This window comes from Arachis ipaensis, chromosome B7 (assembly GCF_059453495.1).
Source record: "Arachis ipaensis isolate K30076 ecotype BB chromosome B7, ASM5945349v1, whole genome shotgun sequence".
Lineage (NCBI taxonomy): Eukaryota > Viridiplantae > Streptophyta > Magnoliopsida > Fabales > Fabaceae > Arachis > Arachis ipaensis.
In genome coordinates this window covers 124873121-124944807 of record NC_142442.1, presented here as the reverse complement: position 1 = coordinate 124944807, position 71687 = coordinate 124873121, and the positions used below count along the sequence as shown (strand labels likewise).

Sequence of the window (71687 nt, the reverse complement as noted above, 5' to 3'; positions counted from 1 at the left end):
TCTTCACACGAGAGAAAGTCAAATAAGACTAGTTAATCTCAATCCAAAAGTCCTAATCAACTCACTAATTGAATTAGCAAGATTTTAGGGTCAATAAAAATAATATTAACTAACAACTCTAGATCACCAATCTAAATTGGGTATTAATGACTCAAGATTGCCTAATTTCTCTTTCCAAGCCAAGAATGCTAAAAAACTACTCTAATATCCAACCAGGCATTTTGTCAAATACTTGGAAGGTATAAAAGGAATGCATGTTAAATTGCAAGAAATATAAAGTCTACAACTACCCAATGTAAGAAATTAACAATAACAACTAAGGAAAGCACATCAAACATGAAATACCTCAAAATTGCATTAAAGAGAATGGGAATTGATAAGAGTTCATCAACATAAAAAGTAACCAAAATGAGAAATTAACAAGAAGAACTAAGAAAATCAAGACAATGGAACAAGAAATTATAAAGAAAACAAGATGAAAACAAGAAATTAAACCAAGATCTAAGAGAAATTAACCTAATCCTAACCTAATTCTAGAGAAAAGAGAGAGCTTCTCTCTCTAGAAACTAACTAAGGCATGCTTCCTACACTAACTAGTTGCTTCCCCTTTGTCGAATCTTGAATTCTGCATGTAATTGTCTCTGGAATCAGTTGGATTTAGGCCTGGGAAGCTCAGAAATTGCCCCCAGCATTTTCACTTTAATGAGGTCACGTGCTGGCTGTGACGCGTATGCATGGGCCATGCGTACACGTCGTCTCACTTTTTCTTCTCATGCGTACGCATCATGTCACGCGTACGCATCGCCTTCGACGATGCACCTCTTCACGCGTACGCGTCTGTCACGCGTGCGCGTCGCTCTGGATACTCCAAATCTTTGTTTTTCCATGAATTCTCTACTTTGTATGCTTTTCTCTTCACCTCTTCCATCCAATACTTGCCTTATGAACATGAAATCACTCAACAAACATATCAACGCATCGAATGGAATTAAGGTGAATTAAATTTAGCTATTTTAAGGCTTAAAAAGCATGTTTTTACACTTAAGCACAAATTTAGGGAGAATTACAAAATCATGCTATTTTATTGAATAAATGTGAGATAAGTTGATAAAATCCCATAAATTAAGTACAAGATAAACCACAAAATTGGGGTTTATCTCGGCTACTACTCCTCCTTGAGGATCCAATATAGTGCTTGATCTCTTCAATGTCACGCCCTTGTCTCTGTTGTTCTTCCCTCACAGTCTTTTGATCTTCTCTTATTTCATTGAGGATGGTAGAATGCTCTTGATGCTCCAACCTCAGTTGTTCCATATTAGTGTTCAATTCTCCAAGAGAATTATGCAATTGGTCCCAATAGCCTTGAGGAGGAAATTGCATCCCTTGAGGTATCCCAAGGATTTCTTGCTGAGGCGGTTGCACAGGCTCATGTGCATGCTCTCTAGTTTGCTCCATCCTCTTCTTAGTGATGAGCTTGTCCTCCACAATGAAGATGTCTCCCTCTATAAAAATTCCAGCTGAATTGCATAGGTGACAAATGAAGTGAGGGAAAGCTAACCTTGCTTTGGTGGAAGTCTTTTCCGCTATCTTGTACAATTTTTGAGGTATCACCTCATGTACTTCCACCTTACTCCCAATCATGATGCAATGAATCATGATGGCTCTATAAATGGTCACTTCTGACTGATTGCTAGTAGGGATGATAGAACGTTGGATGAATTCCAACTATCCTCTAGCTACGGGCTTGCCTTGGGAATCCCTTTTTCACTGTGCTCCTACCACACAGATGTTTGAGAGCACTTGATCCAGTCTCTGATCAAAGTTGACTCTTCTAGTGTAAGAATGTGGGTCTCCTTGCATCAAAGGCAAGTTGAACGCCAACCTCACACTTTCCGAACTAAAGTCCAAGATTCTCCCTCGGACCAACGTACTCCAATTCTTGGGATTTGGGTTCACACTAATGTCATGGATTTTCGTGACCCATGCATTAGCATAGAACTCTTGCACCATTAAGATCCCAACCTCTTGAATGGGATTGGTTAGGACTTCCCAACCTCTTCTCCTGATCTCTCTTCGAATTTTCGGATACTCATTCTTCTTAAACCTAAAAGGGACCTCAGAGATCACCTTCTTCTCTGCCACTACTTCATAGAAGTGGTCTTGGTGGGCTTTGGTGATGAATCTCTCCATCTTCCAAGATTCGGAGGTGGCGGCTACGGCCTTTCCTTTCCTTTTTCTAGAGGGTTCTCCAACCTTGGGTGCCATAAGTGGTAATGGAAAGTAAAAACCAACGCTTTTCCCACACGAAACTTAAAAGCTTTGCTCGTCCTCGAGCAAAAATAAATAAAAGAGAAGAATGAAGTAGAAGAAGAATAAAATGGATGGAGATGGAGGGAGAGAAGGAATTCGGCCAAGGGGGATTTGATGTATATGAAATGTGTGTATGAAGGGTTAGTAAGAGGGGGTATTAATAGGAGTGGGCTAGGTTAGGGTTTGATCATGGGTGGGATAAATGGGAGGGAAATTTTGATTTTGAAATGGGTGGGGTGGTGATGGTTTGGGGGAGTGATATGGATGTGATTGGGCTAGGTTTATAGGGAATAGTGTTTAGGGGAGTGTAAAAGTAAGAGGGAAGAAGTGTGGTAGGTAAAGATGCTGTGGGACCTACTGGTCGTAAGAAGCTAGGGCATTCAGAATCCCTGCCCTCCTCTGCATGAGCGTTTGAATGCCCAGGGTCTGCCTCTGGCTGGCGTTCAAGGCCAGCAAGACACTCTATCCAGAGTGTTCTATTTTTATTGCTGAACCTTTCTGTCTCTGTTCAGACTGCTTCACATGATCATGAACCTAAAGAAATAACTAAAGAAAAACAAACTTAGGAAATTAGAGGAAATAGAAATAACTAAATAAGGTTGGGTTGCTGATGAGCGGATATTTTATACGCTTTTTGGCATCATTTTCATATAGTTTTTAGCATGTTTTATTTAGTTTTCATTAAGTTTTTATTGGTTTTAGTGTTAAATTCATATTTTTGGGTTCTATTTTGAGTTTGTGTGTTTTTGTGCAATTTCAGGTAATTTCTGGCTGAAATTGAGGAGCTGGAGCAAAAGTCTGATTCAGAGACAGAGAAAGCACTACAGCTGCTGTCTGGATCTGACCTCCTTTCACTTGGAAGAGCTTTTCTGGAGCTACAGAAGTTCAAATCGAGCGTTCTCAATGGCTATGGAAAGCTGACTTCCAGAGCTTTCCAACAATTTATGATAGTTTATACTTTGCTTCATATTAGAAGGCCCAAAAATGGCTTCCAACACCAACTTCCTGCTCCCTTCTAGGCGTCCACCACCCAAGGAGCAGAGACTAGCGTCCAAACACCCAAAGAGGACCCCTAGCTAGCGTTCAATGCCCTAGAGGCCTCATAGCACGTGGATCTCATCAAAGCTAAACCCAAACACCATATTTCATTTTTACCATTGTATTTTCTATCAGTATGAGTTTCTAAACCTCCTAGATTTAGGGGAGAAGCCCTGACGAGTTCTATGAATTAATAAAAATATTACTGTTTCTCTTCAATCCGTGTTTGATTCAATTCTAAGATGTATATTCATTCCTCAACATGATAAATGGGATGATCAATAATAATCAGCTTCGTTCTTCATACTAAGACCGCGTGCCTGACAACCACCCGTGTCTACTTGGGTTCGTGTGAATACGAGCCAGGAAAGCATCAAACCGTTTGCTTGATTATACATATCTCAGATGGCTAATCCATGACTTCGTTGAGGACTTCTCGAGATACCAGTTCAGCCAATTTATGGGGAGATTAGGGTCTCTGTGGTAGAGGCTAGAACCCAAAGATGCAGCATTCTCTGATCCAGAAGATCCGACCTTGTCTGTGGCACTTTGAGTAAGATCATTAAAGATAATGGACTGTAAGAGCTTCACCCTCAATCAGACTGGATGCACACTAACCCTGGTGTTCATATTTGGAGGAGATTGGCGACCGCGGCAGTACGGTGTTGATCTCATACAGTCTGCCATTGAAGAAATCATTCACACTTGAAGAAGACAGTAATACCAGAGTTAATTAAGAAAGATGAAGCATTTCCAAATCTTAACCAATCTTTTATTACTATTTACATTCCAATTTACAAAGTATTTTATACACTTTTCTTTATTCCTTTTATGCAATTAAAAATAACATACCAACATCTCCTACTCTTTCCGCCTGACTAAGACCTGCAAGATAATCATAACTTGCTTCAAACCACAATCCTCGTGGGATCAACCCTGACTCGCTCAGGTATTACTTAGACGACCCAGTGCACTTGCTGGTACAGTTGTACGAAGTATGGACATTCATGCACCAAGTTTTTGGTGCCGTTGTCGGGGATTGTTCGAGTTTGTGTACAACTGACAGATTATCTTGTTCCCTAGATCAGGTTTTTTTTTTATTTTGCTTGAGTCTTATATTTTTATTTTTTTCTTATTTTAAAAAAAAATCAAAAATTTTTTCAAAAATATTTTTCTTTCTTTGTTTAATCTTTGTTCTTGGTTGAGTCTTTTTATTTTTGTTCGTGGTAATTTTCGATTTCTTTGAGTCTCTTTCTAAAAATTTTTCAAAAATATTTTTTTTGGTTAAATCTTGTGTTAATCTTTAAGTTTGGTGTCTTCTTTTGTTTTTCTTTTACAATTTTTGAAAATTTTGTGTTTGGTTTTCAAAAATTTTGAGTTTGGTGTCTTTTGCATGTTCTTGTGTTCTTTGAATTTTTTTGAGTCTTGTTCTTGGTGTTCTTCTCAATCTTCAAAGTGTTCTTGTATTTTTCTTTTATTTTGATCTTAAAATTTTTAAGTTTGGTGTCCCTTTGTGTTTTTCTCTAGATTTTTGAAAACTAGGAGTCCTTAGATCTAAAAATTTTAAGTTTTGTGTCTTTTACTTTTTTCCTCTTTCTTCGTTAAATTCAAAAAATCAAAAAATATATTTTCTTATCTTTTAATTGATTTTTCGAAAATTTTAATTAAAAATTCAGATTTTAATTTCAAAATTTTTATCTTATCTTATCTTAGCTTTAAATTTCAAAAATCAAATCTTTTCAAAATCATATCTTTTTCAAAATCATATCTTTTTCAAAATCTTATCTTATCTTTTTAAAATTTAAAACTTAAAAATTCAAATAACAAATTTCAAAATTAAATCTTTTTCAAAAATCAAATTTCAAATCTCATCTTTTTTAAATCTTTTTCAAATCTTCTCAAATTCTTAATTTATCTTTTCTAATCTCAAATTTTAAAATCAAATCTCTTTTAAATCTTTTTAATGTCTTATCTTTTCTAAATTCAAATTTTAAATTCAAATCTTTTCTAATTGATTACATATCTTCTCTCTCTTCTTTTTCAAAACTTCCTAACTAATTCTTTTCTCTTCTTATTTTCGAAAATTCTATTCTTCTTCTCTCTCTCCTATTTTCGAAAATCAATAACTAATTTTCAATTTTTTCTAAATGATTAACCTTAATTTTTGAATTACATTATTAAATAAAATAAAAACAAAAATATTTTAATTATTATTTATCTCTTCTATTTCTAATTCTTCTCCTATTTACTTCTATTTATTCGAAATTCTACTCCTTCTCATCTTCCATATTCACTTTTTTATCTTCCTCTTCTTTCTTCACATCTCACTGGGAGCCTTCTATACTCAAATCAGACATAGAAGCTTCCTTTCTTTCTTTTTTTCTTTTCTTGTTTATGACCAGGAATAGGGATAAAGAGCCTCTCTTTAATCTTGATCCTGAACCTGAAAGGACTTTAAGGAAGAGCTTACCACAAATCAAAGCATAACACTCCGGAAAAAATCTTTCAGAAAATTTTGAACAAGAAACTGGAGACATGGCCGAACCTGAAGGAGATGTCAGAAAGGTTCTTTGTGACTTCACCATGCCTACCTCTGACTTTTATGGAAGAAGCATCTCTGTACCTACCATTGAAGCTAACAATTTTGAGCTTAACCCTCAGTTAGTCTCTCTTCTACAACAAAATTACAAGTTCTATGGACTTCCAATAAAAGATCCACATCAGTTCTTAGCTGAATTCTTGCAAATCTGTGATACTGTAAAGACCAATAGAGTAAATCCTGAAGTCTACAAACTTATGCTCTTTCCCTTTACTGTAAGAGACAGAGCTAAGATATGGTTGTATTCTCAACCAAAAGAGAGCTTAGACTCTTGAAAAAAGCGGGTTAATGCTTTTCTAGCTAAATTCTTTCCCCCTCAAAGGATGAGCAAAATTAGAGTGGAAGTTCAAACCTTCAAGCAAAGAGAAGGTGAATACCTCTATGAAACTTGGGAAAGATACAAGCAATTAATTAGGATATATCCTCCTGACATGCTCTCAGAATGGTCTATCATAGGTGTGTTCTATGATGGTCTGTCTGAGATGTCCAAAATTTCATTAGACAGCTCTGTAGGTGGATCACTCCACTTAAAGAAAACACCTGCAGAAGCTAGAGAACTCATTGAGATTGTTGCAAACAACCAATTCATGTATACTTCTGAAAGGAATCCTGTAAACTATGGGATCCCTCAGAAGAAAGGAGTTCTTGAAGTTGATACTCTGAACGCCATATTGGCTTAGAACAAGATCCTGACCCAACAGGTCAATATGAGCTTTCAGCATTTGACAGGAATGCAAACTGCAGCTGGTAGTACCCAAGAAATATCTCCTGATGTAGATGCTTATGATCCTGATCAACCCACCATGGAGGAGGTGAATTACATGGGAGAATCCTATGAAAACACCTACAATCCTTCATGGAGGAATCATCCTAACCTTTCATGGAAGGATCAACAGAAGTCTCAGCAAGGCTTCAACAATAATCAAGGTTGAAGGAACCAGAATAGGTTCAACAATAGACCACCATTCCCATCTTCTCAAGGGAATATGGAAACCCCTAAGCAGAGCCTCTCTGACTTAGTCACTCTGGTTTTTAACCTCTTTAAGACCACTCATAGTTTCATGAATGAAACAAGATCCTCCATTAGAAGTTTGGAGGTACAAGTTGGTCAACTAAGTAAGAGGATCCCTGAGACTCCTCCTGACACTCTTCCTGGTAACACTGAAGTAAACCCAAGAGAAGAGTGCAAGGCCATCACCATTGAGGCTGAGGCCGAATCTGGAGTGTATGGGAAGGCATTAAATGCCAGTGAGGAAGCCCACACTGGGCGTTCAACGCCCAAAATGGCCAAGAGCCTGGTGCTAAACGCCAGTGAGGAACCCTTCACTGGGCGTTCAACACCCATACAGATAGCAAGCCTGGCGCTAAACGCTAGTGAGGAACCCCTCACTAGGTGTTCAACGCCCATCCTGGCAACAGAGCTGGCGTTGAACGCCAACCAGGGAGCACTGGCTGGGCGTTCAACGCCCAAATATACAGGAAAACTAGCGCTGAATGCCAGTGAGGAACCCCTCACTGGGCATTCAACGCCCAACCAGACAGAAAAATTGACGTTGAATGCCAGCCAGGACACCCCTGCTGGGTGTTCAATGCCCAAAATGGTAAGGGAACCGGCATTTAACGCCAGTAAGGGTGCATAGCATGGGCGTTTAATGTCCAAAGAGCTATCAGAGCTGGCTTTAAACGCCAGTAAAGGCATACCCTCTGAGTGCTCAATACCCACTCAAGACATCCCTATCCAAGAACTAAAGGATGCCAAGGCTCATATAGATACCATAGAGGTTCCTTTGTATGCACTTCTGCAATGCATGAGTTCTGACGAATACTCATCCTCTGATGAGGGTGTAGACACTAGGAAAGAGCAAGTTGCTCGATACCTAGGAGCTCTCATGAAGCTGAATGCCAAGCTATTTGGTACAAAGTCTTTGGAGGAAGAACCTCCATTACTTTCCAAAGAACTAAATGCTTTTGTTCAGGAGAGGTTACCTCAGAAGCTTCCAGATCCTGGACGCTTCCTGATCCCTTGCACCATAAGCACTATGACCTTTGAAAAGACTCTGTGTGACCTAGGGTCAAGCATAAACCTCATGCCACTCTCTGTAATGGAGAAGTTGGAAATCTTTGAGGTACAGGCTGCAAATATCTCACTAGAGATGGCAGACAAGACAATGAAGAAGCCATATGGCTTAGTAGAGGATGTCTTGGTAAAGGTTGAAGACTACTACATCCCTGTAAACTTTATAGTCTTGGATATTGGAGAGGATGAGGATGACTCTGTCATCCTTGGAAGACCTTTCCTAGCCACTCCTAATGCTATCATTAATGTGGCTAAGGGAGAACTGACTCTACAGCTAGGGGAGGATAACATCTTGTTGAAGATGCCTCATCCCAATTCTCTCTCTGATAAAAGAGAGATAACTGTGCAACACCTAGTGTTCCAACCCTCTCTTTCTGTGCAAAACATTACTGAGCCCCTAAAAATCAATTCTAAGTTTGGTGTTGGGCAGCCATTAACAAGCTCTAAGCACAAAAGTACTAGAAAGAAAGTACCTAAAGGCTAGAGAGACAAGAAAGTCCCCACTGAAGGCCTCTCACCTGGCATGAGAGTTGTCTTCACCAAGAAACCAGTCATACCACATACAGTGAGTCGTGTCCTGTCTCTAGAGCATGTGGAGCTCTTCATGAGAAGACAGGAAGAAAGTTTACTATAAGAGGTGAAATTCTGAGCCTATACTCACCTCTGTAAGGAGCTAACCGTCAAGCTAATGACGTTAAAGAATCGCTTGTTGGGAGGCAACCCAACCTTAATAAATTATTTATTTTTATTTTCTTCTATTTTATTTTTCTTTAAGGTCATGATCATATGCAACAGTCAGAACAGAGACAAAATTGCTCAGCAGAGAAAACAGAACACTCTGGATGGAGTGTTGTTAAAGTTGAATGCTAGCCAGGGAGCTATGGATGGGCGTCCAACGCCCCAAATGGGTAGCACTGCTGGTGTTGAACGCCAGCCAGGGAACAGACCCTGGGTGTTCAAATGCCAGTACAGAGGACAGGGAATCTGAATTTCGTAGCCTCTCAGGACTAGTGGGTCCCACAATATCTTCACCTACCCCACTTACTTTCACACTTTCTCATACACACTTCCCTATAAACCCTATCTCAATCACATCCATATCACTTCCCCAAAACCATCATAACTCCCACCAACCCCCACCCACTTCAAAATTAAATTTTCCTCCCAATTACCCACTCATGGCCGAACCCTACCTTACCCCCCATCTATAAATACCCATCTTCATCACCCTTCATACACACCTCTCATACACCACAAAACCCCCCATGGCCGAGCCCTCTGTCTCCCTCTGTCTTCTTCTATTTTTTTCATCTTCTACTCCATTCTTCTCTGTTCTTTATTTTTGCTCGAGGACGAGCAAAGCTTTTAAGTTTGGTGTGGGAAAAGTGTTGCTTTTTGCTTTCCATTACCACTTATGGCACCCAAGGTTGGGGAATCCTCTAGAAAGAGGAAAGAAAAGGCAGTAGCCTCCACCTCTGAATCTTAGAAGATGGAGAGATTCATCAGCAAACCCACCAAGACCACTTCTATGAAGTAGTGGCAAAGAAGAAAGTGATCCCTAAGATCCCTTTCAAGCTCATTCTTTCAAGATCAAGAAGAATGAGTATCCAGAAATTCGAAGAGAGATCCGGAGAAAAGGTCGGGAAGTCCTAACCAATCCCATTTAAGATGTTGGGATGTTAATGGTGCAAGAGTTCTATGCTAATGCATGGGTTACTAAAACCATGACACTAGTGTGAACCCAAATCCAAGGAATTGAAGCACCATAGTCCGAGGGAGAATCTTAGATTTCAGCCCAGAAAGTGTGAGGTTGGCATTCAACTTGCTTCTAATACAAGGAGATCCACATCCTTACACTAGGAGAGTCAACTTTGATCAAAGACTGGATCAAGTACTCTCAGACATCTGTGTGGAAGGAGCACAGTGGAAAAGGGATTCCCAAGACAAGCCCATTCAACTAAGAAGGCTTGACCTCAAGCCCATAGCTAGAGGATGGTTGGAATTCATCCAACGCTCTATCATCCCCACTAGCAACCGGTCAGAAGTGACTGTTGACCGAGCCATCATAATTCATTGCATCATGATTGGAAGTGAGGTAGAAGTACATGAGGTGATTCCTCAAGAAGTGTACAAGATAGCTGAGAAGCCTTCCACCAATGCAAGATTGGCATTTCCACACCTCATCTGTCATCTATGCAATTCAGCTGAAAATTTCATAGAGGGAGATATCTCCATTGGGGAGAACAAGCCCATCACTAAGAAGATGATGGAGCAAACTAGAGAGCATGCACATGAACCTGTGCAGTCGCCTCAGTATGATATCCCTGCGATGCCTTAAAGGATGTTTTTTCCTCCTGAGAGCTATTAGGATCAATGGCAGACTTCTCTTCGAGAACTAAGCACTAACACAGAGCAATTGAGGGTGGAGCATCAAGAGCATTCCACCACCCTCAATGAAATAAGAGAAGATCAAAGAGCCATAAAGGAAGAACAAAGGGCTATGAGGGAAGAACAACAAAGGCAAAGGAGTGATATTGAAGAGATCAAGCACCACATTGGATGCTCAAGAAGGAGCACTAGCCGCCACCATTAAAGGTGGATTCGTTCTCTTTATCTCCTCTTTCTTTTGTCTTTTTTCTGTTTTCTGTTATGTTTTATCTGTTCTCTTGTTCTTGTTGCATGATCATTTGCATTGATGTCTTAAAATTGTAAAATGTTCCATATATCTCTCACCTTCCTTAAAAAGAAAAATTTTATTTGAAAAGAATTGAGAGATACAGGAATTTTTAGTTTATAATAAGAATACTTCAATTATCTTGATGTGGTGGCATTGCTTTTGTTTTCTAAATGTATGAATAAATAATGCATATTTGAAGTTAGAATTTTAGAATGTTGGCTCTTGAAAGAATGATGAAAAAGGAAAAGTATTATTGGTAATCTAAAAAATCTAAAAAAATTGATTCTTGAAGCAAGAAAAAGCAGCAAAAAGAAAAAGAAAAAGCTTGCATGCAAAAAAAAAAGAGAGAGAGAAAAAGCAAACAGAAAAAGCCAAAAAGCTCTTTAAACCAAAAAGCAAGAGCAAAAATCAAGTAACCCTTTAAACCAAAAGGCAAGGGTAAAAAGGATCTAAGTCTTTGAGCATCAATGGTTAGGAGGGCCTAAAGGAACAAAATCCTGGCCTAAGCGGCTCAAACGAGCTGTCCCTAACCATGTGCTTGTGGCGTGAAGGTGTCAAGTGAAAAGCTTGAGGCTGAGCGGTTAAAGTCGTGATCCAAAGCAAAAAGAGTGTGCTTAAAAACTCTGGAAACCTCTATCTGGGGATTCTAACAAAGTTGAATCACAATCCGAAAAGGTTCACCCAGTTAAAGTGTCTGTGGCATTTATGTATCCGGTGGTAATACTGGAAAACAAACTGCTTAGGGTCACAGCCAAGACTCTGAAAACTATGTTCAAGAATAAAAAAAAACTGAACTAGGAGAGTCAATGATACCATCTGGATTCTAAGTTCCTAAAGAGACTAACATTTCTAAGTTTCAATGGATAGTGAGATGCCAAAACTATTCAGAAGCAAAAAGCTACTAAGCCCAGCTCATCTAATTGAAACTGAGCTTCATTAGAAGCTCTGAGATTTATTGTATCTTACTCTTCCTTTTTATCCTACTATGTTTTTAGTTGCTTGGGGACAAGCAATAGTTTAACTTTGGTGTTGTGATGAGCGGATATTTTATACGCTTTTTGGCATCATTTTCATATAGCTTTTAGCATGTTTTATTTAGTTTTCATTAAGTTTTTATAGGTTTTAGTGTTAAATTCACATTTTTAGATTCTACTTTGAGTTTGTGTGTTTTTGTGCAATTTCAGGCAATTTATGGCTGAAATTGAGGAGCTGGAGCAAAAGTCTGATTCAGAGACAGAGAAAGCACTAGAGCTGCTGTCCGAATCTGACCTCCTCACACTCGGAAGAGCTTTTCTAGAGCTATAGAAATCCAAATGGAGTGTTCTTAACGTTTATGAAAATCTGACTTCCAGAGCTTTCCAGAAATGTATAATAGTTCATACTTTGCTTAAGATTAGAAGGCCCAAAACTGGCTTCCAACACCAGCTTCCTGCCCCCTTCCAGGCGTCCAGCACCCAAGGAGCAGAGACCAGCGTCCAAACGCCCAAAGAGGACCCCCTGGCCAGCGTTCAATGCCCTAGAGGCCTCATAGCACATATATCTCATCAAAGCTCAGCCCAAACACTCACCATGTGGGCCCCAGAAGTGGATTTTAGCACTAAAAAGACTTTTTTACCCTTACTAGTCATTATTTAGTATTTAAGGGATTAGATTTACATATTCTACAGACCGCTACACCATATTTCATTTTTACAATTGTATTTTCTATCACTATGAGTTTCTAAAACCTCCAAAGTTGAGGGGAGGAGCCCTGTTAAGTTCTATGAATTAATAAAAATATTATTGTTTCTCTTCAATCCGTGTTTGATTCAATTCTAAAATGTATATTCGTTCTTCAACATGATGAATGGGATGATCAATGACAATCAGCTCCGTTCTTCATACTAAGACCACGTGCCTGAGAACCACCTGTGTCTACTTGGGTTTGTGTGAATACGAGCCAGGAAAGCATCGAACCGCCAGCTTGATTATACATCTCTCAGATGGCTAATCCACGACTTAGTTGGGGACTTCTCGAAACACCAATTCAGCCAATTTACGAGGAGATTAGGGTCTCTGTAGTAGAGGCTAGAACCCAAAGATGCAGCATTCTCTGATCCGGAAGATCCAACCTTGTCTGTGGCGCTTTGAGTAGGATCATTAAGGAGAATGGACTGTAAGAGCTTCACCCTCCATCAGACTGGATGCGCACTAACCCCGGTGTTTAGATCTAGAGGAGATTGGCGACCGCGGCCGTACGGTGTTGATCACATACAGCCTGCCATTGAAGGAATCATTCACACTTGAAGAAGACAGTAATACCAGAGTTAATTCAAAAAGACGAAGCATCTCCAAATCTTAACAAATCCCTTATTACTGTTTACATTCCAATTTACAAAGTATTTTATATACTTTTCTTTATTCCTTCTATGCAATTAAAAAGAACATACCAACATCTCCTACTCTATCTGCCTGACTAAGACCTGCAAGATAACCATAACTTGCTTCAAACCACAATCCTCGTGGGATTGACCCTGACCCACTTAGGCATTACTTGGACGACCCAGTTCACTTACTGGTACAGTTATACAAAGTATGAGGATTCGTGCACCAGTTGCCTCCCAATAAGGGCTTCTATAACGTCACTAGCTTGACGAGTAGCTCCTTACGGAGAATGATATGGGCTCAGAATTTCGCCCCCTACAGTGAATTTTCTTCCTATCTTCTCATGGATGAGCTCCACATGCTCTAGAGATAGGACACGACTCACTGTATGTGGTATGACTGGTTTCTTGGTGAAGACAACTCTCATGCCAGGTGAGAGGCCTTCAGTGGGGACTTTCTTGTCCCTCCAGCCTTTAGGTACTTTCTTCTTAGTACCTTTGTTCTCAGTGCTTGTTGATGGCCGCCCAACACCAAACTTAGAATTGATGTTTTGGGGCTTAGTAAAGCTCTGCACTAAAAGAGATGGTTGAAACACTAAGTGTTGTACAGTTATCTCTCTTTTTTCAAAGGGAGAGTTGGGGTGAGGCATCTTGAACAAGATGTGATCCTCCCCTAGTTGTAGAATCGGTTCTCCCTTAGCTACATCAATGATAGCATTGGCAGTGGCTAGGAAAGGTCTTCCAAGGATGATGGATTCATCTTCATCTTCCCCAGTATCTAAGATTATGAAGTTTGTAGGGATGTAAAGGTCTTCAAACTTCACCAAGACATCCTGTACTAAGCCATATGCTTTCTTTGACTTGTCTGCCATCTCTAGTGAGATATTTACAGCTTGTACCTCAAAGATTCCCAACTTCTCCATTATAGAGAGTGACATGAGGTTTATACTTGATCCTAGGTCATATAGAGATTTCTCAAAGGTCATGGTACCTATGGTACAAGGAATTAGAAAGCGTCTGGGATCAAGAAGCTTCTGAGGTAGCTTCTACTATACCAAAGCATTGAATTCTTTGGTAATCATTGGAGGTTCTTCCTCCAAAGATTTTGTACCAAATAGCTTGGCATTCAACTTCATAAGAGCTCCTAGGTTCTGAGCAACTTGCTCTTCCCTAGTGTCCTCATCTTCATCAGAGGATGAGTATTCATCAAAACTCATACACTGCAGGAGTGCATGCAAGGGAACCTCTATGGTCTCAATATGAGCCTTGGCTTCCTTTAATTCCTGGATAGAAATTTCTTCAGTGGGTGTTGAACACTCCGTAGGTAAGCCATTACTGGAATTTAACGCCAGTTCTGGTTGTTCTTTGGGCGTTGAACGCCCATCATGCATCTCTTCACTGGCGTTCAACGCCAGTTCCTTTGCCAAGTTGGGCGTTGAACGCCCAGGAGGGACCTCCTTCCTGGCATTCAACGCCAGATTCCCTGCCAGCTTGGGTGTTGAATGCCCAGTGAGGGCTTCCTCACTGACGTTCAACGCTAGCTTTGATGTTTGAAAGAGCATTATCGTCGGTTAGAAATTTCACACAAATAATTTTGTTGTAAGTATAGTTCCCAACCAATAAACAATGCTCAATAAAAGTTTAATTTTTGGTTGTCACAAGTCCAACCCAATAAAAGTAACCGAGAGTATTAGTCCCGGGTCGTCTTCTCTAGAAATTGCAGTGAGGTATGCATTTTATTGGTTACGGTATCCAAGGGGTGGGTTGGTTAATAAAAAGGTAAGAAAATAAATCAAGCAAATAAGGATAACAAATAAATACTAAAAAGAGGCATTCATGGCAAGGATTGAGAATCTAGGCTTTCTATCCTAGTCACTAATTATCATACAATAATTAACAAGAGCTAATCCTATTTAGTCAACTCCAACACTGGAAGAAGGTACAATGTTATCTTCATACGAGAGAAAGTCAAATAAGACTAGTTAATCTCAATCCAAAAATCCTAATCAACTCACTAATTGAATTAGCAAGAGATTAGAGTCAATGAAAATAATATTAACTAACAACTCTAGATCACCAACACAAGTTGGATATTAATGACTCAAGAGCACCTAATTTCTCTTTCCAAGCCAAGAATGCTCAAAAAGCTACTTTAACATCCAACCAAGCATTTTGTCAAACACTTGGAAGGCATAAAAAGAAAGCATCATAAAAGTGCAAGAAATATAAAATCTAACAACTACTAATTGCAAGAAATTAACTATAACTACTCAATTAAGCAACAATAAACAAAGAAACATCAAATTGCATTAAAGGAAGCCCAAATCCAATAAAGAGTTCATAAACATAAAAGAGGCATAAAAGAGAAATTAACAAGAGAAACTAAGAGAATCAAAGCAATTGAACAAGGAAAAGTAAAGAAAACAAGATGGAAATAAAAAATTAAACCTAGATTTAAGAGGAATTAACCTAATTCTAACCTAATTCTAGAGAGAAGAGGGAGCTTCTCTCTCTATAAAACTAACCTACATGATTCGAAGCTAAGCTAATTGCTCCCCCTTGACCCATCTTGAATTCTGCATGAAATAATCTTAGAAATGAGTTAGATTTGGGCCTGGGTAGTTCAGAAATAGCCCCCAGTGAATTCACTTTAATGAGGTCACGTGATCAGCGTCACGCGTGCGCGTGGATGACGCGTGCGCATCGCTGGCCAAAATTCCTCCTCACACGTATGCGTGGGTGACGTGTGCGCATGGCTTGCAGATCTTCTTCTCACGCGTACGCGTGGAGGACGCGTGCGCATGGCCTTTAATTCTCCAAATGCTCATTTCTTCATGAATTCTCCACTTTGCATGCTTTTCTCTTCACTTCTTCCATCCAATACTTAACTTATGAATATGAAATCACTCAACAAATATATCAAGGCATCGATTGGAATTAAGGTGAATTAAATTTAGCTATTTTAAGGCCTAAAAAGCATATTTTCACACTTAAGCACAAATTTAGGGAGAATTATAAAACCATGCTATTTCATTGAATAAATGTAAGATTAGTTGATAAAATCCCCCAAATTAAGCACAAGATAAACCACAAAATTGGGATTTATCAAATCTCCCCGCACTTAAACCAAGCATGTCCTCATGCTAAACTCAAGAAAGCAACAAATGGTATCAACATTTATTCAATGCAAACTATCTATATGCGACCTATCTACATGCAACTATCTAAATGAATGCAACCACGTAGTCAAAATAAATCAATTTCTAAGAATACATATATGAACATAAGGCTAAAGGTAGCAACAACTAAGTCAAACCCACAATTGAATTGAGTTATTAAAAAGAATTTACAAACTTGCAAGAAAAGAGATAATCATGGGTGGAAACATGTAATTGAGCAATCGAACCCTCACCGGATGTGTATCCGCTCTAGTCACTCAAGTGTATAGGGTTGATTCACTCAATTCTCCCCTAATCATGCTCTGTAAGATTTGTTTTTCATCTAACAATCAACAATTATTTCATGCATGTATACAAATATCATGAGGACTTATTCATAGGTTGTAATGGGACTAGGGTAAAGGTAAGGATATATATATGGCCAAGTGAGCTTGAAATTTAAATCTTTGATTAACTTAAACTTTCCACCTAACCTATATAACAAACTATACAATTCTAAACAAATCTAACTATCCATTCTTCACTTTTTCACACACTCATGCATTCTCTTTTTTATCGCAACCCATATGCATTGATTATTAATGAACTTCACTTTGGGGCATTTTCCTTTTTATTGGTTCCTTTTTCTTTCTTTCTTTTTTTTCTTTTTATTTTTCTTTTGTTTTTTTTCTCTTTTTCTTTTTGATGAATTATATACAAAGGTACCAATGCATATAGTTTAAATATTTAATACATGAGTATGTATCCAATTCCCAAAATTTTCAATAAAAATTCAAAAATATACTTTTATCTCTATCCAATGTTCCCAAACTTTCCAAACTTGAATGATAAACACACTCACTAGCCTAAGCTAATCAAAGATCCAAACAAGGGACATTTATTGTTTTTCGCTTTAAGTCTTGTAATGTGCTAAAATTAAGAACAAATGAGTTTAGCATAGGCTCAAAGTTGGCTAACAATGGAAAATAAAAGATAAGGCTATTTGGGTAAGTGAGCTCAATGAAATGATGACCTCAATCGTATAAATGCATGTATACATAGAATAATGGACATAAAGAATCAAACAAATCAAAGATTATAACCATAGAAAGAGAATAATACACACAAAAATGAAAATAATGGTTATATGATGTAACCACACAATTAGGCTCAAAACTCACATGCTTATGTGTTCTTAGCTCAAAACATGTTCCACAATGTATAGTTCAAGCAAGTTTTAAAATTTTTTTTTTCAAATCAATTGGGGTGTCCTATAGATAAAATCCTTAAAAAATTTCATTATTTTGGCTAAGCTTATTATATATATAAGAAAATGCAACTAAGAATCTTAAAAGACCTAAAAATGAAATGCAAAAGTGTTGAGATTAGAAATTTGTCACCCAAAGATGGCCGATTGGTTGGACGACCTCCCCACACTTAAAAGTTTGCACCGTCCTCGGTGCATTCAAAGATGAGCAAGGGGATACGGCGACTCTCCAGATTGCCACCTTCAGCTGGTGGATCAACCGGCTGCTGCGTGTTCTTTCTCGCGCTTTCATTTTTGCTTATGATGACTCACCCATGAAAGATAGAAAATAGCACAATAATATGAGAAAATGCAAAACCAAGGAAGCATAAATTATTGGAATGAGGTAAATCACTAGAATTGAGTGAGTGAATTAGTGTGACATTAAGGAAGAATAGTGTGTGAGTTCTAAGTTGCATGCAGTTTAGAACATACGCACTGATTTTAAAAGTTATGTCACAATTACACAAAGAAATTATGCACTTCACTCATTCTAGTGTGCTTGAAATACTTTAAGGAAACTTGTAAGTTAAGATAAACAAACAAGCGATAAAGAAGCATAAAAGAATTCAAGTAAATAATCAAGCAATTGTGAATTGGATAATGAATGGACATTGATTAATGTGTAAGGAGACTTAATGAACCAAATGAAATATAGAACTTACACATCAAACAATGACACATATTGAAGTTTGTTTGCAACACCTAAGTGACATAGAGGTGGAACACATGGGTGTTATGGAACTTAGAAAAAGAAGATAGAAGTGAAAATCAATCACATAGCAAGCATGGTCCATAAATCTTGAAAAGCTCAAAAATATGTCACTAGCTAAGCTTTCGATCCAATTCCACAATTCCAAAATCTCAACGCATGAAATAGGTGAACTGATGTGAATAAAAGTTTAATCATAAACAAGCATCACCTAACAAAAAATGCATTGATAATACACAATTGTCTAACAATGGATGATGAATGCATGGTGGCCAAAGCATGCAATTCAAAAGAGTTAAGGTGCTTGAAGGCAATGTCATACGTACTCAGTACGCAAAGATGTCAAACATGAAAAATTCAAGACCAAGTAACAAAAGGTAACCTCAATAAAAGAAGTCCAACAATGAAAATTAACAACAATGATTTTAAAATAACATCTCATTAATAATCAGTAGCAATAGATAGCAAACAAGATTAATAATCCAACACCTATAATGAAAAACAGAGAATTAAACAAAAATTAAACTAACTAATTAACTAACTAAAAGAAATGGTGATAGATGGTGATTGGTAGTGTTGGATGATGGTAGAAAGAGAGAAAGAAAAGAGGAGAAGAGAGAAGAAGGAAAGAAATGGAAAGAAGAGAAGAAAAGAAGAGTGGTGAAACATGGCTGGGTCACGCGTACGCTTCGTGTCATACGTACGCGTGAGTTACAGAAACGCAATGCGACGCGTACGCATTGGCGACGCGCATACGTAAATGAAGAGAGAGATAAGTGACGCGTATGCGTGGGATGATGTGTACACGTAGGTGGATTTTGTGCTAGAGGCACAATTCCAGCCCAAAACGCGCGCAACTCTCTAGTTTTTGTACTGACCCTGCAAAATTTGGATGTCACACGTACTTATGGGCGACGCGTACACGTGAGTGGTCGAAAAACTTGGGGTGACACGTACGTATGGGTGACGCGTACACGTGGTTACGCGTACGCGTGGCATGGTGCTTTATTTTTCAAAATATTTCCAAGTTCTTGCACCAAACCAAGCATTTCAAACCTCCAAACAGCTACCAAAATACCATAAAACTTATTTAACAAACTAGACTACCAATTAAACTCAACTAACTAAACAAAACATGAAATTAAACTAATTTACCAATATGTACAAAAGAGAAAAAATGAAAAAGATGTTACCATAGTGGGGTGTCTTCCACCGAGCACTTTTATTTATTGTCCTTAAGTTGGACTTATGGGGAGCTCTCATCAAGATGGCTTGTGCTTGAATCCATCTTTGAACATCCACCAATCCTTGAATCTCCAAGCTTTGATGGAGTTCTTCACAAACTATGAGCTCCCAAAACTGATCCTCTTTGTCTGATCCGGGATCCCATACTTTGTTTTCACACCCGTCTTCAAGTTGATCATCATAGTTCCATCCGAGTGGTAAGTTCTTAGAATTCTCATAAGGAAACCCAAACATCCTCCTAGATCCATACAAATTGGTTCTACACCAACCATTGCTCCCAAACTTGGAGTTTCCAACCATAATGAACCGAGGATTTTGACGCCTACCACTAACCAACTTTTTCTTTCTTTCCATTCCACAAAGAGCTCTAAGTTGACCATCCGTTTCAAGCAACCCATATTTAAGTGGAATAAGAAAGCTAAGGGATATGAATTTTACCCACTTGAATGGTGTAAAGGATGATGGTGACTTAGGAAGGGGGACCTCTCCACACTTTGACAATGCAAGGTCCACTCCCTTGTGCTCTTCTTTAGTTACCTCCACCTCTTGACAAGCATCTTCCATGTTCACCTCTTGACAAGGCTCTTCACATTCAATCACTTCCTCACCAACCTCTTCTAGCTCTTCTCCATCATTCATGTCACAACTTGGAGGTAATGTGGAACTTATCTCAATATCTACCTCAATTTTAATGGAAGAAGACTCCTCAAATACCAAAGGGTCATGTGTTGGTGTGGAATCATCCTCAAGAGGAAGATTTAGTGCTTGCTCAACTTCTTCCAATTCTTCATCATTCATCATATGCTTTGGAGGTTGCGCACCCTCCTTGACATCGCTTTCAAACTCAATGGAAGAAGGTTCAATAGGATCCTCAAGGTGAGTTGTTAATGTGGACAAGAACTCATCAATGATTGAGTCCAATTCTTGATCAACCTCCCCTAATTCTTCAATCACTCCTTCTGGCTCAATTGTCTCAACTTCCTCCTCTTGTTGCACTTCTTGCTTCAACTCCTCTTCTCCACTTTGAAGCTCCAAATTCTCCTTCTCATTGTACTCCTCAACTAATCCTCCATCGTTGGTGTGGGTGGCGAAGCTATCGTCGCTATTTCCAAGGAGGAACCCCGAAGATCCCTCTACCTTGGGCAGCTTGGAAGGACATGTACCCTTGTTATGCCTCCCTTCCTTTGAAGGGTTCGTCAAAAGAAAGAACCATAGAAAGACTTCCATAGAGACCGACAGCTCCAAATACTCGCATACCATCTCAAAACACTGGACGGAAGCCCAGCTGTTTGGGTGCAATTATGACGGCACCACCTCACACCGATTCAGAAGCGACATCACAAACGGGGAGAAGGGGAGGCGAACTCTGTAAGAACTGCAACTAATCAACCGGTTAATTAAGTAATTAATTGCCCAAAGTAGGTTCCGAAATATTAGAGTGAGAATTTGAGGATCTAAAGGTGATTTTTGAACTCAGTAGGTCTTTCTGAGTCAGAAAATGTATTTTCTGCGAAAAACCGTGAAAAACCGCAAATCGGTAGTTGAACCGGTTCAACTGGTTCAAGTCTGCCCAGTGCCGTGCGAGAAAAGTTAAAACAGTCAAAAACCTTAGAAAAATATTAGAAATGAAAAACCAAACATTAATTTTAAAGGTTTGTCTCGAAGTTGGGCCAAATGGGCTAAAAATGCTAACGAGTTGGACCGGACCCAAGTTGGGCCCAAGCCCAACATATATAAACACTAAGTGAACCATTTTCACCTTCATTAAACACACACACATCAGAATTGAAAGAGGGAGAGAAGAGATTGAGCACTATTCACTTCAATCTTCTCAAGCTCATATCTTGAGCTACAGAGCTCCGATCGCCGCACCATTTACGGCTACGCGTTCCTTGTGAAGAGCTCTACAAAATCCATAAAAGAAACTGGTAAGGTAAGCTCCAAATTCTCTCAGTTCTTCTCCTCAAAATTTCGGTTTTAGGGCTTTGGGATTAAGTGAGTTTTGTAATTTTGGATGTTTAGGTTCACTTTAATCCTTGCTTAGCATTGGGTTTTGACTTCCAAAGCTATTGGAAAAGGTAAGAGCTCTTGAACCTTTGTGAGATTATGTTTATGTTGAACCCTAGGTTGATTTGTGGTGATTTATATGTATATAGCTTGATTATTGTGAGTTTGGGAGCTATTGGAACATATTGGTGCTTGTTGAAGTGGAATTGAAAGCTTGGTTTGGAGTTGAGAGCTTGCTTGTGCTCATTTTTGGGTTTTGGTGCATATAGGGAATCGGTCAAGGTATGGTTTTGGTTTTCTCTATGTAGTATATAATATTCATGGACACTTAGGCTAGTGACCCATAGGATAGGTTTGAATTATAATGGTTGATGAGTTGTTTGAATGTTGATGTAAGATGATTTATGATGGGGTAATGATTATTGAGATTAATTATGATGATTGATAATGTTATGATGATGATAAAGGATTGTGTGAAGTTGAGAAATGGCTTGGTATGATATATGTGAAATTGATGTTGATGATATGGTTATGTGGTTTGAAAAGTTGAACGGGGATTGACTGTAGTATTGCATGATTGATATTGATGGTTGGAGAATAGTGAAATGTGATGGGAAGATTTTGTAAATGGTTAATTTTGATCCAAGACGGTAGTTTGTGTTGTAAATGGGAGGTTGGTGTTATTTTGGTTGGAGGTGGTTTGAGGATTTTGGAAAATTTGGTAAATTGTGACTTTTGGGTAAAAGTTAGTTTTTAGTGAACTTTGTTCGATCATAATATATACTTCAGTTTTCAAAATTTTGATGAAATTTGTTTAGAATTAAAGATCTTTGAAGACCCTTTAAATTGATATAAAGTTTGTAAAATTTGAGTTTTTGTAGAGGGAGTTATGATCATTCAAAGTTGGTGTTGAAAATCTGAAATTCTGCAGAGTTGCAAAATTTTGTGTTTTCAGGTATGTGTGCACACACAGACCTGTGCGTACGCACACGCTAGCACAACTTGTGCGCGTATATGCCAATGAAGAATTGCAACTGTGCGCACGCACACGTTGGGGAGGTCAGTCTGTTGGGGGCGCTAGCACAGCTTGTGCGAGTGAACATATTTGTAAATTTTCGTACCAGTGCGTACGCACACGCCCTGCTTCTCAAACTTAACTTTGTTTTCAACTATTTCACCTTCCCAACAAGATTGTAAGCTTCTATAACACCATTTAAAGACTTTTGGGCTTGGTTTTGAGTATGAGAACATGGGATATAACCTAAGAGTTTTAGTTGATGGTTTTATTAAAAATTAGAAAACAGAGGATTAGGTTTCGGGTGTACTGAGGATGGTTTGATGTTATGTGAAGGATGATTGATATATGAGATGAGAAATGATGAACTGTTGATGTTCGGAAACTGAGATGTGAATTGACAGTGGTTGAGATGAGTCGAGGACTCTAAATGAGATGATGGATCCATGTGTACTGAAAATGTTTTTCTGAAAACCACTGGTGTATCATTTTATATTAAGATTATGAGACGCTATGCGCCCGGCAGGGACGGCGGTTGGATCCCACCTGTCGAGGTAGCGGCGGCGGCGTAAGGATGGTGGTTTAATCTCGCTTACGTTGAGATGTGAGGTCTGTGGCAAGAGTATCCCGCTCGCATCCCTTCGGATCTATAGAGCGTGCAGGCGCAAAACCCTGGACAGTGATCCGAGCACTATATCTCGGGGGTTCCCATTGATGATTCTGAAGGGCAACATCTCCATGGAGATGTGTCGGGTTGGCAGTTGAACCGACAATATGATATCACAGCCAGTAGACAGGCATTCATCATATGCATTTTTTATCTGTTTGTATGCTTTGACTACTTGAAATGACTTGCCTATTTGTATAACATGCCTATTTGCTATTTGAATTACTTGCCTTATATGCTTCTACTTATGTTTTACTTGCATTGTATATTACCTGTGTTTTCTACTGGGATTGAGGAGGTTCGGAAGGCGGTGGCGATGGAATCGCATGGAGGATCGGTTGGTGTAGGCTGTGGGACAGCGGTGTTTGGTTAGAGTAGAAATTTTCTAAGATAGATTACCCAGTTTATTTATGTTAAGGTTTATATATTATGCTTATTTGTTTTAGAATGCTTTAAGTTTGAAATCTTATGATGGATATGGAGCTTAGAATTGCCTTTGGCGTCCCGGGATCTTATATCCTACATCACTGGAACTGTTACCATACTGAGAACCTCCAGTTCTCATACCATATGTCTGTTGTGTTTTTAAGATGCAGGTCGCAACCCACCTTGGTGAGTTGTTTGGTTGGTGACAGAAGCGGAGGATCTGGACTTCTTTTTGAGTCTTTTTGATTTATTTTGTATATGCCTCTCACTCTTGTATTTGTTTTGCCTAGAGACTTGTATTTGAGAGAACAAACTTGTATAAGCTGCTTTTACTGTTTGATTTCTGTATATCTGTATATGGCTAGCCGGCTTAAACTTCGCGAGCCGTGGCTAGATTCTTATGATATTATACTATGATATTTTGTTATATTGTATCTATTTCTTGTGTTTTAAGTTAGAAGCTTCGTTAGCACGTTTTGTGCTTTTCAAATCCTAATTTTGAGATATATCCTTCATCAGGCTTCTAGATTATAATAATTCTTTATATATATATTATCTGTATGAGCTTAGAACTGTCGTAATCTCTGGTTAACCTTTGCTTTACTATGCGAGGTAAAGCTTAGGCTAATTAGGGTGTTACAAACTCCCAAGCTGGTGAACATCGACTTATACACCCATAGCCAGTCAGCAACTCGGGGGGTGTTCAAGTTAATGTGGCATATTCGCTCTTGATCTCCAGGAACGAACGCGTGGTAGCGCTCCTCCTCGAGAGTCCCTCCGCAAAGCAGGTCGGAGCGACGGAATTCCTCCAGCTCCTCGAGGATCATCCTGGAGGGCTGGTCCTTTACGTCCGAGGTAACCCAAGTGTAATGGTCTACAGGGGTCCTCAGAAGAAGGCGTTGCGCCATACCTACAGTGGGGGCACCACTCAAAGTCAGACCAAGAGGTCGGGAACTCAGAAGAAGTGAAAACTAGCACTACAGCCTACTGGACGAGAATTTGATGGCGATCTAACATTGAATGACAAATCAAAAACAAACAATGCACTAAAATGGTACCCCCTCTAGCAATTACCTAACGTAAGCTACGTTGGGTCAAGCAAAAATGGACTAGAGCAGAATAAAAGTGGCATGCATCACCAAAGTAGTAATCATAGGATGAAACAGTAAGAGTAGCAAAGGAATGTGAAGCACTTACAGAAGAAATATGCAAAAAGAAGGCGATGGTCAGATAGTGAACTGTGCCAGGAATTCTCTCGAGAGCGATCCAAAGACTGAAGCAGCAAGAAGAAGCAGATACGGGAGTGAGTGGAGAATGAAGGGAAAAGGAAGAAAGGCAGTTTTGAAAGAATTGGAATAGTAACCGTCGAAGATGAAAGCGCGAAAAGACAAGGGTATAATGGTCATCTCCCCTGGCCTTTCAAATAAGTCATAATAGGCATTAAATGCCCTGCGCGAAGAACGAGGCGATGGTTGACGTTCCCCAGGAGCAGATAAGGGGTACTCGCGCGTAGGGGGCACGCCCCTGTCACGAGTGGCCGACCTATCAGGGACCACGCATAAGGGGGAGTTGAGAAAAATGCGCCAGCCACGACGCTCGCCCTCATGGCCAACGCGTTGGGGGCACTGTTCCGGCCCAACCCATTAACTTGGGACTAAGGTCCGGGCGTTCGCGCCGACCCGATGGGTTAATGAGGGCCAACCAAGGGGTGACCCGAGCAACACCTCCCTCTGCGTGAACCTGGACAACTAGAGAGGAAGCTTCTAGGAAAGAAGGTCTGCCCATATGGGACCCACGCTGGTACAGACTATATAAGGGGAGGGTCCTACCCCTCTCCCAAGTACGTCACCTACTCTGACATAAACCCACCATCTCGTACGGACACTGACTTGGGCGTCGGAGTCCTTTTGCAGGTGGACCCCCCTCCCACATACACTGCTCGGCAGTCCGGAGGAATCCCATGTCAAGGCTCATCAACACCCATCTCCTAGTCGCTTCACTTTCCTCACCTTCAGATCCGACCCGTTCGATAAGCGAGCAACCGAACAGTTTTGAATGGCTGAATTAGTTGGATTGGTTTTAAATCAATTCTAAACTTGTTTATGAATTACTGAATTTCTGAATTTGTTGAATTGCTAAAATTTCTTGTGTTATTGCTGTGAATTTTATTGTTGATTGGTTTATGAGCTGATTAGAAATAACTAACTATGACAGTGGTTGAATTTGTTGAAGGTATAAATAAAGCTAGCAAAGATATTAAAGAAAGAAGTCAAAAAGACTCAAGATTGATTAGTTAGAATTGGTGTTCTCAAGTTGGTTATTTGTCTGCATAATAATTTTGCAGTACATGTATAAATAGCTACGAGTCATCAGACTCTAAAGAAAGAGATATAGATCATTGCTTTTGTATACACTTTTTTTTTCCTTACTCTAATGAAGAGGTATATTCAGATTACAATAGGTTGTTGGTTTTCATTCTGTTTTCTCAAAGGGTTCCTTTACTATTATTTGTTCTTTTAAGCTAAGCTATTGCATAGTTTTTCATTCAATTTTAGCTTCTTGGCAGAATTGAAATGTTGAATTGTTTTTAAATTGCTGAATTAGTTGAATTTGTTTTGGATTGGTTTTGAATCAGTTGTGAATTAGTTTATGAATTATTAAATTTCTGAATTTCTGAATTATTTCTTAGATATAATTCATGAATTGTTATTCTTATGTGTTAAATTAAGATACTATTGTAGTACTAATTAATTGAAACTTGATTGTTGTTAAATTAAAATATCATTGTAATCTGACTAATTCAAATTTTAATATTAAGTTATTGATTGTTATATATTTTTATTTACGTGGGACTCAGTCATCGGTTTAACTAGTAAACTAGTAGCATAACTGGTTTAATTACGGATTCGATTTTGACAACTATGCTCTTGGTTGAGTTTATTGCAATTCACGTTTGCTTTTTATGTTCTTATTTTTAAGACCAAATTTGAGTGTTTACTCAAACACCTTTATGTTATGTCACGGGATTTTTGATTTGTTTTGTTAGCAAAAAGCAAATAAATGCAGGGAGAAACGATTGATATTGGTGGTAGGGTAGGGCAACAACAAAGCAATATGAAATTGAAATTTTCTTCTCTCTTTTTATTTTTGGCCCTTTTACTGCTTAGGATGCTTCTTATGAGTATTTTCTGTTTTCGAGCTGCAAGAGCGAAGAAGGTGAAGGAGGGTATGATGCTGAGAGTGGCGGTGCAATGGAGCTACTGGAAGCCAATGGCTTCTCTTCCTCTCCCAACACTTCGATTCCCTTGCCGCCCACCTCTCCTCCAGTTCCCCATCTCAAACCTCCTCTCTCCTCTGTCCGCCTTCGCGGCACTTGCTCCCAGTGACTCTTTCTCCTCCTCCTCTTCCTCCTCCTTCCATGTTGATCTCCAACCTTATCTCCGCTGCTCCATGCCTCACAAGCGCCTCCGAGTCGCAGTACTTCTCAGCGGCGGTGTCGACAGCAGCGTCGCCCTCCGGCTCCTCCACGCCGCCGGCCATTCCTGCACCGCCTTCTACCTCAAGATTTGGTTCCAAGTACTGCTCCCTCCGAACTCTAATCCCTCATTAAATTCTCACAACTGAGTGTTCATGACATGATTTGACCTAGTGTATGCTGGCATGTAGTTAACAAAACTGCACCTTAATCGAACTATTCCCAACACACTCGCTTAGATTGGTTCTGACGCATGGCTTTTATCTGTAGGAAGATTTTGAGAACTTTTGGTCAGAGTGCCCCTGGGAAGAGGATTTGAAGTATGCCAAAGCTGTTTGTAATCAGGTTAATTTCTTTCCTTGTTCACTACTCAAAAGAAAGAGCTCATTGTTGCTTATGTATAATGCAAACGAGTTTTATTACAGGTTGAGGTGCCATTAGAAGTTGTACATTTGACCTATGAATACTGGAACAATGTGGTATGATGAAATGAACTCCTCTCTTGAACTTGTTTTTGTCTATTCTTTACTCAGTTTCACCCAAGCTGTCAAACATCAAATTATAGCACATTCATGTAATTAGACTATTAAAATAATTGAGTAATTCTAATTAAGATGCACACATGCTACATATCAGGTTTCTTACATCATTGAAGAGTATCGTTGTGGCCAAACTCCTAATCCGGATGTTCTCTGTAACACAAGAATAAAATTTGGTGTGCATTGAATTACATGTGATGAACAAATTCACTGCCATGGTTTATTCTGTGTACTCTTTCGATAATCAAACATTAGTTTTTCAGGTGCATTTTTGGATGCAATAAGTGGTATGGGATTTGACTATGTTGCCTCCGGACATTATGCAAATGTTATCCACCCATGTGCAGATCAAATGGAGGAACCATCTGTTCTGGAGCTGTCACAAGACATGGTACCCATATGAGATGTATATACTATTATCATTACCTGATCTTGTTTGCATTTCAGGTTTATAGGTGATATACATAGTCAGCTTTCTGTGAAGAATTTAGACAGATTAACTTAAATTTTTTTAGAAGTCCTATTAAGTGTTTGCTGTCTCGTTAGTCAGGTAAATATTTTTATTAGCAGTTGGTTTCTTATGTGGTTTTAAAATTTTAGGTGAAAGATCAAACGTATTTCCTTTCACACCTCTCACAGTCCCAGCTGAAGCAACTTCTTTTTCCTCTTGGGTGTATTTCCAAGGTTTGTTGTGACTGACTTGTACCAATTACAATGCTTTATTTTTGTGCGTTATGTTGTCACTTTTATGATGGTCTAGCATGACTAATCGGCTGTATGCATTCAGAAAATACTTGTTATTTTTGTAGTGCCCTGAATTGTAATTTGAGTTTGAAAATTATATGTTTTGCACTAACCACTTATGAAAGGCCCAAGAAGTTATTTTGTCCTGTTTAGTTAACATTTTTTTATCATTTCGGGAATGCTAATATTTTTTTGTAAATGAAAAGATTAAAAACAATTATAGCACTGCATTGTGAAAAATAAAATTTGAAGTCTAACTTTTGTCTTCTGCCACAAATTTTGCAGGACGAAGTCCGCAGGCTAGCAACAGAATTTGATCTTCCAAATAAGGATAGAAAGGATTCACAAGGTATATGCTTTTTGGGCAAGGTATGCAAAGTAAACAGTTCTATTACACTATATCTATGTCAAAGTTTTGAGGAATTGATTCTTCTACATATCACCAATGATTCTTTTGAATTGATTTGAAATGTGGATGATGTTGATTCTGAAACTTTATTCATGTTAATTTACATTTTGAATAATTTACTTTTATGTTGTCAATTAGTTCACATTTTAGTATTTTGAAACAAATCTCAAAAATAGTTTTCTTATTCAAAACCATGTCTTTACCTTCTGGGTAACAGATAAGGTTCAGTGAATTTGTTGCAAGACATATTGGGGAGAGGGAAGGTATCATACTAGAAGCTGAGACAGGAGATTTCCTTGGCAAACATCGGGGATTCTGGTTTTATACTATTGGCCAGCACCAGGGTTTACGTCTACCTGGGAGCCCATGGTTTGTTCCCTCTATGTTTCTTTTTGGCATCAACTGTATTATCTATCTAATGAAGTTTAAATCATATAATTATAGATTCCATTTTATCCTGAAGATAGATCCCACATATTGTAGGTGAAGAAGTATGAAAGTCTGAACTATATAGTTCACACTGGGAGGTTCTTAAACTTTTGATAATTTTCTTGAAAGGGATCAAGCTTTTGCTCTTCAATAAGTTTCTCCATCTAGATTCATTTTAAAATTTGCTTTCATTGTATATTTATCCTAGTCTAAAGGATTAATTTTGGCCTCCTTGTAAAGTTTCTTATCCCATTTTTCTTCTCGCACAGGTATGTTGTTGAAAGGGATATTAAAAACAATGTAGTCTTTGTGTCAAGAAATTACTTTTCCTATGACAAAAGAAGGCGCCTATTTCGTGTAAGCTCTTTAAAATGGTTGAGTGGGCTGCCTGCAACCCAGACAAGTCAGCTTCAATGCAAGGTGAGAAGTTCTCTCGAATTTCAGTTTTTCTTCCCTGTTTGGAGAAACTAGAAACATTTTCGTTGTGTGTATAGTACTGTAAGTTCTGTTATCTTGAACCATTTCAGGTGCAACACGGTCCGGGATTCTACGATTGTAGTTTCGAAATGGAAGTAGGAAAGGATGGTCAAGAAAGCGTTGCTGTTGTCCGGTTATCTGAAGATGATCAAGGCCTAGCAGCTGGGCAATTTGCGGCCTTCTATGAGGGAAGGAAATGCATAGGTTCCGGTGTGATTTTGGAGTCATGGGATGATCAAAGTTTTCCTGTATGTGCAAAAGCTTCAGAAATTGCAAGAATGGAAGATAAATCAAAGCTAGGGAATCCAGTCAAGATAAAAGTTAAACCAGAAGAGGTGTTTGTTTCCAGAGGTAGCAAACAAAGCATGATAAGAGAATAAGAAATTCTTGAGTTGTTGCCACTAAAACAATAAGTAGAGGGCTTTATATATTCCCTTCCAATTGGCAATCAAAATAATCCATAGAAATGGACATAATGTAGGGAGTAGGAATGACTATTTTATGTTGCAATGCAAAGATAGTAGAAAAGCAAGAGCACCCATTATTTGGTAGTTTGTAGTTGTTTTTTTTTTGGTGGAAGGGGTTGGTGGTAGCACCAACGTTCTGCAGTCTGTACATAAGTACATTATTGACAATATATAACTTAAAAGATACTTCACATGTAACAGAGAAATTTAATTATTGTATCATGGGGGAAGAGATCAATGAAATATGGGTAGAAAGACATTTATGACGCGGACAATGCAAATTTATTTAACATCAAATGAAATATGTTAGTCCAGGTCTAGCCGACCAATCCCAATGCTTTTTGCAGCGTTGTGAGCACAAATGTTCATAATCTGTCATTAACTAAATCAGTTGTAAATTGTAATACTAAAAATTGTGGGAACAATTCGTATAACTATGAGAAGCAAAATAAAAAATGCAAACTACTATACAAAAATGATGTTACTAACTACATATTATTACATTAAATGGGAAAATGATAATGTCAACTTTCTTTTTCATAATACTTTACACAAACACTTTGTATTATATATTTGCATGAATTTGTAGAGAAAATAAGTGGCATTATTAAAATTAATTATGTTAGGTGTACATCAAAATTAATTATTAAAACTAACTACTAGTATAAAATATATATTAAAATATAAAATATATTAAAAATAAATTAAACAACACATATTTATACGCAAATATATAATGACTGATTTTAGTATATAAATATCATTTTTGTATTAAAATACGACTATCTATTTTTCATTAAATCAAATATTGTTAATGATTGTTCTTAGGTATATATACATTAACAAATAAAAAGAAATTTTACATGAAAAAAAGAGAAAGGGGGACAAATCCCGCCAAATGTCTGAATGTTCTAGCACTTAGCTCCATAGTTATTAAACCCGACTCGAGTCATCCTCTAGATGTTCAAACATTAGACCCGCTAAAATCTGGGTTGACCGGCCTAGATTTTTTGGGGGAAAAAATTGACCCGGTCGGTTTATATAACCGCACTTTTTTCTTTTGTAACGCGAAAACGGCGTCCTAATCTTATCTCAAGCCCTCAACGTCTCTCTTCTCTCAAGGCTCTTTCTCCTCACTGTATTACCTAAGCTCAAGCTCTCTCACCTCTCTCATGGTTGGTGTTGTCATCGCACTCACTCACGTCTCTGGTCTCGCTCGCTTACTCACTGTCTCGCACTCAAGGTTGCCGTTGCGCGCTGTGTTGTCACCGCCGTCTCGCTCTCAGTCGCCACCTTACCTGCGCTCATCTTTGCCACCGGCAGAAGCAGACGAAACCAGCATCTGGTCCCTCGGCTTGTGGTGGTCATTGTCTTCCCCCTAATTTGCTTGCTTTGTTGTCTACTTGTCTTCCATGGGGTTGTCGTCTTCTGGTTTGAGGTCCTCGCCGTCGTCGACTGCCATGGATTAGTGAGTTCCTGCATCATCGCTTTCTCTGTTCTATCTTTTTCTCATTTTCCTTCTCCCTATATTTTGAGATGTTGAGTTTCTAATTAATTAATTTACCTTGTTGATGATCTAAATGTTGCTGTAAATCATAACTGAACTAGGACTTGTTGAATTTGTTGCTGTAAGTTGAATTTGCTGTTGAAAATATCGCTGAGCTAATTTTTTGGTTAATAAAAATCATCACTGAGTTGAATTTGTTGCTGATTATCATCATTGAATCTTGATTTTTTTTTTTTGCTGAAATAATCACTTAGATAAATCATTTATTGTTGTAAATCATCTTTGGAGTTAAATTTTTTGTTGCTGAGAATTAGTATAGTTGAATTTGTTGTTAAAAATTATCAATGAGTTGAATTTGTTACTGTAAGAATAGATTTGATTTTTAGTATTAATTGATTTGATTCTTACATAGGCAGTATTAGTCAAGCCCAAGTTTGTCGAATGAAAATATAGATGTCGACTTTGAGATCACTCTTTAGACTTAATTTACTTATTGTTTATTATTAATCCTAAACCCCTACTCTTAAATCTCATACCCTAAAACTTAAAACAATATTCCCTAAACCACTTATCCTAATCTAACTAGTTGTAAATCTAAAATACTAAACTCAAAATTCTAATTTATATATTAATAGTAAATTTAAAACCCCAATGCCTAAACTCTACAACTTAAACACAAAATCCTAATAAAAAGAATACTAAATCCTAATTCTGAAACACAAATTCTAATTCCTAATTCAAGAACCATAAATTCTAAACCCCTAATTCTTAAACTATGAATCCTAAACCCTAATTTATAAGCCCTATACCCTAATTTAAAAAACTCTATCTTAAATCCTAAACATTAACCATAAATCCTAAACTCTAATGTCAAAATTTTAAATTTTAAATTCTAAATTCTAATCTAAAAATATTAAATCTTAATTCCTAATTCTTAACACTAACTCTAATCCTTAAATCTTAAAGCCTAATCTAAAAAGGCTAAAGTTTAAACTGTAATCCAAAAAATACTAAATTCCGATTTCTATGCATCAATCATATTTTTCAACCATAAATCGTAATTGAAAAATCTTAAATCTTGAACCTATAATTGCTAAACTCTAAATTATAAATCCTAATCCATAAACCACATATCATAAACTAAAAAAAAAACTCCTATATGCAAATCCTAATGCATAAACACTAAATCATGAATAGTAAATCACTGAACTTAAGATGGTAATCCAAAAAATTCTAAATCCTTACCCCTAAATCTTATATCCTAAAACATAAACTATAATTCTAAATCCTAATCCAAAAATCCTAAACTTTCAATCTTTCGCGTGTTGCATGATAATAAACATAATAAATAACTGTAGACAATACCTTAATTAGAGATACTAAGAAAAATCACTTAATTCCTTCTTATTAAATTCTTTTTCAATTGAAAAATAAAAATTTAATGTACCTTTTTCTTTAATGTATTATCATGCAATTTTTTTTTAAATAAACTTAATTTTGACAAAATCTAAATTGATCAAGACCTTTATTAAGTTCAAATGCGGTTAGTGGTATTAAGTGTTAATATCTATATCGTATAAAATAATCCATATAAGTAGGCAAACTATTAAATAGCTTTTTTAACTTCGTTTTTGATTTAATTCCCTTCTTTTCAATAACTTTATCTATAAGTATGTAAATTTTTTCTATAAAAATATATACGTATGTAATTTATATCATTATAATTATCTCTAAACGCTAACTTTTTCATTATGAATAAAAATCTCTATAGGTTGACTCTCGTTCTTGAAAGCATAGTTATCAAATTCGGACCGGACCGGCCGGTTCGACCAAAAAACCGGTGAACCGGATCCTTAATCGGTCCGAGTTAACAATCAAATTGATTTAATTCCCTTCTTTTCAATAACTTTATCTATAAGTATGTAAATTTTTTCTATAAAAATATATACGTATGTAATTTATATCATTATAATTATCTCTAAACGCTAACTTTTTCATTATGAATAAAAATCTCTATAGGTTGACTCTTATTCTTGAAAGCATAGTTATCATCCGGACCGGACTGGCCGGTTCGACCAGAAAACCGGTGAACCGGACCCCTAATCGGTCCGAGTTAACAATCAAACCGCACAAGCATACAAACCGATTAAACTCTTTTAACTTCGTTTTTGATTTAATTCCCTTCTTTTCAATAACTTTATCTATAAGTATGTAAATTTTTTCTATAAAAATATATACGTATGTAATTTATATCATTATAATTATCTCTAAACGCTAACTTTTTCATTATGAATAAAAATTTCTATAGGTTGACTCTCGTTCATCGAAACCGCGTTCATCGAAACCGTACCGGTCAGACCGCAGATGACGTCAGCTCGTGGATTTTAAAAAATTTGATGCAGTGTCACCTGGCACTCCTGGAAAATAAAGGAATTTGTAACCACTAGGCTATGATGCTTTTTTGATATTATTGATGCCTTTTTATAAATATATTATAACTTATTAGACATATCCTAATTAATAACTTTATCTTATTAACTCTTTTACTCATGTAAAATTTAAAATCTCCTTACACTTTTGTCTTTTTATTCTAATGAGTAATTTTATATTTAATTTAATTAATTTTTTATTTTATATTTACTCACTTAAATTAATTATTTTTTAATTTTACATAATTATTAAAAATATTAAATGTTGTTAAATATTCTTTAAATTAAAAAGATAAACAAAAATATTTTTATTAATCATACCATATTTTTGTTATTGATAATTATATAATATTTATTAATATTAACTCTTTTTCAACATATATTTTATTAATATAATTAATTAATAAATTATTGATATATTAAAATAATTTAATTTTGCATAAAAAAATTTATTATAAAAAAATTAAATTTTATGTAATTATTTAATTATAACCGAGTCAACCGGTTCAACCTGTGACCCAACGGTTGAACCAGTGACCCAGTGACCCAGTGGTCTCACCGGATTGATTACCGATTCGGTTCTGATAACTATGCTTGAAAGTGTTTACAGTCATAACTCAAATTTTTATACTAAAAAAAAAAAAAACCCCACATTTCTACTTTGGATAAAAAATTTGACTATTCTGCTAAAAAGAACTCTCAACCTGTTGTGTGTATATATATAACTTTTTACCTAAAAAATGCTCGATCATTTAAAATTTAAGGACAAATTTAAAATTTAATATTATTATAATAAATACTTATAAATATTTTTTTTTTGTTTCCTAATTTGCTTACACGATTTTCCTGATTTTTCTACATCAATATTAGGTAATAGCTTTATGCAATGATAATTTAGTTGATAATTTATACATAAATATAATTAATATCTCAACAACATAGTTTGTAATAACTATACATAACATTAGCAGTGATTTATCATATGATATTTTTGATATTTGGATAACTTATATTTTTAGATTGTTTCTGAACATTTAATATTATTTAAAAATATTAATTAATGACTGAATACATAATATAGATTTATAATTATTAAGTAAGTCAATTACATGAATTATAGATGGCGCAAATTAAAATAAACATATAATAAAGTTCACATAAACTTAAGAATATTACAATTTAAAAATTTTAGAGAAAATGACAAATAGGACTTTGATCTTTTTTTCGTGGATATTTTTGTCCTTGACCATTTGAAAATACTTTTAAATTTCCGACCTCCATAAAAATTGAACGGATGAATCCCTCCGTGCAAATGCTTCCATCAGACCCAACGAAAAAGTTTGGTGTGGCTCCCGTTCTGATGACCTGACGTTACGGGTACACGCGTGGCATATAAGTGGGAGGATAGTTTTAAAAATTGGACAGATAAGTCCCTCTCTCTCAAAACTATGTCGTTTTGTGTGTAGCCTTAATCATTAAATTGATTGCGTTTCTTCGTATAGGCTGGTGGTGAGGAGTTCTACCTGCATCAACAATGGCTACCAATGGAGCATCATCAACCTCAAGAAGAAGCGTCGGTGGAATGAGATAAGAAAATTCAGCTTCAAGCTCAGTTCCGTGTGTTGTGTATGCCGGAGACTTAAACGACGGCGTCGTCGCGAGGTGCTTCTATAGAGTTTATGCAATAATGTATATGTCGATGACCATTAGCAATCCTAACATAATCTTCTTGGGTTGCCCATTCTATAAGGTAAGATAAAAAATTTGGAGATTTTGATTTGAAATGGTTTTAGATAGTAAATGATTTTGGGATTTTAACAGGAAAAGCAACCGCATTGCAAATTTTTTGTTTGGGTCGATGAGCATCTTGTTAGAATTGGAAGCAACGGTTGCATCTCTGATAAAAGACATTTGAGTGAGAAAAATGTTGAAGTTGTTGAAGAGGAAGAGGAATTGGATTATAGGATGGCTGTTTTAGAGAAGAAAAAAAAATCCATTAACTTAGTATATTGGTATAATTGTATGTGCTGTTTGTGTTGCTTTTTATGTATGTAGTGCTTGAGAAATAAATTATAGAAATCCGAATAGAAAAATGAATTGTTCTAGATTTTTGTTGTGTATTGAAACATGCCATTTAGATTATTTATGTATCCTGTAATCTAAATGCAATTCAAGTTATGATATCAGTATGTTGTTAAAGTTATGTTTTCAATATCTAAAAAAACATTAAACCGTTGAAGAAATAAACTTAAAAATTGCATACATAAACACATAACATAGATTGAAAGTTATATAAACAAGTTTGTCACAGCTAAATTTCCTAAAAGTTTTTCAAAAAGAATAAGTCTCCTAAAGTGTATAGTTTTATGAAGCTTAATATCACAAAAATACACTTCAAACACATAACATAGATCCTAAAATGTAGATGTGCAGAAATAAGTCTACTTAAATCATCATTTCAAGTTTTTTAAAAGCTATTACAAGACAGTGGAATGCCCAAGATCACATAGTTCTTCACTTCTTTGGATTGATTAAGGGTGAATTAGGGATGAATTTGAACAATTTAGTTGTGACCGTGCTTGCTGCTGCCAATGCCTCCTTGATAGCTGCCGTACTTAGAGCCCGTTTGGGAAGTGACAAAAGCTACTTTTTTTTTACTTTTGAATTATGAAAAGTTACGATAAGCGTGTTTGGCACCATTTTAAAGAAGAGCTTTTAACTTTTCTGAAAAGTTAATTTGCAACTTTTGGAAGAAGTAGAAATAGATGACTTATCTCCTTTTTAATAAGTCATTTTATCACTTCCGTAAAAAAAAAATTGATTTCAAAACAAAAAAATCTACTTTCGTTCTTGATTCTGTGAAAAAATGTTTCCTGTTTCTGCTGGAAATACTGGCGAGCCACCATTTTCAGGCAAGGTTCCATCTTCTAGAAGCACTGGCTTTCTACCATCATCTTCACGCAATGTTCCATCTACTGGAAGTGTTGGCCCTCCACCACCATTTTCAGGTAACGATTCATCTGTTGGAAGTATTGACCCTTCACCACCATCTTCTGTTCCATCTGAACCAGCATATATTCCTTCCAAGATATTTTTTTTTATCATTTTATCATTCTATTTTTATTATTAATTTTGTATTGAACATTGTGTATGCTATGAGAACTCAGTTTTAATTTTTTTTATATGTGATTTTAATTTTATTTTTTTATATGTGATTTTATTTTTATACAACTTGCTATTATTTTTATAATTATTTTTATAATTTTTTTTATGTTCTTCCCCAACAAATTCATGAAAGTGGCAAGTCCGAAAGAAAATTTAAAGCTGATTAGAATGAACGAAATATTGTTATATTCATGAAAATATGTAAAGAAGAGATGGTGGCTGAAATAGACCTGGAACACATTTTAACAAAGTTGGTTGGGCAAATTTAAAAACAAAATTCTTAAAAGAGACTGGTTTAAATTATGAGTCTAAACAATTTAAAAAACAAGTGAGAGGCTATGAAAAGAGAATGGGGACTATGGGCTAAACTAAAAGGAAAAGAGACCGGTCTTGGTTGGGATCCTATTAAGAAAACCATACAAGCAAGTGATGATTGGTGGGATGCTAAGATTCAGGTATGTTGCATTTTTTAAAACTATTTCAGAAATATCAATTTTATCGAGAGATTTTTAATTGTCATTTTATCGTCTCAGGAAAATTCTGATGTGGCAAAATTTAGAGAGGAAGGTCCAAAACATCTTGATGAAATGGAGTTTCTTTTTGAAGATGTTGTAGCTACTGGTGTAGGTGCATGGGCACCTTCTGAAGATATAAATGATAGTTATAACGATAGATATAATGACGAAGATAATGGTAATGAGGAAGAAGGTTTAGAAGATGAGTTAAATGATGAATCAACGCTTCCTAGTGCAATGAGACAAAAGAGAAGAAAGGTTGGAAAAGGGTCTAGAGCCTCTCAACTTTCAACTCAACTAGAACGTATAATTAATGTGTTTGAAGAAGAAAATGTCAACGAAATAGCTCATAGAAATAACGTACCAAGTATATCTTGTAAGGCCCACATCGGTTGGGGAGGGGAACGAAGCATGCCTTATAAGGGTGTGGATACCTCTCCCTAGCATGACGTGTTTTGACGAGTGAGTGTGGGGGGCTTCGGCTAGCATCCCTATCGTCGAAGGCAAAACCGTGAGGCCTTGTGTGCCAAAGCGGACAATATCGTGCTAGCGGGTGGTCTGGGCTGTTACAGATGGTATCAGAGCCAGAACCCGGATCGATGTGCCAGCGAGGGCGCTGGGCTCCCTTAGGGGGGTGGATTGTAAGGCCCACATCGGTTGGGGAGAGGAACGAAGCATGCCTTATAAGGGTGTGGATACCTCTCCCTAGCATGACGCGTTTTGACGAGTGAGTGTGGGGGGCTTCGGCTAGCATCCCTATCGTCGAAGGCAAAACCGTGAGGCCTTGTGTGCCAAAGCGGACAATATCGTGCTAGCGGGTGGTCTGGGCTGTTACATATCTACTTGTTTAGCTGTTCTCAAACAATTACCTGGGCTAGAACTGGGGAGTGATATATTCTTTATAGCTACAAAACTAATGGCAAAAGGTCGAATAGAGAGAGTTTTATGGGGCTAGAAGATTTTGCCTTACAACTTGGTTGGTTGAAGACTCATAGTTTAGCAGATAACTATAAGATAAGATAAAGACTAAATTATAATTTAATTTGTGTATTCTGTTGGGCTGAATTTGTGGACCGTGAGACGTCTTTATTGTTGTCATGGGCTAAGGTGGAAGAGTGGTTTAATATGCCCCCGCAAGCTGGAGGATGAAAGATGTCAAGAAAACTAAGCTTATTCAGATTAAGATAGAAGGGTTGAGGAGACAAAGGCTTGGTGAAGATGTCAGCTAGTTGCCCAGAGGAGGGAATTGGGAGAAGTTTCATCACTCCAGCTTGAGCTTTTTGTCGAACCAAGTGACAATCAACCTCTAAATGTTTAGTCCGTTCATGAAAAACCGGGTTAGCAGCAATATGAAGAGCACTTTGATTATCACAATATAAAACTGGTGGGCGGATAGGAGAGATGCGTAAAAATTGTAACACATTTAGTATCCATTGAAGTTCACAAGTTGTGTTGGCAAGTGCACGATATTCTGCTTCCGTGGATGAGCGGACAACGGTGGTTTGTTTCTTGGTCTTCCAAGAGATTAAAGAACTACCTAAGAAGAAATAATAACCTGTTAAAGATCGCCGAGTGTCAGGACATCCGGCCCAATCAGAGTCACTGAAGCCGAGAAGCTGAATTTCTGATTCCCTTGGAAAGAAAAGTCCTTTGCCGGGACTAGTTTTCAGATATCGTAACACATGCTTGGCAGCTTGAAGATGAGATTCAGTAGGAGATGCCATGAATTGACTTAATTGTTGAGTGGCATACATGATGTCCGGTCGAGTAGTGGTGAGATAGATAAGACGGCCAACCAAACGACGATATACAAAAGGGTCGGATAGCAGGGGACTTTTGTCTTGATATAGTCTTGTGGTACTATCCATTGGAACAGAGGCAGGTTTAGCACCTAATAAACCAGAATCTTCCAAAAAATCAAGACAATATTTTCTCTGAGATAAGCAAATTCCCTTCTCTGATTGAGCAACCTCAATACCCAAAAAATATTTTAATGGGCCCAAGTCTTTAATTCGGAAGTGTTGGTGCAAAATAGACTTAATGGCAGCAAGTTCAGAAATGAAATTACCAGTGAGAACAATGTCGTCAACATAGACTAAAAGGATAGAAATTTGATCACCAATGAATTTGACAAATAAACTATAATCAGATGAGGTCTGCTGATATCCATGAGATAGCAAAAGATGAGAAAGTTTGTCATACCACATACGATTAGATTGTCGTAAATCATACAGTGACTTTAGTAGCTTACAGTATTGATTCGGTTGAGGAGATATAAATCCAGGTGGCAGAGTCATATAAACATCCTCAGAAAGATCTCCATGTAAGAAAGCATTATTGACATCCAACTGATGTATAGGCCAATGCTTCATAGAGGCCAATGCCAAAACTAATCTGATGGTGGCAGGCTTGACAACAGGGGAGAAAGTTTCCAAGAAATCAACACCTTCAGTTTGAGTAAACCCTTTAGCCACAAGACGTGCTTTATATCGATCAACTGAACCATCAGGCTTGCGTTTGATGCGATAGACCCATTTACAGCCAACCGGCTTAACTCCTGTAGGGCAATCAACAAGACACCAAGTTTTGTTCATCTCAAGAGCATCCAACTCATCTTTCATAGCACTACGCTAATTAAAGTGTTGATTGGCGTCCTTAAAAGACTTTGGCTCAACGTCAGAATGTAGAGATAAAATAAACTTTTTATGTGAAGATGAAAGAGAAGAAAAAGACATGACTGAAGATAAAGGATACTTGCACTTTGAGGGAGATTGATTTGTAGAGATGAGAGAGGAGTTACACAAGTAATCAGAGAGATATGCTGGAGGTCGGTGAGGCCGGTCGGAATGACGAGGATGGGTTGCTCAGGTGGTGAAGAAGGTGACGGGGGATGAGAAGGTGATGGTGGACTGGTGTCTAGTGTTGAAAGTGATTCGATAGTCATGGGTTCAACTTGGTTAGGAAATGATAGTGAGGAAGAAGGAGAGGTTGTTGGAGAAAATAAAGAACTAGGTGGAGTTGGGTCAATGGGTATAGGTGCGAGTTCAACTGGAAGACTAACTGAATCTTGTTTTTGAGAAGGTGTGTTTGGCAATGTTAGGCTGAGTGTCTGGAATTGGACATTTTTTGTGACTAAGGGCAAGATCATTTCATAAAAAATTACGTTTCTAGAAATCTCAATTCTTTTATCTTCTAAATCATAAACAACATTATACCCTTTAAAACCAGGTTGAAAGCCAATAAATACAGCCTTTTTGGCTCTTGGATCAAATTTTGATCTGTTTGCCATTTGGGTAGAAACAAAACATAAGCATCCAAAAACTTTAAGGTCATGATAATTTGGTGGATGATTGAATAAAATCTCAAATGGTGTTTTAAAATTAATTGCGGATGATGGAACTCTATTAAGTAAATAAACAGCATGTCTAACAGCATAAGACCAAAAAGATGATGGTAAATTAGATTGAAACATAAGAGCACGAGCTATATTCAAAATATGTTGATGCTTGCGTTCTACCCTTCCATTTTGTTGAGGAGTTTCAACACAACTACGTTGATGAATAATGCCCTTTGTAAGAAACAGTAGTTCGAGAACCATTTGGTAAATGAACAATAATAGGAGAAATTTGTGTGTAAGAAATAAACCAAGATAAATTTGATGCAATATGATCTGTGGCACCAGAATCAATGATCCAAGTATTCAAGAATGAATCTCGATTTGAAGAATTGTTAACAGTAGAAAAGGTATTGAAAGAACAAAGATAATGAGTAATTGGACTTGGCAAAAGCTCAAGTTGGTTTGAAGGATGAGCTTCTTCATTGAAAAGAAGTGCCATGAAAGAAAAGTGTTGGGCTGACGAAAGGTCGAAAAGAGGCTCCGGATGAAGTTGCTGGTGTGCCCTTTCTCCTTGATCCATGGATGTCAGCAGATGTGTCTGGTTCTTAAAGTTTTTTTTTGCTAGAATGTCTCTTTTTAAAGTATTTATGTGTTGTTCAAAAAATATTTTCTATGATTATATTTTTTTATTATTTTCTATGGTTGTTTGCTATTTTATATTTAATATGTGAACTAGTGTTTATTTGATATTAGTTTAAAATATTTGTATAACAGGATATCTAACAGCTCAACTGAAAGTTTGATGTCAAATACAAATGTGTCAGACGAAGAATTTGAAAACAAACAAAAGGTCGCAGCCAAACGTAAGAAGAAGACAATGACTTTAATAACAATCGCAACTTGTGTTGATTATTTTCTAAAGTACGTTGTGAAAAATCCACGAAGAACTTCAAGATTAACAGGAAGTGGTTGGGTAAATGAACTTTTAAATGGGCATCCTATTCGTTGCTACCAGCAATTTAGGATGAAAAAGCTTGTGTTCCTTCATCTCTGTGATGTTTTACAAAGTACTTACAATCTGAAGACAACAAAAGGGTTGGAATTCATGAACAAGTAGGTATATTTTTATATATCATTGGACAACCAGGTTGAATATGTAATGCAGAAGAGAGATTCCAACATTCAGGGAAAACTATTTCTAGACAATTTCATTGTGTATTGGATGCTGTTTGCAAGCTTGCTCAACATATTATTCAACCAACTGATCCACAATTCACAGATACTCCAGTGGAAATTAAAAATGATGAAAGATATTATCCATATTTTAAAAATTGTATTGGTGCAATAGATGGAACTCATATACCTGTTGTTGTTCCTGCCGACAAGAAAATTTCATACATTGGTAGAAAGGGATTACAACTACAAATGTGATGGCAATATGTGATTTTAACATGTGTTTCACATTTGTATGGGCAAGTTGGGAGGGATCTGCACACGATACTAAAATTTTCAATCAAGGTGTGCGTAGACAAAGTCTTCATTTCCCTCTTCCTCCTAAATGTTAGCATATGAGACTGATATTATTTATATTAGATTAAACTCTTTATTTTTATTAACTGATTTTGTGGTGCACTAAATTTTTGCTAGATAAGTACTACTTGGTAGATTCTGGCTATCCGTATTTTATGGGATTCTTAGATCCTTATAAAGGTCACAAATACCATCTTCCGCATTTTAGATTGGGTCCCAAAGCAAGAGAAAGAAATGAAGTATTCAACTATTATCATTCTAGCCTTAGATGTACAATTGAACGCTCATTTGAATGTTGTAAAGTAAGATGAAAAATCTTAGGTGCCATGCCATCGTTTTCCTTTGACACACAAGTTAGAATTATTAGTGCTTGTATGGCTTTACACAATTTTATTCGACGGAATGACACAAGCGATGAACAATTTGAAGAATTCTATGAAAATTTTGATCTTATGAGTGAAGGTGAAGGTGAAATAGAAGAACCAGTTTCTAATGATATTACGTGGAAAGAACCGAATGCTGAAAGTGCTAGAAAAATGGAACTAATTAGAGAACAAATAAAGAATCAATTGCCTGATTGATTGTAATCTTGTGATTTGGTTATGTAAAATCAACCTTCAATAATGGAAAGTATTTGTTATCATCGTTATTTTAATATCAATTCTCTTATGTTAAAAAAATTGTATTTTTTGAATTATTTATCCAAACGCTACAACTTTAAAATAAGTACTTCTATAGTTAAAAATCTAAACACAAAATAACTTATTTATAAGTTACTATTAATAAAAGTCTTATACTTTAAACTCTTTTTTCAAAAGAACTTATTAACTTATTTAAGTTATTTAGTGAAACTGAGCCTTAATCCTGGGATGACTTGAGATGGATGTGAGCCAGGTGGACCAACTTGGTGAGAACCGTTTAAAATATGGACCTGGTTTTTCTAACTTTAACTCGTGGCTGGTGACGAAACGAGTACTCGAACTAGCTTCTCTGTCCATCCATTTGACAGCTCTAACCCCAAAACGCCTCCGCAAGTGAGAGTATATATATATATATATATCATTTTATAATCAGAATCGAACTATCGCTACTTCGTTAAGAGAAGATAAATACTTTTTGCTCAATCCTACTACTCAAGTTTGTGAGTTTATTTACAATTTTACATGATTTAGAATAACTGTAAATAATTAAATATAAATGACTTCTTTGTTTCCAGCGGTGGAAAGAAATTGAATTTTCAAAATATTTCAGAAATGAGATCGTCTTGTGTACCATTTATTTGTGGCCAATTTGAATGCTAATTCCATGCCATTATTTGATCCCAGGTATAACCAAATCAATGAATTTTTATGTTCCCAAAACATGAATATATATTTTAGACAGAAAAACATGAAAGAATTCCTCTAATAATTGAAAGAAAAGAGAGAAAAAAGAAGAGGGGGGGGGGGGGGGAGGGGTTAAAGGCCAAGACAAAAACATAGGGCACACTCCATTCTCCTCCTAAATAAGTCATCCAATTATATATATATTTAAAGCATCTGATTAAACCAACGGGAAAAGATAAACGAGATCTTTTCAGTAATCAACTAATCAGAGTTAACAGTATCAGAATATACAAATTGTTCTGGAAACTTTACTTGTTGTACGGAGGTAGAGTCCTATGAGCCAATATCTCTCCAGTTCCTGCTTCCAGAATGTCGGGAGTACCTGCAAAAAACACTCGAACGTCCAAGTAAGCAAGTGTAGTGTTACTTTTCACTCAAGTCTAAACATACCTGTGTATCAGATTTTATAACTATGCTTAACCTTTCTTTTAGGATTTATAACTAGAATAAATGTATATTTCGTAACCAAGTTATAATCATATGCCATTACTTTGAGGGTGCTAGTCCGAGTTAAAACGGACAGATCACATATTATATAAATACTTATGTGGTAATGGTACATCAACGTAAATGTGCTCTAATCAACTAATCAAGATAAAAATGTCATTTAATAAATGGTGATGAAACATATTCAACCTCAATGATCACGGAACAATTTCTCCAACTTATAACCATACACCGAATATTGAATGAATGATCAAGCGAGAGATGAGGGTAGAAAAATATATATCTAGTTCAAATGGCTAATCAAATGAACGAACTAAAGAATGAGTTAAGATAAATGCATGTAGGCCGTCCCCATTCAACTATCTTTGTAATTGCAAAGGCTTGGCCTTGCGGATGTGGCCCATGCTGTTGACTAAATCCTTGCGGGTGCAGACAGGGAATGTATTGATGTATTTGAAAGCATTAAGCCGCCATAAGACATATGGGAAGCTGAGTTGATCCCTAGAAGTGAATCGAACCACCTCATTAAACCAGAGGCACATCAGAAGATTAGTTAGTGGCATATGCTTCCTCACGATAACAGAGGCTTCACACAGAGCTGCACAGAACAAGTTTTGATATGTTCAATGAGAGGATTAGCATAAAGATAACAGAGGATTAGCATCTAGTTCAGTCATAAGAAAATGATTGCATAAAGATATTCTAGGTGAATAGAACAGCAAGGTATGCTTTCGTGAACAGGGAAAACAAATCTTAAAACTTAAAAAGTCAAAGCTATTTTAGCTAATAATGGGGGGAAATGTATAGCAATGTGCACCTTTCTTTCCAATAAATCTTTTGTCTTCAGGCAACCCATCCTTGCGGTATTGGTTCAACTGCACTTCAACTTCCTCTGGCTTGGCTTTATTTTTCTTGACTACAGCCTTAGCCTCATCGTAGACACTACTGCGAGCTCCATGTTCAGATATGGCAAATACTGAATGTGGGTGCCAAAGAAGTGCCTCCAACACACCTAGTGGGTCCCTCCTAAATTGGGACTTTGAGTCTACCCAGATAGAGAATTTTGCTTGAGGAAATAGGCGGTGGCTTAACATCTAGAAGATAGGCACACAAACTAGTTGAATCAAGTAGATGAAGCAAAGGTAAAGAATAACAGAGCAGCAAAGGTCTTACTTGCATACTAACATTTATTTATGTGAGTGTTGCCATAAAAGTAAAAAATTCAAATAACTACACAACTACTTCGTTCTGCTCACTATTTTATTGAACATATATATAAATGGAAAGAAAAACTATTCCTCTACATCAATAATTCAAGAATATGGGCAAATACAGAATTATATACAAGGGAAATTTTTAATAGAATGAAATAATTTTAAAGATTGAATACCTTGGGAATTTTGCCGTTCAGCCTTTGATCAACAAAAGGAAGATCCCTCACAATCACAACTCTCCATTTCCCTATAAATCCATTTTCTCCAATTCGGTGGTCTGCCAATTCCTGTGCTCTTAAGGTGATTTCATCCCAGAATGCTACGTAGCAGACCTGCATACCACTAAACATATTTGGAAGGTAAGATTGGTGACTTTTAAGTTACAATAACAATGAAACTCTTATGCTAGTCAAGTAACCTTCTTAAGTGAGGCCTCTGACATCCCAATAGGTTGATAGAGATCATCTCCACCACCAAATGCACAAGTAGAAACCACAACTTTGCAAGCATGCATATAAGTTTTATCTTCATCAGATATCTTAAACCCTCCATTTAAACTGTAGAAACCACAATGTACCATCATAGATTCCTTAATCTATATGAAGAAAAACAGAGCATAATATGAGCATAGTAAGCATATTAAAAAGTTCAAGTAACAAAACCATGTAAATCCTTGCTACAACTTTAGGAGAAATCCATCTCCCCGTTTAATAATATTCAAATATTAGGTCTTAAAATAAATAAGGATAAACAGATAATGACCTCAAAACTTGTATCTCTCTGCTCTAATGTTTGATTTCCAGTAAACAAATTAAATCTCGCAAGAGAAAAGGTAGCATTCCGTCCTACCAAAGAAGACTCTCCCTCTGAAACATATAGAACCTGGTTAACAGGGCCATTAGACTCTTCTGTCACAGGAATATCAAGGTGTTCAAGTTCTTCAACTGGCAGAAGCTTCAAGCAACCTACCAGGATCAATCAAATCAGACATCATAATCATAATTAATTACAATTACAATTGCAAGTTTTTGCGTGCTGGTAACAATAACTGAGAACTTACGCGGTGGATCGAGCCGATTCAAGTTGTCATGTTGGGGTTCCTTTCCCAATGCAAGTTGCGAGTTTATTGACTTTATTCCACCATTTTTATTTGGAGTTCGTAGCTCTGAGGTGACAGTGGAATCAGGTTTGCGACCAATGGTGAAGGCCTCGAACACAAACAAAGCCGAAGCTAAAAGAATGATGATTAGGATCCAGTGTCTAAGTAACTTCCTCAACACTTTTTCTCTGAAGTCGTGGTTTCCTCTGTGAATCACTATCTTACGCTTCCGTCGCGTGTGAACCCGCACGCCACCATGTTCGTCGGATTCGTGGTCGGAGATAGGGATCGATACGCTGTTGTTGTTGTACATCGAAAAGTAGAATATATAATGAAAAATTCAGAGTGGTTTTAGGATTTTCTGAATACGAAGAAAGTTCATTGTTAACGGTGGCCGTAGCAAGCTGCAATAGGGGCGGTTCTCTCCTTCTGTGGGTTCCCTGCTATTGAGTCGCTCTGTTTTTTTCTTTTTTTTTTTTTTTTGTTTTTTTATCTTTTTTTGGTTATAAAAAGTAAAAACCACATGGCGCTGCCGCGCTGGCGGTGAAGCATACAGAAATGCATAATTATTTTTTAGTTATCTTTTATTTTTTTAAAAAAAATTAACATAGAGATTTATTTAATTTCATTTCGAATCTGTTTTGATAATTTCACATATGCAAACTGAAAAGTGAAAAGCATAAGTAATATTTTTCATTCAAGTCTTTTAATTTGATTCTCTATTGAATTCTTTCACATATATTTCATGTTGAGTTAAGAAAATTAACGAAATAAAACAGTAGAAGGTGATATCAAGTATCCACTTAACTTTTTTTTGCAAGAGTAAGTAATTATTTTGACAGCCAAAAAATTATGGATTTGACAACATTTTGAGTTCAAATATTAATGTACAAATAATGATTCTAAAATGCTTATTACACATATTAGCCATGTTTTGCAGAAAAGTAATTTCAGAGCATAAAAATTTTACATTTACTTTAAGTAAACAAACATATGCAGTACGATTTCACCTCTCCGTGCTTCCACTGTCATTGATGCGGCAGGGTGACGTTCTTGTCTCAATTTCTGTATATATTCTAAGCAAACTCGAGACCACTTCTGCCATGTTTGGTCTCCTTGAAGGTTCTTCAACCAAGCATGCTAGGCTTAGGTTAACTAGCTGAATTGCATAGACCTTCTCACAGTTTCCCACGAGACTAGGATCAATGAACAAACCGAGTTTCTCTTCTGCATCATCTTTGTCAATGAGATTCAATATGATTGATGAAAGCATCGTCTCACTTCCATCATCCTGCACAATAATAGAATCTTTGCCGGTGATCAATTCCAACAGCACCACTCCGAACGCATACACATCCATCTTCGATGTGACTCTCCCTGAATCAAGATACTCTGGAGCCATATAACCCCTGGTTCCCACAACATGGGATGTGTAATAAGAACAAGAGCTTGTTACTTCTCTATCTGATTCTTTAGCCAGAGTGAAATTCGCTATCTTGGCCCTTAGATCTTTATTTAGCAATATATTATCAGTGTTTATGGCCTTGTGAACATAGCAAGGATCTGTGAAGTTATGAAGATACTCAAGTCCATTTGCAACATCCACAGCAATCCGAATCCTCTTTCTCCAACATTGGTGTTCTATGGTTCTGTTTCTTCTCCCAAGCCATTCTCTCAAACAACCATTTTCCATGTACTCAAAAACAAGATAGAAGGATCCATCTTTTTCACAGTAACCTTCCAGCTTTATCAGGTTGAAGTGATTGATCCTTCCTAACAAATTCACTTCTTTAGAGGCACCCAAATTCATCTTCTTGATCGCCATGATTTCCCTCTCCTTACCAAATACCCCACGGTAGACAGAGCCTTTGATTCTGTTGCTTGCACTGAAATTCTCAGTTGCTTCTTTAATTTCATCAAACTTGTACACTTTGGAAAGAAGCTCAATGCTTGCTAACCCTTCACGTATTTGTTCTGAAAACACTTGCTTTGTTCTGCCTCTTCTATCTCCCCTGAAGAAAATTTCTAATCTCTTTCTACGCACAAACACTAGAGATAAAACGACAAACAGAAAAAACAAGAAGCTCGCCGAGGAAGTAAGAGCAACTATGATTCTTTTTCTTTTTGTCTTTTTCTTATCCTTTCTTACAGTGTAAAGAGTAGTTGGAGAAGGTGGTTGACCATTTTGAACTTTGGTTATTGTGCTGTTGGGTTCACTTGTTAATGGAATCAGGACAGTTGTGAATGGATAGAGCATTTCATTTTCTGAGGAGAAACCATTGGCATCAACCATACTACTTGCGTTGACATGGAACCGTGCTGCGATATTAGAGATGTTATCACCCCAATTAACCGAGTAGGTCAGCAAATACTTGGTGCCGCTACCGGCTTGACGCGCCGTCGGACAAGCGCATCTGAGGGGCACGTGCAACACCATGCCAGGATGCAAATCAAGAACCCCATAAGTATTGTAACGCTGGAGAGAATCGCACGTGGTTAATCCCTGAAAGGTATCATTTGCTGTTGTAAAATATGTTGGATCTTTTGGCAGAACGTATGTGGTTTGGGCTTGATAGTACTCATCATAATCATCATCATGTTCTCTGGTTGGACAAGAACAATTGAGAGGGACAATGACTTCTTTGCCGGTTCGGAACAGTGTGGAATGAGAGGCGTTGTTGAACCTTGCAAGGTCCTCTGGGTTTGAGGAAGTGAGGTTGGAGATTGTGGCAATGGTGTTGTGAGGAGTTTGGGATTTGAATATGAGAAAGGCTAAGCAAGATTTTTGGAATCCATTGCAGGTGTATAGGAAATCTGAAGAAGGACCCTCTGCGTCGTTGTTGCTGCAATTTAGTACTGAGTTTCCTGAATAATTCTGCTGTGACATGATGCCATTTGAAGATACAAGAAGAAAGCTTAGTGTGAAGAGAACAATAGTATTATCCATTGGACTCAGACTCGTGATATGATAGACTAATATTTCTCATATCAGAATACGTAATATATAGCGCAAACGCGGGTTGGATTAAAAAAGTGATAAAATTATTTATTATTTCTATTAGTTTCACGTTACTATCAGCAAATTATGATAATAAGGGTCGACATCAATGATTCTGCCGATGATGTCACTCCTTTGCTGCAATTGGATCCAGACACCGTAATCCTAAACCCAAAGAAGGGTAGAATTGGTCAAACCAATGAATATAGTCATTGCTAAATAATATTTATTGGCAAACTGACAAGTGACAAGGCATCTTGATTCTTGATCATCATCCCTTTCTGGTGTACTATATTAACGAAATCTTCATTATTTTTAACACCATTTGTTTGTTACTTTGTTATAGTGATAGCTTCAATTCGAAAAAAAGAGAAGCACAGAATGAGAGAATGAGTCTACTGGCTTGCAAGGACTAAAAAATCGTTGGAGTATGACCTTCTTTTGTTGTTTACTTTCTGATTCAGAGGCAATGAGAATAGGTAGGTCTGTTCGTTGTGGTGAAGTAAGCCTTCTAGATGAACGTTCACAAGAAGTTACTCTGTTGTTACATTTTCCTTAATATAATATATGTACATCAGTACATCAATCAGTATGCATATAATTTTTGCAGGAATAACATTTTAAAACTACATAGCGACATACATTTAAAATTATTTGAGTATTAAACTGTGATTCAACTTTGGCTTTCACATGAAAATATATATATTTTTTTTAAAGAAAAAAAAAAAAGAAAAGTTGAATTTGGAAAATAGGTGGGATCAAGGAACCGGTGACATCATTTGCTGAAACTCATGGAAATCAAGGAATCCATTGCCATCAAGATCGAATGGTCGAATCATGGCCTCGCACTCTTGGTGAGATTTAACTTCCCCCAATTGGTGTAACATGTTCTGCAACCCTTTGGGTGTTATGCAGCCACAACCTTTCTCAACTTCGAACATCTCAAACGCGCTCCTTAGAACATCTTCCAAGTCGCCATTGTCCTCTTGCTTCATCAGTCTCACGAAGTCCCCAAAATGAAGCAACTCATCCCCGTCGGAGTCAAACTCGTTCACAATCTTCTTTGCCACTTTATGGTTCACCGACTCGCCTACCGACCCCAAATAATCCACGAGCTCCTTGCTTGAGACTTTGCCGTCTTTGTCAACGTCCAAGTGATCAAAAACGTCTCTGAGTTTGTCATCTTCTTTTGTGTTGTGCATGTTGGAATTGGATGGCATAATTAACTCAGATGCTGTGTCTGTGCGAGGAGGAGGAGGAGTTAAACATGGAAAGGCTAACTTGAAGAAGAGGAAGAAGGTAGTCTTGCTAGAGAATAACCACTTGGAGGACTTGGAAACAATGGCGTGTGCCATGGGTGTGGTGTTTTACTGCAATTACAAAGCAATGCATGTTAGGTAATTTATATAGGAAGTTAAAAGAAAGGAATTATGAGATCAGATCAAAAGTTGGAAAACAGAAAGAGTGTGAGCGCTCCCTGTGATTGCAAGGAAATTGCATGATTGACCAACCTATGTGGATATGAAGACTTGACTCGTTTCTTTTTTTGTTTTTTAAACCAAGCAAGCAATTAACTTGGTAATTTTAATAGTGATAGGATATAAATGTGGGAATGGATCTTTTTAATTGAAAGAGTAAAATGTAATTTTTTTATTTTTTATTTTTTTATTTTATTTATAAAATTAATAATAAAAAATTACAATTTATTTTTTTAATTGTTAAAAAAAATTAAAAAGATTCATTTCCGATAAATGTAACTTCTTTTCTTAGCATTTTCCCGGTCAGTACCCGAAGAAGGGGTTTGCCTTGGTGGACAAAGGAAAAATGTGTCCCTACAGCCAAGTCAAGAAAGCTCTTTAATTACACATATTAAATTTTTTTTTTTCTTTTGGCTGGGCTGTCAGAGAAAGAGCCTTAACCCACAGCCCAAATACCTTAACCAACTTTCAAAGCCCAATACTCATGACATTGCCATTTTCCACAAATCCATAATACCGATCCAACGTGTCAGTGTGAATCTCTCAGCAGGAGAGCGAGTTCTCTCGTGAGGAGAGCTTTTTAGAACGTAAGGTTCTAGTCGAACTGGTACTTGAATATCAGCCCTTCCAGCAAAACCAACCTACAACAAGAAAACCTGTTAGATTAGCCATAATTTTATCCGCATATAACACTGAATCAGCAAGTATTACATATCAACACTCACACAACCAGCTTATTTACACACCACACATAAAATACACAGTACAAAAGCATGACAACTTTTGGTTTGGAACCAATAGAAGGAAAAGTGATTGCAATTAACCAGAGATTAGAAGAGGAACACAAATCTAACTACATCAACTTGGTGGGCAAGATAATATCGGAGAAAGAACTAAGTTTCAAGGTGATAAGGAATGCTATTATGGGATATAGGGAAATCCACAAGGTGTTGCTATTTTGGAGGTAAGAAGGAACAAGATCCTTATCAGCTTCAAAGATCAGAGAAAAGGGCTTCAAATATTGAAGAGAGGAGTATGGAGCATAAGAGGGCAGCTAGTTAACTTAACAGATGTGGAACCAGAGGGAATCCATACATGAGGTAAATCATGATAAAATGGAATTATGGGTGCAGATGCATGGGTTCCCACAGGCATATCTCAACAATAACACTGCAAGAATCATTGGAGACAAGATAGGAATAACAATGGAAACAGAGGATCCAAAAAGCAGCAATATGTTGAAAAGATCATTTCTCAGGGTGAAAGTAGCTTTGAATATAACAAGGCCACTACCAACTGGGTTCTGGCTGGCCAGAGAAGACTTACCAAATACCTGGATTGAATTTAAGTATGAAAGAATTCAGGATAGCTACTGTTTGAAGTGTGGATTATTGGGACATGGGAGGAAGGACTGCCAGAGGCCTCAAGCTATGGCAAGCTGGGATCCAAGTAAATCCAGATATTCAGCTGGCCTTGGAGTTAACAAGGCAAAATCACTCATGTACAAGGAGGCATGGAGAACTGGGGAAGAAACTTCAGATAGTAAAGAGGGAGAACAAGAGGCGCGTGCAATCAACCAGGCTGGAAAGGAAGGTAAGGATCTACAGTTCTCAGCTGAAAGTGTCACTGGTGGAATGGGAAGCATTGGGAGACGAAGAGGGAAGGAGGTTGCAAGCAGAAATCAAGGAGATGGAGTAGCACAGAGTCATGGTGCAGAGGAGCAGGTAGGAGAAGGTCTGGAAAATCAGCAACTGGAAGGATTTGTGTTAGAGAATGAAGATTTGGAGCAGTTAGGAGAATTGGGAAGATATTTTCTCAAGTTAGGCAAGTTAAAAACAAAATTTCACGAGGCTAAGGAAAAAAAGTTAAATAGAGAGGTTGGGAATAATTGGGCCAACAGGCCCATTAAATCAAAAAATATAACCTGCATGGAAGTTGAGCAAAACCCACCAAAAGGTAACAATGATGGACTACACATGGTGAAGGACAATCTAAGGGAAGGAAAAGCCCAGAATATACAGAGACAGTAGAAACAGAATGCAAATACAGGCCCTACTATAATGCATATGTTGAAGGAGAAATGGGGAAAAGGAGCTAAGATAAGGAGTTAAGTAGAAAACACGGGAGAAACAAAAAACAATAGGAAGACCGAAAAGGTAGGGAAAGGAAAGGAAATCTGGGAATTCAGAGATAAGAGGGATGCAGAATGGAAGGACAGGAAACCAATGTAAAAAATAATGCAATGCAGTGGCAACGGAGATTTTTATGATGTTGAATTGCCAAGTGAAGATGAAGGAGAAGGAATTAAGCTTGATGGTGGAACTGATTTAATGGATACAGCAGGGAATTGGGAAGTAAAATTAGCACAGAGTATGGGAATGCAACTGAGTTTGAAGAGGAAGAGGGAGATCACGAAGCCAAAGGCAACAATAAAGAGCATGCAAGATGAAGAATATGAGTCAGAAAAAGCTGCAAGGAAGAAAAGGTACCTGAACATACAAAACATGGCTGAGGAGGCGGGCCTTAGCATGCCCCACCTGCAATCATGAGTTGCATAAGTTGGAACTGTCGCGGGTTAGCGGCGCCTGCGACAGTGGCGGAGGTGCAGAACCTCTGCAGACAGTTTAAGCCGAGTATTATCTTTTTGATGGAGACTAAAGCCAGTGAAAAAACTGTTGATAGAATTAGGAGAAAAATCTATTATGATAAAGCTTTTTGTGTAGAATCCCGGAGTTTGTCTGGTGGATTATGTTTATTTTTGAATGATAATATCAGTATTAATGTTTATGCCTGGTGTCTTAATTATATTAAAGCTACTATTAAATATAAGAATGGAGATGAATGGGAGTGTAATTTTGTTTATGGGCATCCGAATCCACAGAGAAGGAAAGAATTATGGAAAGAATTATCCATAGAGAATGTAATCTAAATAAACCGAGAATGTTAATAGGGAATTTCAATGAAATTTTAAATTAAGAAGAGAAAAGAGGCATGCACCCTAAATCAAGAAATCAGATTTTGGTGTTTAGAAATTTTGTGGATACTAATGCGCTTATGGATTTTGACTTGAAAGGTATGAAATTTACATGGTTTAGTAACCCTAGGAATGGGTTTATTACTAGGGAAAGGATTGGCAGGGCCTATCCATGTGGGAATGGAGGAGAATGTATCCAAATGCTGTGTTAACAGCTATACCATCTATTAGCTCGGATCATACTCCTCTAATTTTGAGGTTTGAACCAAAGGTCAAGATTAGAAAGGAATTTAAATATGAGGCATATTGGGAGGATCATGATGAGTGTGAAAATATTATTAGAAAGGGATGGGGCAGGGAAGGCAGACTAGAAGATGAGAACTGGAACAAATTAATTAAGAGAATAGAAGGAAGTAAGAGGGAATTAAGAAAGTGGAGTAAAGTGACGTTCAAGAGAGCAGACCATGAGATCGAGAGGATGAAAGCAAAACTACAAGAGATTATGAGCTTAGATTTGGCAGAGGATAGACAAGAAGAAATTAAGAAATTAAAGAGAAGAACCACCTTTCTTTGGAAGCAGGAAGAAAAATTCTGGGGACAAAGAGCCCGGATCAAGTGGCTGAGGTTGGGAGACAAAAATACAGCATTTTTTCATGCGTCTACAGTTCAAAGGAGGGACAAAAATAGGATTGAAAGATTGAAAAATGCAAATGGGGAATGGATAAGTGAAGAAGATGAGGTGAGGAAGATGGCTGAAAAGTATTTTAAAAGTTTGTTCAAAGCCACTAAAGATCTCAGAATGGCGGATTGCATTGGTAAAATTCCAAAACGAGTAACACAAGAGATGAATAATAGTCTTATTGAAGATATTTCTGATAAGGAGATTAAAGATGCAGCTTTTAGCTTAGGCAGCCTTAAGGCTCTAGGTCCTGATGGACTTAATGGCCTGTTTTTTCAAAAACACTGGGAGATTGTAGGAAAGGAAGTAACCGCAGTAGTTAAGAACTTTTTTAAGGAAGGATCACTGGTGCACGAAATTGTGATCTCCAGGCTCGAACAAATCCTGGTAATGGCTCCAAAGCTTGGTGCTCTGATCTTAATTCATGATTGTCACAACTTCGATACAACTAACCAGCAAGTGCACTGGGTCGTCCAAGTAATACCTTACGTGAGTAAGGGTCGAATCCCACGGAGATTGTTGGTATGAAGCAAGCTATGGTCACCTTGTAAATCTCAGTCAGGCAGATATAAAGTGATAATGGAGTTTTCGAATAATAAATAATAGAATAGGGATAGAGGTACTTATGTAAATCATTGGTAGGAATTTCAGATAAGCGAATGGAGATGCTTTTCGTTCCTCTGAACCTCTGCTTTCCTGCTATCTTCATCCAGTCAGTCTTACTCCTTTCCATGGCTGGCTTTATGCAAGGGCATCACCGTTGTCAGTGGCTACATCCCCTCCTCTCAGTGAATAATATGCTCACGCACCCTGTCACGGCACGGCTATTCATCTGTCGGTTCTCGATCATGCTGGAATAGGATTCACCCTCCTTTTGCGTCTGTCACTAACGCCCAACAATCGCGAGTTTGAAGCTCGTCACAGTCATTCAATCATTGAATCCTACTCAGAATACCACAGACAAGGTTTAGACCTTCCGGATTCTCTTGAATGCCGCCATCATTCTAGCTTACGCCACGAAGATTCTGGTTAGGAGATCTAAGAGATACTCATTCTAGCTTAATTCATGTAGAACAGAAGTGTTTGTCAGGCACGCGTTCATAAGGGAGAAGGATGATGAGCGTCACACATAATCATCACCTTCATAACGTTCTTGGGTGCGAATAGATATCTTAGAAGAGAAATAAGAAGAATTGAATAGGAAACAGTAGTACTTTGCATTAATCTTTGAGGAACAGCAGAGCTCCACACCTTAATCTATGGAGTGTAGAAACTCTACCGTTGAAAATACATAAGTGAAAGTCCAGGCATGGCCGAGAGGCCAGCCCCTCTGATCTAAGAACCAGGCGTCCAAAGATGCCTAATACAATAGTAAGAGGTCCTATTTATAATAAACTAGCTACTAGGGTTTACATGAGTAAGTATTTGATGTATAAATCCACTTCCGGGGCCCACTTGTTGTGTGTTTGGGCTGAGCTTAAGTGTTGCACGTGCAGAGGCCATTTGTGGAGTTGAACGCCAAGTTCTGTGCCAGTTTGGGCGTTCAACTCTGGTTTTGGATCCTTTTCTGGCGCTGGACGCCAGATTTGGGCAGAAGGCTGGCGTTGAACGCCAGTTTACGTCGTCTATTCTTGGCCAAAGTATGGACTATTATATATCTCTGGAAAGCCCTGGATGTCTACTTTCCAACGCAATTGGAAGCGCGCCATTTCGAGTTCTGTAGCTCCAGAAAATTTACTTTGAGTGCAGGGAGGTCAGAATCCAACAGCATTAGCAGTCCTTTTTCAACCTCTGAATCTGATTTCTGCTCAAGTCCCTCAATTTCAGCCAGAAAATACCTGAAATCACAGAAAAACACACAAACTCATAGTAAAGTCCAGAAATGTGAATTTAACAAAAAATCTATTAAAAACATCCCTAAAAGTAACTAGATCCTACTAAAAACATACTAAAAACAATGTCAAAAAGCGTATAAATTATCCGCTCATCACAACACCAAACTTAAATTGTTGCTTGTCCCCAAGCAACTGAAAATCAAAATAGGATAAAAAGAATAGAACATACTATAAATTCCAAACTATCAATGAAACATAGCTCCAATCACATGAGCGGGACTTATAGCTTTTTGCCTCTTGAATAGTTTTGGCATCTCACTTTATCCATTGAGGTTCAGAATGATTGGCATCTATAGGAACTCAGAGTTCAGATAGTGTTATTGATTCTCCTAGTTCAGTATGATGATTCTTGAACACAGCTTCTTTATGAGTCTTGGCCGTGGCCCTAAGCACTTTGTTTTCCAGTATTACCACCGGATACATAAATGCCACAGACACATAATTGGGTGAACCTTTTCAGATTGTGACTCAGCTTTGCTAAAGTCCCCAATTAGAGGTGTCCAGGGTTCTTAAGCACACTCTTTTTTTGCTTTGGACCTTGACTTTAACCGCTCAGTCTCAAGTTTTCACTTGACACCTACACGCCACAAGCACATGGTTAGGGACAGCTTGGTTTAGCCGCTTAGACCAGGATTTTATTCCTTTAGGCCCTCCTATCCACTGATGCTCAAAGCCTTGGGATCCTTTTTATTGCCCTTGCCTTTTGGTTTTAAGGGTTATTGGCTTTTTGCTCTTGCCTCTTGGTTTTAAGAGCTTTTGGCTTTTTCTGCTTGCTTTTTCTTTTTCTTTCTAATTTTTTTTTTCGCCTATTTTTTTTTCTGCAAGCTTTGTTTTTTGCTGCATTTTCTTGCTTCAAGAATCATTTTTATGATTTTTCAGATTATCAAATAACATGTCTCCTAGTCATCATTCTTTCAAGAGCCAACATATTTAACATTCTTAAACAACAACTTCAAAAGACATATGCACTGTTCAAGCATACATTCAGAAAACAAGAAGCATTGTCACCACATCAATATAATTAAACTAAGTTCAAGGATAAATTCGAAACTCATGTACTTCTTGTTCTTTTAAATTAAAACATTTTTTCATTTAAGAGAGGTGATGGATTCATAGGACATTCATATCTTTAAGACAAAGTTACTAACTACTAATGATCATGTGATGAAGGCACAACCATAGATAAGCACATAATATAGAAAACGAAAAACAGAGAAAATAAGAACAAGGAATGAGTCCACCTTAGTGATGTCCTTGAGCTCTTCTATGTCTCTTCCTTGTCTTTGCTGCTCCTCCTTCATTGCTTTTAGATCTTCTCTGATTTCATGAAGGATGATGGAGTACTCTTGATGTTCCACCCTTAGTTGCTTCCAATAATTGTGTGGAAGAAAATGTATCCCCTGAGGTATCTCAGGGATCTCTTGATTTGCAGTCAAATGTTCTACCACTGAGCTATAGACCCTTGATGGAAGCTTTTGTCTTCCCTTTCCTCTTTCTAGAGGTTTCTCTGGCCTTAGGTGCCATCAATGGTTATGGAAAAAAACAAAAAAAGCTATGCTTTTACCACACCAAACTTAGAATGTTGCTCGCCCTCGAGCAAAAGAAGAAAGAATAGAAGAATAAGAAGAAGATATGGAGGAGATGGATGAGAGTGTGTATTCGGCCATATGGGTGGGATTGGGTGGGAGAGAGATGTTGAATTTTGAAGGTAGTGGGTGTATGGATGTGAGTGGTAAATGGAAAACAGAAGGGATGATCATGAATGGAAAGAGAGATGATGAGGTAGGTGGGGATCCTGTGGGGTCCACAGATCCTGAGATGATCCTGTGGGGTCCACAGATCCTGAGGTGTCAAGGCATTTACATCCCTGCACCAATTTAGGCATGTAAAATGCCCTTGCACACAACTCTGGGCATTCAGCGCCAGGTTGGTGCCCATTTTGGGCGTTCAACGCCCCTTTGCTGCCATTTCTGGCGTTGAACGCCAAAACCATGCTTGTTCTGGGCGTTCAGCGCCAGGATGCACCCATTCTGGGCGTTCAGCGCCAGAACTATGCTCTATTCTGGCGTTTGAACGCCAGACAGATGCTCCTCCAGGGTGTGATTTTTTCTTCTGCTGTTTTTGATTCCGTTTTCAATTTTTATATTTATTTTGTGACTCCTCATGATCATGAACCTATAAAGACACATAACCAAGAAAAATATAGTTAGATAAATAAACATTGGGTTGCCTCCCAACAACGCTTCTTTAATGTCAATAGCTTGACAGTGGGCTCTCATGGAGCCTCACAGATGTGCAGAGTTTTGTTGAGACCCTCCAACACCAAACTTAGAGTTTGGATATGGGAGTTCAACACCAAACTTAGAGTTTGGTTGTGGCCTCCCAACACCAAACTTAGAGTTTGACTGTGGGGGCTCTGGTTGACTCTGCTTTGAGAGAAGCTTTTCATGCTTCCTCTCCATGGTTGCAGAGGGAGATCCTTGAGTTTTGAATACAAGGGAGTTCTCATTCCATTGAAGGACTATTTCTCCTCTGTCAACATCAATCACAGCTCTTGCTGTGGCCAGGAAAGGTCTTCCTAGGATGATGGATTCATCCTCTTCCTTTCCAGTATCCAGGACTATGAAATCAGTAAGTATGTAAAGGCCCTCAACCTTTACTAATACATCTTCTACTTGTCCATAAGCCTGTCTTCTTGAGCTGTCTGCCATCTCTAGTGAGATTTTAGCAGCTTGTACCCCATAGATTCCCAGTTTCTCTATTACAGAGAGGGGCATGAGGTTTATCCTTGAACCAAGGTCACACAGAGCTTTAAAGATCATGGTGCCTATGGTACAAGGGATTATGAACTTTCCAGGATCCTGTCTCTTCTGAGGCAATGTCAGTTGATCCAGATCACTTAGTTCATTGATGAACAAGGGAGGTTCAACTTCCCAAGCATCAATGCCAAACAATTTGGCATTCAGCTTCATGATTGCACCAAGAAACTTGGAAGTTTGCTCTTCAGTAACATCCTCATTCTCTTCAGAAGAGGAATACTCATCAGAGCTCATGAAGGGCATAAGGAGGTTCAATGGGATCTCTATAGTCTCTAGATGAGCCTCAGAGTCCTTTGATTCCCCAGAGGGAAGCTCCTTATTGATCACTGGACGTTCCAGGAGGTCTTCCTCCTTGGGATTCACGTCCTCTCCTTTCCTCACAGGTTCGGCCATGGCACTTATGTCAATGGCCTTGCACTCTCCTTTTGGGTTCTCTTCTGTATTGCTTGGGAGAGTACTAGGAGGGATTTCAGTGATCCTTTTACTCAGCTGGCCCACTTGTGCTTCCAAATTTCTAATGGAAGACCTTGTTTCATTCATGAAACTTACAGTGGCCTTAGATAGATCAGAGACTAGATTTGCTAAATTAGAAGCGTTTTGTCCAGAGTTCTCTGTCTGTTGCTGAGTTGATGATGGAAAAGGTTTGCTATTGCTAACCCTGTTTCTTCCACCATTGTTAAAGCCTTGTTGAGGCTTCTGATCCTTCCATGAGAAATTTGGATGATTTCTCCATGTTGAGTTATAGGTGTTTCCATAAGGTTCACCTAAGTAATTTACCTCTGCTATTGCAGGGTTCTCAGGATCATAGGCTTCTTCTTCAGAAGATGCCTCTTGAGTACTGTTGGATGCAGCTTGCATTCCATGCAGACTCTGAGAGATCATATTGACTTGCTGAGTCAATATTTTATTCTGAGCCAATATGGCACTCAGAGTATCAACTTCAAGAACTCCCTTCTTCATAGGCGTCCCATTACTCACAGGATTCCTTTCAGAAGTGTACATGAACTGGTTATTAGCAACCATGTCAATGAGTTCTTGAGCTTCTGCAGGCGTTTTCTTTAGGTGAATGGATCCACCTGCAAAAGTGTCCAGTGACATCTTTGATAGCTCAGATAAACCATCATAGAATATATCCAGGATGGTCCATTCTGAAAGCATGTCAGAAGGACACTTTTTGGTCAACTGTTTGTATCTTTCCCAAGCTTCATAGAGAGATTTACCTTCTTTCTGTCTGAAGGTTTGAACATCAGCTCGTAGCTTGCTCAGCTTTTGAGGAGGAAAGTACTTGGCTAAGAAAGCCGTGACCAGCTTATCCCAAGAGTTCAGGCTGTCTTTAGGTTGAGAATCCAACCATAATCTAGCTCTGTCTCTTACAGCAAAAAGGGAAAAGCATGAGCCTGTAGACTTCCGGATCTATTCCATTAGTCTTAACAGTATCACATATCTGCAAGAATTCAGTTAAGAACTGAAAAGGATCTTCAGATGGAAGTCCATGAAACTTGCAGTTCTGCTGCATCAGAGAAACTAATTGAGGTTTCAGCTCAAAGTTGTTTGCTCCAATGGCAGGAATGGAGATGCTTCTTCCATGTAAATTGGAATTAGGTGCAGTAAAGTCACCAAGCATCCTCCTTTCATTATTATTATTTTCGGCTGCCATCTCCTCTGCCTGTTCGAAAATTTCTGAAAGGTTATCTCTGGATTGTTGTATTTTAGCTTCTCTTAATTTTCTCTTTAGAGTTCTTTCAGGTTCTGGATCTGCTTCCACAAGAATGTTCTTATCCTTGCTCCTGCTCATATGACAAGGAAGAATGGCCAGAAAAATGATAATAATAATAGAGATCCTTTATACCACAGTATAGGGATCCCTTTGTAAGTAGAAGAAGAGGGGGAGATAAAGGATGTGATGTAAAGGAAGAAACACAACTGTGAGGATTGGAATGTGAGATGAGATGTTAGGACATGAATGAATAAATAGAATGAGATGGGGGAGGAATAATTTTCGAAAATTATTTTGAAAAAGAGTTAGTGATTTTTGAAAATTGGTTTTTGAAAATTAGTTAGTATTTTTCGAAAATTTTTGAATTCAAAAATAAAAAATAAAAATAATTAGTTAATTAAAAAGAAATTTTTGAAAAAGAGGGAAGATATTTTCGAAAATTGAGAGAGAGAGAGTTAGTTAGGTGGTTTTGAAAAAGTTAAGAAACAAACAAAAAGTTAGTTAGTTAGTTGAAACAAATTTTGAAAAGATAAGAAGTTAGGAAGTTAGAAAAGATATTTTTGAAAAGATATTTTTTTTTTTTGAAAAAAGAAGGGAGATATTTTCGAAAATGAGAGAGAGAGAGTTAGTTAGGAGGTTTTGAAAAAGTTAAGAAACAAACAAAAAGTTAGTTAGTTAGTTGAAACAAATTTTGAAAAGATAAGAAGTTAGGAAGTTAGAAAAGATATTTTGAAAAGATATTTTTGAAAAAGATAAGATAAGAAGATATTTGTGAAAAGATATGATAGAAATTAGTTTTTGAAAAAGATTTGATTTTTAAAATCACAATTAATGACTTGATTCACAAGAAATCACAAGATATGATTCTAGAACTTAAAGTTTGAATCTTTCTTAACAAGCAAGTAACAAACTTCAAATTTTTGAATCAAAACATTAATTGATTATGTTATTTTCGAAAATTTGGTATAAAAATAAGAAAAAGATTTTTGAAAAATATTTTTGGAATTTTCGAAAATAACTAAGAATTTTGAAAAAGATTTGATTTTTGAAAAAGATTTTGAAAAAGATAAGATTTTCAAATTGAAAATTTGATTTGACTCATAAGAAACAACTTGATTTTAAAAATTTTTGAAAAAGTCAATCCAAATTTTCGAATTTGAGGGGAGAAAAAGGGAAAGATATATTTTTTTTTTATTTTTGAAATTTTTATGAAAAACATGAAAATTATGCAATGCATGAAATTTTTAGATCAAAACAATGAATGCATGCAAGAATGCTATGAATGTCAAGATGAACACCAAGAACACTTTGAATGTCATGATGAACATCAATAACATATTTTTGAAAAATTTTTAATGCAAAGAAAACATGCAAGACACCAAACTTAGAATTCTTTAATGCTTAGACACTAAGAATTCAAGAATGCATATGAAAAACATGAAAAGACACAAAACAAAAAATCATCAAGATCAAACAAGAAGACTTACCAAGAACAACTTGAAGATCATGAAGAACACTATGAATGCATGATATTTTCGAAAAATGCTAGATGCATATGCAAGTGACACCAAACTTGTGATATGACTCAAGACTCAAACAAGAAACAGAAAAATATTTTTGATTTTTATGATTTTCTAATTTTTTTTTGGGTTTTTTCGAAAATTATATGAAAAAGAAAAAATAAGGATTCCAAAATTTTTAATATGAATTCCAGGAATCTTGCATTCTTAGTCTAAAGCTTCAGTCCAGGAATTAGACATGGCTCACTAGCCAGCCAAGCTTTCAAAGAAAGCTCCAGTCCAAAACACTAGACATGGCCAATGGCCAGCCAAGCTTCAGTCTTTAACACGAGAGTATATTGCTCTTTGATAACAAATTGCAAGCCTCAGTCCAAATAAATTTAGACATGACTTTACAGCCAGCCAGGCTTCAACATTCTTCATGAAACACTAGAATTCATTCTTAAAAATTTTGAATAAAATTTTTGAAAATATTTTTATTTTTTTCGAAAACAGATGAGAAAATTTTAGAAATATTTTTGAAAAATTTTTGAAATTAAAATAAAAAGAAAATTACCTAATCTGAGCAACAAGATGAACCGTCAGTTGTCCAAACTCAAACAATCCCCGGCAACGGCGCCAAAAACTTGGTGCACGAAATTGTGATCTCCAGGCTCAAACAAATCCTGGTAATGGCTCCAAAGCTTGGTGCTCTGATCTTAATTCATGATTGTCACAACTTCGATACAACTAACCAGCAAGTGCACTGGGTCGTCCAAGTAATACCTTACGTGAGTAAGGGTCGAATCCCACGGAGATTGTTGGTATGAAGCAAGCTATGGTCACCTTGTAAATCTCAGTCAGGCAGATATAAAGTGATAATGGAGTTTTCGAATAATAAATAATAGAATAGGGATAGAGGTACTTATGTAAATAATTGGTAGGAATTTCAGATAAGCGAATGGAGATGCTTTTCGTTCCTCTAAACCTCTGCTTTCCTGCTATCTTCATCCAGTCAGTCTTACTCCTTTCCATGGCTGGCTTTATGCAAGGGCATCACCGTTGTCAGTGGCTACATCCCCTCCTCTCAGTGAATAATATGCTCACGCACCCTGTCACGGCACGGCTATTCATCTGTCGGTTCTCGATCATGCTGGAATAGGATTCACCCTCCTTTTGCGTCTGTCACTAACGCCCAACAATCGCGAGTTTGAAGCTCGTCACAGTCATTCAATCATTGAATCCTACTCAGAATACCACAGACAAGGTTTAGACCTTCCGGATTCTCTTGAATGCCGCCATCATTCTAGCTTACGCCACGAAGATTCTGGTTAGGAGATCTAAGAGATACTCATTCTAGCTTAATTCATGTAGAACAGAAGTGTTTGTCAGGCACGCGTTCATAAGGGAGAAGGATGATGAGCGTCACACATAATCATCACCTTCATAACGTTCTTGGGTGCGAATAGATATCTTAGAAGAGAAATAAGAAGAATTGAATAGGAAACAGTAGTACTTTGCATTAATCTTTGAGGAACAGCAGAGCTCCACACCTTAATCTATGGAGTGTAGAAACTCTACCGTTGAAAATACATAAGTGAAAGTCCAGGCATGGCCGAGAGGCCAGCCCCTCTGATCTAAGAACCAGGCGTCCAAAGATGCCTAATACAATAGTAAGAGGTCCTATTTATAATAAACTAGCTACTAGGGTTTACATGAGTAAGTATTTGATGTATAAATCCACTTCCGGGGCCCACTTGGTGTGTGTTTGGGCTGAGCTTAAGTGTTGCACGTGCAGAGGCCATTTGTGGAGTTGAACGCCAAGTTCTGTGCCAGTTTGGGCGTTCAACTCTGGTTTTGGATCCTTTTCTGGCGCTGGACGCCAGATTTGGGCAGAAGGCTGGCGTTGAACGCCAGTTTACGTCGTCTATTCTTGGCCAAAGTATGGACTATTATATATTTCTGGAAATCCCTGGATGTCTACTTTCCAACGCAATTGGAAGCGCGCCATTTCGAGTTCTGTAGCTCCAGAAAATTTACTTTGAGTGCAGGGAGGTCAGAATCCAACAGCATCAGCAGTCCTTTTTCAACCTCTGAATCTGATTTCTGCTCAAGTCCCTCAATTTCAGCCAGAAAATACCTGAAATCACAGAAAAACACACAAACTCATAGTAAAGTCCAGAAATGTGAATTTAACACAAAATCTATTAAAAACATCCCTAATAGTAACTAGATCCTACTAAAAACATACTAAAAACAATGTCAAAAAGCGTATAAATTATCCGCTCATCAATCACTAAATGAACAAATTTGCAAAATCACTATTGTCCTGGTTCTGAAGGTAAAGCAGCCAGAAACTCTTAATTAGTTGAGACCGATTAACTGCTGTAATTTCGTGTACCAAATTATTTCAAAAGTCATAGTGATGAAGCTGAGAAAATTTTTGGACAAGATTGTATCCCCAACTCAAAGTGCCTTTGTGGGTGGGAGGTTGATACAAGATAATATTGTCATAGTGCAAGAGATTTTTCATAGTTTGAGTAGAAAAGGGAATGGGGGATCAAAGAATTTGGCCATTAAAGTGGATATGAATAAAGCGTATGATATGTTGGAGTGAAATTTTATTGAAGCCACCCTGAAGGCTTTTGGTTTTGATGTTATGTGGGTAAAGTGGGCTATGGAATGTGTGAGACGAGTTACATACAGATTAAAATCAATGGAATGTTATCAAGAAAGATTAAACCTCAGAGGGGTCTAAGACAAGGGGATCCCCTTTTCCCATATTTGTATATCATTGCAGCCGAGATTTTCACAATACTTATGGAGGAGGCTCTGAAAGATAAAAGAATATCAGACATTAAAGTAGCTCACTCAGCACCTACACTAAGCCATCTCTTTTTTGCATATGACTGTATCATTTTCTCAGAAGCAAATGAGGATGAACTATACCAACTGATTTCAATCCTTAATTCCTTTACAGAGGCTTCGGGACAAAGGATAAATTTGGAAAAATATGGCATAATCTTTGGGAGCCAAATATCTATTCAAAAAAAGAGTGAATATAGAGGAGATTCTGAATATGGCCTTTTGGGAAAATCCTAGAAAGTACTTGGGGCTTCCAGTTCAATGGGGAAGGTCCAAGAACAGAGCCTTAGCATGGATAGAAGACAGGGTCATGGAGAAATTGAGAGAATGGAAAGAAAAGCTTTTAAATCAAGCGGGCAAAGAAGTATTAATCAAAGCAGTGATACAAGCAATTTCATCATATGCTATGAGTATTGTTAGGTTTCCAAAAGAATTTTGTCAAAAATTGAGTAACAGAGTAGCTAGATTTTGGTGGGCTTCAAACGGAAAGGATAAGAGAATTTATTGGAAGAGCTGAAATAAGATTAGCTTAAGCAAAAAAGAGGGAGGCATGGGTTTCAAGGACCTTTACATTCAAAATTTGGCTTTCCTAGCGAAATAAGCATGGAAGATGGTAGAGAGTCCAAACGCCATCTGGATGAAAGTGCTTAAAGCAGTGTACTACCCGAATGGTAATTTTTGGGATGTAAAGAATACAAGGAACTCCTCTTGGACATGGAAAAGCTTGGTTCAAGGAAAGGACTTTTTTGAAAAGGAATGAAAGATGGATAGTAGGAGACGGGACTAAAGTGAGAATTTGAGAGGACAATTGGATTTTGGGAATAAATAAAATACAGGAATGCAGAAGGCCTGAAGTTGAATATGTAAAAGATTTGTTAAAGGAGGGGGAAGGGTGGGATTTAAGTAAGCTTACTACCTGGTTCAGGCAAGAAGATATGGAAAAAATTATGAGAACCCCAGTAAGTATTATTGATAGAGAAAATAGATTTATCTGGCCTCATACATTTGATGGCAGGTATTCTGTTAGGTCAGGGTATAAGGTGGCGAGAAAAGAGATTTCAGAGGCTGGTGTAGGGAGCCCTTCGACAAGTAAGGATATGAAAAACTTATGGAAGAAAATATGAGGATGTTAGGTCCCACAAAAAATCAAGATGTTCTTATGGAAAGCTGTCCACAACATAGTGCCAGTGTATGCTAATTTGTATAAGAAAAAAATTACTAACAGTCCTATGTATCCTATTTGTCTACAGGAACTAGAGACAACAGAGCATGCCATGCTATTATGTTCATGGACTAGGGCAGCATGATTTGGATTCCAAGTTCAATGTAGCCCAACACCACAAACAGTTACAAGTTTCGGTGCATAGATGCTTAAACAGATAGGAAGAATTAGAGAAGAGGGAAGAGAAAGTCAAGATAGGCTCATCAGCAAACTAGCTTTCCTAATATGGAAAATATGGAAATCAAGGAATCAGGCAGTTCACCAACATGTCAGCATCAATCCAAAGACAACTATAATGAGAGCTAGACTAAATGAACAAGACTTCATAGATAAGGAAGAACAACAACGAGTAGAATCACAGACAACTAAAAGGGACAGGGCTAGGAGGATTACCTGGAAACCACCACCATTGAATTGGGTCAAGATTAATGCTGATGCAGCATATAACAAGAGTTCTGGAAGTGGAGCAATATCAGCAGCAGTTAAAGATCACAGGAGAAAAATGATTATAGGGTCTGCAATAAGGATCAAGGCTAGTTCAGCATTGGCAGCAGAGGCAATGGCAGTTAGGAATGCTCTGATAATATCAAAAAACATGCAAATGAAAAAAGTAATCATTCAGACTGATTCACTTACCTTAACACAAGCCGTCAAGTCCAAAGGTAATATAAGTGAAATACAACCTATACTTCAAGACATTAATTTGCTGATGGAGAATTCCGACAAATGTGGTATGACGTGGGTACCTAGAGAAGGTAATGCTTTAGCGCACTCCATAGCTAAATTGGCTGCAACGAATAATCTAGGATCTCGATGGTGCTTGGAACCACCAGAGACAGTCAGGATGATTTTGAACAGAGAGGCAATAAGAGCAAGTCCAATGCTTAAAGAGAAAATCACAAGCATATATGCAAGCAATTTGAAAAATGAAGTTGACAGAAGAGGTGATAGCGAAGGTGGAAGCCAAGGCCCCGTTGGAAGAGGAAGGAACAATAACCAAAATTTACAGCAATGCCAAGTCAAAGCTGATGATGAATCTCAAAACAGCAAGCAGCAATATCAGCCTCAAGAACCGTCAAAGTGGGCAAGCTTAACGGAAATGGAAGAGAGAGGAGTTTGTAAGGAGGAATAATTTGGAGGGCCATGAGAAGCGGCGACGGGGGAAGGCGATTGGGGTTGAGGAACTATGGCACGGTCAACAGGAGTACCCATCGGCAGCATCAGGTAGACGGCGATCAAGAGTGCTTTCCAAGAAGTGTAGCAGAGAGTGAATTCATCCCAGCAGACTTGATTAGAGAGAAGTTACGAATTTCAAGCCATGGCCAAGATGGAGGTGAAGCTAGTGGCGATGAAGGAAATACGGTGAGGAATCCCAACGACGATGGCGGATAGCAATCGACACGATAACGATGAGGTGCAGGAGCAGCATCTTCTTTACATGGAGAGGCAACATTGCAGTGTCGATCTTTGGGTGTTTTAGCCATGAAAATGGAACGCAGTTGCAGCATGCAATTTTGGGGTAGAAGGGTCTCCAAGTCTGGGTCGGGTTGGGTTATGGGGGTGTTTGGTCTGGGCCTTTTGGGCTCCAGACAATGACAAAAAAAAAATACCGATCCTGTCTGAGTTGAGTTATTTAGGTGTTGACTACTGAATTTGGATCCTCTAAATTTTGAATTTTATTTTAGAAGATAAAATGTGATCTCTCATTATTTATTTCATAGGTAGGATTAAGAAAAAATGAGAGAGAAACTATTCAACAGTAAGAGATCATACTTTACCTTCTAAAGTGAAAATTCAAAATTTAGAGAATCCAAATTTGTTGACTAAGGGGTGTAAGTGATTCCACAGTAGTTCGTGACTCAGCTCATTTTAAATTTGGCTTGACTCGCTCATTTTATTAAACAGACTAGATTTAGGCTCTTGAAAGTACTCACAGAGTACATCCAAGAGCCTGTGCCATGGTGCATATTTTTTGCCGATAATATCGTCCTTATGGGAGAGTCAAAGGAAGACCTAAATAAAAAGTTGGACTTATGGAGAGAAGTTCTGGAAGTATATGGTCTGTGCATAAGCCGTAGCAAGACGAAATATATGAAATGTAAGTTCGGTCTGCGAAGGAAAAACCCTAATATAGAGGTGAAGGTTGGAAGAAACATCCTACGAAAAGTTAAAAGTTTTAAGTATCACTTGGATGCATCATACAGAATAATGGAGGGATTGAACAAGATGTAAATCATAGGATCCAAGCAGGTAGGTCAAAATGGCGAAGTGCATCTGGTTTTATATGTGACAAAAAAAGTGCCTTCAAAACTTAAAAGTAAATTCTATTGCACTGCTATAAGACCGGCTATGCTTTATGGTATAGAGTGTTGGGCGGCCAAAGGGGAGCACGAACATAAGCAAAGTGTGGCAGAGATGAAGATGTTGAGATAGATGAGTGGTCATACGCAATTGAATAAAATAAGGAACAAATATATAAGGGAGAGAGTTGAAGTAGCACCCATTGTGGAAAAGATGGTAGAATCGCGTCTCAAGTGGTTTGGACATGTAAGCAGAAGACCGACAGAGCACCCCGTCAGGAGGGTGGATGAGATGGAGGATGGACAAACGAGACCTACATGTAAATGGTCTCGCTGTAGACATGGTACATAACAGAGCTCATCAATGACGTCGTTTGATTCATGTAGCCAACCCCACCTAGTGGGACAAGGCTTTGTTGTTGTTGTTGTTATTGTTGTTGTTGTTGTTGTTGTTGTTGTTGTTGTTGTTGTTGTTGTTGTATTGTAAAAATAAATTATTATTAGTTTAAACTTTTAACTATTCACTTATATTAAATACAAAACAAGACTAAAAAGAATCAATAGTCAATAGTAATTTTTTTGTTTAAAAAAAAGTTTATGAATTATAAGTATGATTATGATATGTGACTAAGAAATACTAATCAATAGGCTCGTGAGTTTGTCAAGCTTTAAAGTGAATTTAAATTTTTTAAGTTTATTGTTTTTGAATTCTAATTCACAAAACAAGTTTTTCAAATAGACTCGTGGATTTATAGGCTTTAAACAGATCGGACTTGAGTCTGAATAAAAAAAAAACTATAAAAGATAATAGGACCAGACATAGATCGTCTATTTACAACATAAATTAAGCTCATTAAAACTAAAGTTCCGCTTGGCTAGACTCATTTTAATCCCCTAATGTTGACCAAAAGAAATATGTAGTAGTTAGTTTGGAACAAAAGAAATAAAACTTAAAAATATAGATGTAAATAAGTATTTTGTAAATTTCTAATATAATTGAGAAATATTAGGGATATAAAAAAATTTTGGGATAAGTATGATTTTGGTCCCAAAAGTTTTTTGCCAGAATCGAAATCGTCCCTCTTGTAATTTTCGAATTAAAATCGCCCTTAACGTTTTTTTTCGTATTAAAATCGTCCTTTTTTATTTTTTTTGGACAAAAATACCCTTATCACTACCAACACAATTACCTCCTCCACCACCACCACCACCAACACCACCACCAACGCCGCCGCCGTCCCCCTCCCCCCTTTCCCCTTCCCCCTCCCCCTCCCCACCTCCCTTTCCTCCACCCCCACCCCCACCCCCGCGTCCCCTCCCCCTCCCCGTCTCCCCGTCTCCCCTTCCCCCCACCCCCACCCCCACCCCCACCCCGCGTCCTTTCCCCTTTCCTGTCTCCCCTTCCCCCCACCCACCCCGCGTCCTTTTCCCTTCCCCGTCTCCCCTTCTCCCCACCCCCAAATTCAACAAGCAGAAGCACAAATTCAACAATGGAGAAGCAGAAGCAGAAAATTCAACAAGAAAGAGAAGCAGAAGCAGAAAATTCAAAGACAAAGCCAAATTAACAGAGAAGCACAAAGCCAAATAAAAAATTCAAAGCACAAAGAAGCAGATGCAGAAGGTGAAGCAGATGAGGGTTGGGCGGTGAGGCGGTGAGGGCTGGGCGCGACGGTGAGGGTTGGGCGAAGAGATGAGGGCTGGGCGGTGAGGGCTGGGCGCAGCTGGCGGTGAGGCGCTGGGCGCAGCGGTGGGGGACTGGCTTCCCCTTTCCCTCCCCTCCCCTCCCCTCCCCTCCCCTCCCTCTTACCCTTTTCCTTTCCCCCATCCCCGACGCGTTTCCCCTCCCCCCTAACAACACGTTTTTTTTTTAATTTTATAACTTTTTTATTAAAATAGGGGGTAGTTTAGGAATAATATAAAAAAATTTATTAAAAAGGACGATTTTAATACGAAAAAAAATGTTAAGAACGATTTTAAATTGAAAATTAGATGATGGACGGTTTCGATTCTGGCGCTAAACTTTAGGGACCAAAACCATACTTATCCCAAAAAAAATTTTAGTCATTATTTAGTTATTAATGTTTAAAAGTATGTGATAAAATATGTTATTGAATTTTTAAACTAAAAAAATTGAATTAATAACTAAATGATGATCAAAATAAATATATTTTGATGACTCTTTAACATTTTACTTTTTAATTGAGCCTTTAAAAATATTAATTTTTAAAATTATTGATTCTTTTCTAATAAAAATACAAAATTTTGTGAAAAGAAACATAAATTTTGTTTATAACAAACACAAATAAAATTTTGGAAAGAAAAAATAATTTTTTAATAAAAATACATTAAATTTTACATCATTTTTTTCCCTTCTCTTACGTTTTTTTTTTTTTTTGTTTCTTTTTCATTTACTTCTCCGTTAATAAAAAAAATAATAAACAAAAAAAAAAGGAAAAAGAAAAGAGGAGAAGAA

At 37.5% G+C, this 71687-nt stretch overlaps 5 protein-coding genes and 1 pseudogene across 5 annotated transcripts; 3 read left to right on the top strand and 3 right to left on the bottom strand.

The window, feature by feature from the left end:
- Positions 1-26647: 26647 nt before the first annotated feature.
- Positions 26648-30330, top strand: LOC107610164 (uncharacterized). Its single transcript, XM_016312256.3, has 10 exons — positions 26648-27176; positions 27346-27420; positions 27501-27554; positions 27712-27790; positions 27878-28005; positions 28215-28298; positions 28644-28727; positions 28985-29136; positions 29466-29616; positions 29724-30330. The coding sequence occupies exons 1-10, from the start codon at positions 26661-26663 to the stop codon at positions 30051-30053; spliced, it is 1653 nt and encodes a 550-aa protein (XP_016167742.2). The 5' UTR covers positions 26648-26660; the 3' UTR covers positions 30054-30330.
- Positions 30331-37432: 7102 nt separating this feature from the next.
- On the top strand, positions 37433-38779 carry LOC107607609 (uncharacterized). Its single transcript, XM_088494948.1, is given in 6 exon segments — positions 37433-37460; positions 37463-37560; positions 37562-37696; positions 37775-38123; positions 38572-38673; positions 38676-38779. Coding segments are annotated over 6 exon segments (816 nt in total).
- A 5719-nt stretch (positions 38780-44498) lies between these two features.
- On the bottom strand, positions 44499-47313 carry LOC107610162 (putative hexosyltransferase MUCI70). Its single transcript, XM_016312254.3, has 6 exons — positions 46730-47313; positions 46432-46634; positions 46088-46264; positions 45846-46001; positions 45273-45549; positions 44499-45053 (listed from the first exon to the last, which is right to left on the bottom strand). Exons 1-6 carry the CDS (start codon positions 47079-47081, stop codon positions 44815-44817), a joined length of 1404 nt encoding a protein of 467 aa, XP_016167740.1. The 5' UTR covers positions 47082-47313; the 3' UTR covers positions 44499-44814.
- Positions 47314-47683: 370 nt separating this feature from the next.
- Positions 47684-49723, bottom strand: LOC107607608 (lysM domain receptor-like kinase 4). The gene has a single exon (XM_016309540.3). It carries the CDS (start codon positions 49713-49715, stop codon positions 47775-47777), a length of 1941 nt encoding a protein of 646 aa, XP_016165026.1. The 5' UTR covers positions 49716-49723; the 3' UTR covers positions 47684-47774.
- A 559-nt stretch (positions 49724-50282) lies between these two features.
- LOC107608218 (putative calcium-binding protein CML41 pseudogene) lies at positions 50283-51173 on the bottom strand (annotated as a pseudogene).
- Positions 51174-54390: 3217 nt separating this feature from the next.
- LOC148554015 (uncharacterized) lies at positions 54391-66989 on the top strand. Its single transcript, XM_088494947.1, has 3 exons — positions 54391-55166; positions 66708-66781; positions 66943-66989. Exons 1-3 carry the CDS (start codon positions 54391-54393, stop codon positions 66987-66989), a joined length of 897 nt encoding a protein of 298 aa, XP_088351073.1.
- Positions 66990-71687: the final 4698 nt, after the last annotated feature.

What these genes read in the sequence shown, in the direction of transcription:
- LOC107610164 (XM_016312256.3), top strand. Translation starts at nt 26,661, where the DNA reads ATGCAGGGAGAAACGATTGATATTGGTGGTAGGGTAGGGCAACAACAA. An exon ending in TAACACAAGAATAAAATTTG is followed by an intron (nt 27,791 to 27,877) that starts GTGTGCATTGAA and finishes TTAGTTTTTCAG; the next exon opens with GTGCATTTTTGGATGCAATA. An exon ending in GTATATGCTTTTTGGGCAAG is followed by an intron (nt 28,728 to 28,984) that starts GTATGCAAAGTA and finishes TCTGGGTAACAG; the next exon opens with ATAAGGTTCAGTGAATTTGT.
- LOC107610162 (XM_016312254.3), bottom strand. Translation starts at nt 47,081, where the DNA reads ATGTACAACAACAACAGCGTATCGATCCCTATCTCCGACCACGAATCC. An exon ending in GAATCGGCTCGATCCACCGC is followed by an intron (nt 46,635 to 46,729) that starts GTAAGTTCTCAG and finishes TGATCCTGGTAG; the next exon opens with GTTGCTTGAAGCTTCTGCCA. An exon ending in AAGATTTATTGGAAAGAAAG is followed by an intron (nt 45,054 to 45,272) that starts GTGCACATTGCT and finishes TGTTCTGTGCAG; the next exon opens with CTCTGTGTGAAGCCTCTGTT.
- LOC107607608 (XM_016309540.3), bottom strand. Translation starts at nt 49,715, where the DNA reads ATGGATAATACTATTGTTCTCTTCACACTAAGCTTTCTTCTTGTATCT.
- LOC148554015 (XM_088494947.1), top strand. Translation starts at nt 54,391, where the DNA reads ATGTGGGAATGGAGGAGAATGTATCCAAATGCTGTGTTAACAGCTATA. An exon ending in CCTGATGGACTTAATGGCCT is followed by an intron (nt 55,167 to 66,707) that starts GTTTTTTCAAAA and finishes ATTTGATGGCAG; the next exon opens with GTATTCTGTTAGGTCAGGGT. An exon ending in TGTAGGGAGCCCTTCGACAA is followed by an intron (nt 66,782 to 66,942) that starts GTAAGGATATGA and finishes ATTTGTCTACAG; the next exon opens with GAACTAGAGACAACAGAGCA.